This window comes from Thermobia domestica, chromosome 11, assembly GCF_964235325.1.
Source record: "Thermobia domestica chromosome 11, izTheDome1.hap1.1, whole genome shotgun sequence".
NCBI classification, from domain to species: domain Eukaryota; kingdom Metazoa; phylum Arthropoda; class Insecta; order Zygentoma; family Lepismatidae; genus Thermobia; species Thermobia domestica.
The window spans coordinates 76,771,288-76,843,376 of NC_137464.1; the positions used below are offsets into that span (position 1 = coordinate 76,771,288).

Here is a 72,089-nt window from a genome sequence, read left to right on the forward strand (position 1 = left end):
ATGTGACACTTAATGCACTGAACCTAGAGTTCCCCGTGTGTATCCGCTGAAAAGTTGCCGCGACAGAAAATGCAGGGCACATCTTCATCTGTAGGTTTCTGCACGCCAACAAGCAGATCTAACTCCACGTCACTGTCACTGTCGTCAAACAAAGTTGCTACAGACTTTGTGGATGATTCCCCATAGTCCAGTCTTCTAGCAGAGGTTGATTGCTTCGTTGCAGAGCCTGTCATTTCTATTTTCTTGCCTTTTTTGCGTGTTTTGCAGTTGATATCGTCAATTCATACAGGGACTGCCTACAGGGGGATCCAGTTATGAACGATTCAGCGCTACTCTTGCGACCTCTTTGGCTTGTCTTCTTCTTGATGGTGGGAGGAGGTGCATTTGAAATTGATGGACCAGCTGTGATGGACCTGCATGAGACTGTAAATCTGAAGTACTGCTTGGTGACGAGGACTGATTTTCTGTTGATGGCACGCTGCTTGTTGTCCCTGCATCAGTCTCCACAACAACAAAATCTTCGTCAGTGAAGATGCTCCTGTCAAATGGCATTATTCCTGTAACACGAAAACCATTTACTACTACGTCTGCTCTCTGCACTTTCAAAAAAGCTCTTCCGAAAGTCCCCATGATGTCATAAGGACTAAGAGGACCATTGGAATGAAGAAGGGCAGATCTGATCTCATTGCTGTAATGATGCTTGAGAGGATCCATAAAAGTTTGTCCAACGGTTGTAACTTTTGCGTACAATGGTGCGGCAATGATTTAAAAATAAATCTGTCCATGCTCTACCGGCTTCTTCTGATGTGAAAGGATGAGGCAAACCATTCACTACTGCTAATTGATACGCAAAACGTCTCAAATCTGTCACCGTGAAACCAAAGAAATGTGACTCCATAAACAGTAAATATTCCACCAACATCTTCTCAAGCTGCGCCCCTAAGACAGTCCGTCTTCCGAGTAGTTTCGACGCTGCTACTTCAGGAGAGAGAGATGTGTCCTTGCTAAGAGATTGTAATGTTGTGCGAGGTTAGTTAAACACTTGTGCAGTTTTTAGTGTCCACATTTTCTTTTCTCTGACAGCAGCAATTGCTTTCGCCATGTCTTCTTTATTCCATTGTTTCTGTTTATTCTGTGGCATATATCTCTGCTTGCTCCTTGGCATGCTATAAAATAAATCGTAAAGACTAATTAGAGTCTTGGCTCAACATGGTGCAAATATGGGCTGGTAGCCAATATTTGCACCAGGCAAGGTAGTCCATATTTACACCACCACACCACATCTCAATTTTATATTCCATATACCATTGTTGGTGTTATCTGCACCTAACTTACACAGTACCAACAATTCTAATATTTGAACTCAACAGACACACTCAGAAAAGGACGCCCCATACACTCATTTCCAAGTAAAAATATGAAACAAATATACCTGCGAAAGTTTTTGTTCCCTCAAGAAACAACAAAAATGCACTATCCACTCTGTACGAGGCTGTTTCACTCACAACTGCATCCTCTACCTGAGTAACCTCGTACCAGTAACTTGTCGCATTCTCACAAGAGTGCGTCACTTAACACGTCTTTAATTTGGATTGACAGTATTTACACCATAGCCGATATTTGCACCTCCTCCTCTATCATATTTCAGGAAGTAATGCTCCGATTTCAATAAAATTTGGGTCAAACTATAGGTTTTCAAGGTTGAAAAGAACATATTTTGTCATAAGAACTATGTATAACCATATCTAGTCTCCGTTTGACAACCGCACATAATGTTGAATATTTTTCTAACAGTTTTCTGTACAATCTCTGTACAGTTTGATTAACAGGTGGGGTGACGCGTTTGAAAATAGCACAATCTTGACAACGCTTGAGTTTGTGAAATAACCAAGATTTTAATTGAGGGATGTAGTAATTGGATACGAGCAACAAATAGATTTTAGAAATGCAGGATGTGTCAGTGAATGTTTATGGAATTCGTCAAATATCGCATCGCGAAGACTTTTAGGAGTACGCAACCAATGTTCGTCTTCGGAAATGGATTTCATGCGTTTATATAAAAATCCTTGTTTGTGAACAAACTCATTCTTGTAACGTTTATATTGGGGGTAGTTTGTGTCATTGGTGTGCACAATTTTCATTATTTTTCCGAAAAATCTTCACGTTGCAACGCTGCAATATCAACCGATTTATCGAGAGCAAATAGTTGAAGCATATGGGACGTTTCATTGGCCTCGTGGGTTGTCTCTGCCGTTAGCGGTAAGGGGTTTCTACTCATTTGGTCCGGGATTGAGTTCCGGACGTCCGAAATGTGTTGAATGTCAAAGTCGAAAGACATAATGAAAGAACGCCATCTTTGTAGTTTGGGTGTTAAATAAGTGGAAGATTTCATTGCTTGTACTGTACAGCAGTACTATCCGTAAAGATAGTGAAATGTTTCCCAATGAGATATTTGTAAAATTTCTTCAGCCGCATAAAATTCCATCTCATAGAATGGGGGTGTCGTTTTTCTTGGGGGGGGGGGGAAGCGAGAACTTCCATACATAATGGGTTCGTAGTCCTTTTCACCTACCTTACGTTGTAATAACACGCGACCACAGTCTATCAATGAACTGTCAACCACGACTGCGTGTTCGGTGTTGTTAGTTGAATAAATTTGGAAGAGAGGGGGTGAAGTCAACACTTGCTTCTTGCACTGGAGAGCTTTTTCTCTTTCATCCAAGCTTTTTCCAAATAGCTTTTGGATTTATTTTTAAGTGCTTCATACAACGGCGCAAGTTCAGTTGAAAAAAATTTTGAAAAAGGAGCGGAAGAAATTGACACTACTTAACTAGGAACGCAATTGTTTGGTAGTGGAAGGCCTAGGAATTTCTAAAATCGCCTTTAGTTTGTCCTTATCTGGTGAAATTGTGCCATCTTTAATATGAAAGCTTAAACACTTATTTTCAGTATCACCAAAAGTAGATTTGTCAAAATTAAAAAGTACAGAATATTTCTGTGCTGCTTGAAGGATTTTTTCGAAAACACTAAGCAATTTTGGGAAAGTTTTGCAGCCAACATAGACACCATCAACATATAGAGCATGCGAGTCTGAAGGCACTTCTTCAAAAAATTATCGTAAAACATTTGAAGAGGCATATTACGCGAAGTATACCGAAGTTTCGTACCGAAATCCTTAAGGGCAAGAATATTTGTTGTATAATTAATTTGACCACAATGATCTCGTAAGAAATCATTTCCAAGAAGAATGGGAAAATTTTGAAGTGGTATCAACCGAAATAAAATTGAATAAGATTTGTCGTTAAGATGGACATTTATGACAGCAGCGGAATCAAGCTGAATGGATTCCTTTGATACACCTTGTAAAAGAGTGGAAAGAGGAAATACTTTACAGTTTTTGGGTAATTTATTTACGGGATATCGACAGGTCTCAGCACCTGAATCGAATAGCAAAGAGACACACTTATTGTTTATGGAACCGTAGACTTAAGCTAATTTTCCAGTAAATTTCAAAGGTAACGCAATATTAATTACAGCATGATCGGTTGGATCTTCTCCATGCTCATTATGTGGCGGCAATGACTGTGAAGAGGTTGATGACAAAGTTATAGTCGTGTGGAATGCCGGAGGCGACTTAGTAGCGTGAGGAACGATCTGGCACACTACATGATCAGTTTGTGTACCAGTTGTGGAGGTCAGAGTATTAGGCGAAGAATCCGAAGTGAAAGGAGAAGGAAGACTCTTCTCAACACATTCTAGTTTTTTGGACGGTCATGTGCTAGATGAAGTGGGCAGAGGTGTGTCATAAAAGTTAGTTTAATAGAGTTTAATTAAATAATATACATTCTGTCTGACCTATAAAGAAAATCATTATATCAGCAAGGTGATTTGAAATAATACGCCAGGCATAAGATAAGCCTTGGGCTATATCACTTAGAACTGCCTTAAGAGTGAATCTATCATTTATCCATTGAATTCCATTACTGGCTACTTACATGTTTCGGCCTCGTCTTGGAAGTCAGCTTCTGGTCTTATGTTCATACCACACGATAATCACGCACTAATTATGGGCACTATGGATCACTAGATGCATCACTTCTTCCTCTTCCAAGCGTAGAGCAGCGATCAGATTGCAAGCACACAACAAACCTCTTTGTGTGGCTACGGAGTCGGGATCGAACTTTGAACCTCCAAGGATAGCATCAGTAGCCCACAGCAAACCTATTTGTGTGGCTTATAGAGCTGGATAGAATTGGCTTGAACTCAGGACCTCTCTCTTTCGAAATCGAGGCAGCCTGTTAATCAAGAATTCGTCGGTGAACGTGCAGTACCTTTGCCTACCATTCGAGAACGACCCCTGTGACCTGAAAACCCGAAGTTTACATACTGCTTACTGTTCTTGGTTTTCAGGTCATGAGCTATTTTCTGTAACGAAATTTTACTTAGGAAGTTAATTTTTAGCTTGTGTTCCGTGTCTTAATGTGGCCACGGAAACTTTTCCAACGGTTTCTTGTTGACTTGTGGGAAAACACAGGTTTATTTTGTTTAATATTAGAAGTAAAGTTTTTATAATTTTTTTCATTCTTCCAGTGCATATTGTCCTGATCCTAGGTGATCATTGCACAGGGGACTTTTGAGATACCCTGTATATTAGAAGTATGTCCAACACCTCATTTGAAAGGACACACAATGGTGAACAACTTTCATCAGGGATGTTGAGCCTCTAATTTTGTTACAAAGTCACATGATTACTCCGTTTGTTATTATGTCTGCCGTAGATGACCACCAACGGCGGCCATATTGGATTTAACGACTTTCTAGACTGAATATTCTTGAGGACTTTTTCAGGTTTGCTTAGAATGTGCTCGGCATCATTTTGGCACATGTTTCATTACTATTGCAATTTGTTCAAGGTAAAGTGTCTTTTTTACGTACGTTAACTGGACTAGCGTGTCCCTTGTTTAATTTTGATACTAGATTTTTCTTCTACTGAACTTTTGGAGAACTGCATAATTCTTAAAAAGATTTACTTTTTGTTTATCGTTCTGAATTTCCCGTAAATGTATTTTTTCTTGCTAAATTTGTATTTCTTGTAGGATAGTGCTTGTGATTCAGGTGGCGACGTAACAAAGGAAAAAATATGAAATCATAAATGGGAGAGGGTATCGTAATTCGATGAACAAATTAGAGTTTGGAATAAGGGACGTCAGGCAGATCTTCTTATGTCACCTTTTCACATTCTTTATACATCCTTTATGGGGCTTCATTTGTGTTAAGTGTGTGTAGAATGAACTGGAAAACTGTGATTAGTAACCTGGGAAAGACAGAAAATTAATTGATTCTGAAAAAATAAGTAGCAGTCCTGACCCTATATATAACCTGAGATTAGTGTCCCGATTTCTCGTTTACTGAATCTGGCAACCTTATCTCAAGAACCTCTGAATCATGATATGTAATCTAGATCTTGACTTCCTTCTACTTATTTGGTTAAGGCTAGCGAATATTCCTAACGATTTACGAGAAATGAAATGGATCTACAAGTTTCAGGTTGCGAGATAGCAATTTAATCTAACTCTTGACTTATTCATTTAGTGGAGGTTGAGGACTTTTCCTAACAATTTCTATGGCATAGTGTGAATTTACTGCTTCCGGGGACGAGACATCAATTTTACTAGACATTGTGAAAAATCATTTATAAAAGTGATTACGTAAGGGTTTTACGAAACTCCAGTGAAATCAAGTTTTAGCAATGAGTACCCTGAAATTAGAACTTTGCATATCTTCAAATAATTTCCATAAATCTTCTGTCTTACCTTGCCAAGAATGAGTATTCCTGCTAGTTTTTTTTTTTTTTTTTTTTTTTTTTTTAACGAAAATAACCATTTGTGTTCGCATATCCTCTATTTTTAAGTCAATTATTTTAATCTAATAAAGTTGGTACGTTATTTCTTTATTAAAATACTCTTTTATTTAGAATAACAATTTTTTATTGGTCTTCAAAGAAACGTAACTATTACCGGTATGACTAATTTTAATTATTTTATACTTTTCCTCAAATTTGATTACAATTTCAATTTTTAACTAGGCCTCTCATATTTTGATAAGATGTAATGATAATAAAAATAATGTAAAATTCTTTACAGACTTGAATTTTGGTTGAAAAGAGCCAATTGCCATGAGTGAAATACCTACCATTACTTTGCATACGGGTCACAAAATGCCAGCACTAGGACTTGGAACTTTTCTTGTAAGTTGACAATATATTAAGTAAGGCACTGTTGAGGTAAATTTTATAAAGCACTTAACTTTCTATGTACGCTCACGCCCAGAAGTTAAGGGATTTGCTTGATTTTCGAAACCCCGAGACCCATGTCATTTTGTGAATGCCAAAAGTACAATGTTATACCTGACAAAAATACGGTAAATTATAACCACGCCCTCAGGTGCCCTCTAGGAGTGTGATTGATACGACGAGTGGTACTCCCATGCGCAAAAAAAATTGCGCGTATACTGTAACTCAAGATTTTTCGCATTTATTCCATTTTCCTTACGTTTATGGGTAAAATTCAGTTATTAGTATGTGGAGATAATAGAAAGCAATCCATCTAAGGAGATATTTCCAAAAAATATAATAAAATAATAAAAATATAAGCAAAAAACAAAATTATGCTCGGTTTTGTGTATACTGGCAACGATGATTTCTAGGGATTTTTTCAGTAGCAGATCACAATTGCGGAGGGAATTCAGTAGGGGAATCGAGGAGTTGGATCAAGGAACTCGATAGCGGACTATAATGTTGCATTTATTGGTTAAAACCTAGTGTGTAGATTGCCTGCCAAATATAAATTAGCTTCTGTAACTAAGATGTCGTACGAAAATATAGAATTAAACAGAAAAACTCTTATCTTAAGGTTCGAAGCGATACGCACCATGGTTATGAAGATTATTTCTTTAAAAAAAGAGCCAACACAACGTAGCCTCCGTGGTGAGGTGGGTAGTGTGGCGGAATCGTAGTTATTTTATTATTTTGACACCACATCGAATCCCATCCCATCCCATCCCATTTCTTTTTCTTTCTTTCTTTCTTTTTTTTTTTTGACAAAACATTATAATTTTCATGTTAATAAGAACCGAAGCAATATAATAAGGACAACTTACTGATATTTTGCTGTAATGACGTATTTATCCAGGATTAGAAAACTATTGTTAATAGCTATTGTTTTCTGTTCATGCTGTTGTATAGTTTCTCTCATCCTGTTTTCTTGGGGGAAAAAACAATTTTGTCTCCAACGAAGTGTGAAGATATATACGGACAGAAAAAGACATCTTAGTACCAAACGTGATTTATAGTGATGAAGTGGACTAGTTTGCCATTATTAAAAAAAAAAAAAAAAAAAAAAAATGGAGTTGGCTTTTCTTTAGGTTTTAGCTAAAAAAAAAAATATTTTTTTCTTCATAAGACTATACTTTATGAGGCAAGGTGTGTGATCATACCCACAAATTTAGCTAGGGAGTGATAGATAATTGTTTATACAAACATTTTACAGGTTTAGTTGCGTGAAACACCAATACACCATGGTCTCGCTTATCCGACTATCCTTTGTTCCACATACCATATGATCCGATATATCATTGCAAATAGCACCAATCGGCAAGAAGATCTCCAAGTTGTGGTCTTAATCTATTTTTCATGCTGTGGAGTCTATCGCCTAGCGCGCCCGTCTACACCTTGACTCATACGTCTATCATTCAGTGCAGACACGTATCCAGGTTTTCTATTCGGAGGGGGCCCAACACGAATCCTCATAAGCACGTAATTCTAATGTTTTTAAATATCAATAATAATTAATAATAATAATAATAGTAATAATAATAATAATAATAATAATAATAATAATAATAATAATAATAATAATAATAATAATAATAATAATAATAATAATAATGCAACAGTTCTGTACCTCTCTTAAACTTTTTCGTACTTTTCATTTATAAACCGGTTTATTTTGGAAACTGCATTATAGCACAAACAAAATGAAACATATTTTCGAGAGAAATGTAACTAAAGAAAACTGTCTGCTACGTATATCACATAACAAAAATAGCAAGAAGACATGGAGTGTATCGTTCTAATATATTATAGTTAAAAAAAGAACGGAAACGAAATGTTAATTCTATTTAAGACTGTTCTTTAATTCCACCTGGTCAGTGGCGTATTTACGATTTTGTTTCGGGAGGTGCTTTGCTAACTTTCGGGGGGGGGGGGGCTTTGCCTGGAAATGTGAAAATTCTGCAAGATATTTCATTTACTTTACTATACTAAGTAAGATTTCGTGGGGGGCTTAAGCCCGAAAGCCACCCCCTAAATACGCCACTGCACCTGGCATAATGACATTATGGTATGTTCTTAGAATTATAACAAGACAACAGCACATTGCCCAAAATTTGGACACTGACTACTAGGAAACTGATATAAAAGAACCTCAAAAGGGTAAAGGCAAGTTTATTAAAAAGTGCTTGAGTTTCGGAGAGAGACATCTCTCAGGCCCTCACGCTGGATACGTCCCTGATTCAGTGCAGTGCAGTTATTTGTTATAAAACATTATTATTAGATGCGTAATATGTAAAATTATATCATAAGTTTTACTTTTAATAGGTCTTTTCTTAACACATTCATATTATCCAGCGTTCTGCCAGCCTGTTTATGTCGGATAAGCGAAACTCTACTGTATTTCCAAAGCTAGCATATACATGAACTAGAATTGTATCGTCCTAGAACAGACAATAGTCTGAAATGCTTATATTAAAAGGCTGGAATAAAAAAAAAACATAAGTACTGTTTTGGAAGCGTGAGAACAAATTAAAAACAATTCAATATATTTCCTAGGTATCAGATTATCATCTTATTATGTCTATGTGTATTCTTTTTTAAACATATTTTTAAAAGTTATACCATTCGCAATATTCCTAAGGAAATCTAAAGAAAAACTTCTTGTGCCTCTTATGGCAAAGCGGCTTAAGTGCATGGTCCGAAACCGATTCCCACGTTAAGGTATAGATAAAGTTCCCGTACTTCAAAAATGTAAATCCGGGACGCTACTAAATTACGAGAATCTTTGAAATGCTTAAAACTGAAAGAAGTGTTGAATACTAATTTACTTTCCTCCATTAGATAGAGTTGTTCAAGTATTACGTTATCACATTTTTATTCATTTCACTAGATCTTCCAAGGACGCCAATTTCTCTGTAAATTGAGGGGGGGGGGATTCAAATGCAGAAGAGATATATATATGAAGATTTTAAGACAAATTACACTCAAATAATGCCAAATATTGTATATTCATAAATACAAAGGAGGCCTACATGAGCTTTGAGCGGGCCCGGCCCCCCAGGATCGGCGCCCTTGCCTTCTTCCTAGTTAAGCAAACGTAAGCAGATGATTTACTCCCTCCCCCTGGTAAGCAAAAAAAAAAAAAATTTCCCTCAAGATCTGTTGTGTTTCGTGAAATAACAGCAGGAATTTCCTGATTACTTAACCATCTAAATGAATGTTTTCACTTAGAGCCATACAATCGATTCGCGTTGCCTAGGACTAAAATAAATTAAGGGTCAATAATGAAGATGAGACTTCCATATCAAACATGAAGAGACATGTGGATCGGAGATCTTTCTTTGTTCCAACTTTGATTTTTTCAAATCCATGATGGGAAATTATATTATGAGTACAATTTTAGAAATTAATAGTATACAATCGTAAAAATATCTTACAAAACGATGGTTTATTGCAAAATACTTTGACTCAAAGAATAAATTACAAGTAATAAACTTGTTACTTTTCCTGAAGAGTCTAAGTCGTGAATGAGACGGAAGCTGTCGAGCGTAGTGCTTGGAACGATTGCCTCACTTGTTCTACCTTCCCGTGGCGCAGCCTTGATTCGACTTGATCCTAAACGGATTATTCAGAAGTCGAAGTCGGAAGATGTTTCCCATTTTTCCAAAACACTCTTGGTCGATAACAATCTGCCTCACTCGTGAGGGGACAATCCCATGCCGTAAGCGTCGGTGGACCATCGATAGGCAACTAGTGACATGTCCCCCAAAATTGGCGGTCCCGCAACCAAAAATTGGTCCCACTTCCGTTTTGAAAATTATACCACCACCGGCAGAGAAGCGACGGAACGCCAACGAACCACAAAATTATTCCCCTAAAATACGTTAAATCGCCTATATGCGTAATTTCTTTGCATCAAGATGAGTCTAAAAACATTTTTAAAAAAATAAAACGAAAGTACCCTGAGCTGGGCGTGAACCATCAACCTTAGGGTTACTAATTGCGTGTTCTCCCGAATTCGTCACGGAGGCGATTATGAAGACACAGCTTGTAGAGTGATAAATCGTTGAAGTCTTTTTAATATTTCTAATCAGAGTGCTTCTTTAACCGTGTATATTTGAAGACAACTGTTCGGAATCAAATCAAATGCACTCGTCATGTAATTTTATAACAAAATGGCAAGCGTCTATTTACTTTTTTCATAGTTCTTTCATATTCACTTGCTAGTGATCGGCGACAGTTGCCAACTAAATTCATACAATTATACGCACCCACCTCAAGATTTTTCACTTCATGATGTAAAGGCAGGAGTTACTCTTGACCCCCGGAGCTCAAATATTGTCCTTATAATAACAATTCGTCAGGGAAAAATAATATATAATAATAACCGCATGCACATGACTGGCGATAGTTCATGTTGGTCCCTTTACGATTCTCCGTGACAAATCAAACGAGCGCGGACCAAAATGAAGTCCTCGTTCTTACGTTGTGTTAACTTCAATACCCCCGATTCTAGATATCTGCTTCGACTCGACGAATCCCTGCCACTAGTGGCACGCTAGCGGCAATCCTTCGACGCGTCGCTATATCGACGATCGCCATTTACCGGCAAGTGAGCCACTAGGAGTTGGCGACGTTTACGGCATGGGGAAGCTAATAAACAAAAAAAAAAAAAAAAAAAAAAAAAAATCTAAAGCCTTATAAAAAAGTTTTCTGAAAAGTTATATCTAGCAAAATCATTTGTTGGTATTCCAGAACTGTGAATTCACCTTTATTCAAAATTTACTTCTATCGTAGTTTTGATATGAGAATGATATGTCTGAAACTAACACAGGTCATTAATACTTTTTTTTTTTTTTGCTTTACTCAGATTTAGCAGTTTTACTTAACAGTCAGTCAATTTGGATCTGTGATATCAGAGTTTTAGAGATTTCCTTATTTTTTTTCATTTCTAAAAAAGTTTGCAAATAACACCATTAACGTATCTCTTTCGATATTTCCATATGTAATAGCTTGGTCACTCCCAGTATATTTCAAACAATAAAATATTTACGGTGTCTTACTCCATTAATCCGAACTACATTTTATATCCAACAACTCTGTGCATTTTCCCTTAAATCTGCAAACTTTCTACTAGGTTAAAACTCAGTATTTCCTATTTTCTTCCTTTCTTGCTAAAACGAAAGTGTTCTTTAGACAACCTGGAATGATGACTCTATACTACATTATGTTGCATAGAGCATTTTATGTAGCATATCATTTGACAGTTGGACACTTTCTTTTTATATTGAAAGCAACAGGGATTAAGTCCTTCTACAATTATATGATAAGTAAACACATTCTTTTTAATTCGTGGAATTGTGCCAATGCACTAGGTTCAGAGAGTTTTTAATTTAAGATAATATTAATAATAATAATAATAATAATAATAATAATAATAATAATAATAATAATAATAATAATAATTATTATTATTATTATTATTATTATTATTATTATTATTATTATTATTATTTTATTATTGACTTAGGTTTTCCTGAATATTAAGCAATATTTCACAAAAAGCTGGTATTTTTAAACAAATGTGTTCGATATCAAGTTTTCATAAAAGTAGTCACTCTCTCCTATTAATAATTTCAGAGGGGCCGCGGTGGTTCAGTGATAAAGCGTTCACCTTTGGTGCATGGGATCCTTGGTTCGACCCCAGCTCGCACCAAGTGAATTTTGTGGTGGAGAAACACCATGTGCATGGGTTTTCTCGGGGTTCTCCCGTTTTCTCCCACTTTTTCATTCCACCATTGCATTCATTTCTCATCATCACCGTGTCCTTTAGCCTAGCCGGTATAACAGTGGGTCGTAAAACGTAAAGATTTGATTTCAAATAATTCCAACCCAAACAGTTGCAGGAAGTATGTCATTTCGAATAAAACAAACTACTCTATAAAATTCTGAGTATTATTATTTTTTATATATACAATTCTAGCGGACCTTATTTCTAAATCGAAGGGTAAGAAGACTAAATTCAGTCTCTTATTCTTATAAATTCATTTCAATTGAAGCTGTTAAAATAGTTGGGAAAAATTAGAAAGCCATACCCTATATTCCAGTGTGCCACAACCGGATAACGTAGCACACTGGCGTGCCCAGCAAAATGAACAGTGTGACGCAAACTTTTACCTATTATTTATAAGAATATTTGTCGAGTTTATTTTATTTATTATTATGAACGATTCTTCCACGGATCAGCTCTCTGTATACAATTAAACAAACAAGTATCACATTGAGGGAATGAGTGTAATTATTTACTTTAATAGTAATAGAAATGTATATATATATATATATATATATATATATATATATATATATATATATTTGTATTTTCTACCGGGAATAACTGCATCCGGTCTAGAAAGCTGGGACTAACAACAAAGGAACCCGATGTGCTAAACACACACCACCTACGCACTTCAATACACCAACGAAGGTGCAGACTATTCATGAATTAGTCTCTCACCCAATGTATTCTCCTAACATGTCTCCCAGCGATTACAACATTTTTTGGTATCTCAATCACTTCCTAGTAGGATAGCTTTACCTAGAGACCACTGATTAACCTGGTATTGGATGTTTCACTTTCTTACCTTTGGAGTTGACAGTCATCGGTTGGACAATCTCACACGCAAATATCTAATATCAACAACGTTTCTTCTATAATTTCGTAATATTGTATTGTTTCTTTGTATTATTTATTAGGTTGGTTAGGCTTGTTTCAACACTTTTCTCTTTGTACCTACTTATTACCTATACCTTAACGTTGGATAAAAATACACTAGCTCTCACCGGGAATCAAATCCAGAACCAATGGACTTGAACCATTTGGCAACAACAAGGCACATTTAAATAGAAGTTTCGATTTTGTTAGGAAAATTGTGATTAGGTGTAACATTTAAAAATATATTTAAGAATGGGTACGGATGAAACGCACTGAATTTTCTCGCTCGAATTTCTTAAACTGACTCGTGTTAGGCTGCAGCTATTACTGAAACATTTATTTGGGAAATGCGAATAAAATAATGTGTTTTTGGAAAACTTTGTTCGAAGCAACTTATGTCCAAAAGGAAAGTACCCATTGGTCATATTTCTGTTAGAAATAACTTATGCCATATATTAGAATTATTAAAGAAATAATTGTATGTGAACTATGAGCAAAAGCGTCTGAGTACTTTCTGAGAAATCGTTAAAAAAGCCATCCCCAAGAATAAAATATCCCTTGTGTATCTTTTCAGGACAAACGAGTTAGGCTATTTATGAAATACGAAAAAAATTGCCAGAGTCATTCTCGACAAAATCGTAGAGTAAAAATTGCCCCGAAAAGTAATATACCATTTCTAGCTTTTTAGGATAATGGAATTATACCATATCGTTAGGTTATTTATGTGACATTCATTTATAAAATATGAACAAAATTGCGTCAGGCGTTAATGGGAAAATCGTTGGAGAAGAGTAAACTATCTCTTCTGAATGTTTACAGGACGAACGAGTTGTGTCATATTGTTAGGTTATTAATGATACAATTATTTATGAAATGTGATTGAGAAAATTGCTCGAAAAAACGCATCCCATACAGTAAATTACACCTTATGTATTTTTTTCAGAGCAATGATTCAAACTATATTTGTAAAAAAAATAAGCAAAATCTTTACAGCTATTTTTGAAACAATTTAATTATTTTAAATTTTCATCCTTCAGTAAACTACCCTTATTTTTAGGTGTCGGAGAATATAGAATTCGAAACGATAAAGTGTTATAAAAACTTCATGTCTAGACTTACAGTATGAACAGTATGGCCTCTATTTGAATGCATGTAAAAGCGTGACGAACCAACAAACGAACAGATGGACAGACATCAAAATCACTTTTTCGATATGTGGGGGCGTGAAACTTGAATTCATTGAAATCTCGAATTCGATTTTTATCACTATTACTACAATTTCTTCTTTGGTCGCTTGAACGTGAAAAAGAATAGGAATACAACGACACGTAAGGTGATAATTTGTAATTCCCAAAATTTAATGAGTTACGTTTAATGTGTTGCCATGCTAGAAAAAAAGCTTATGCCTATTTGTTATATAATTTTAATATCAGTTTTTCACGCTACTATATAATGTAGAAATATGGTATGATTATCGTTCATATTCATTCTATATTTGGAAATATTCGTGTTCCGTATACATAGATCTGTATAATTTAGTTACGTTCAACGAAAGCATTCTTGCACTTGTGGATATGAAAAAAAAGAGAGAAAGTCAATACTCTAAAAAGGAAAAAACAAGCACACACACACACACACACACATAAACGATCATTTAACATCAGGTCGATGTAACAAGGGGTAAGACTGCACAGATTTTCAAGGTCGCGTATGTTCTTCCTGACACACAAACCCGAAGTGAGTTGTCTGCTGTTCAAGAACGGGAAGTAACATACAAGACTATAAACTGAAAACAATAACTGCTTCCAATAGTACACGTATTCTAATACTGAATAAATACGTCGATTAAAGGATACTACCAATAAATTATTTCCTTATTATATTGTTTCGGTTCTTATTAACATCAAAATTATACACTTCCTATAATGTTTTGTAAAAAAAAAAAAAAAAAAAAAAAGGATGGGATGGGATTCGATGTGGTGTCAAAATAATAAAATAACTACGACTCCGCCACTCTATCCACCTAACCACGGAGGTTACGTTGTGTTGGCTCTTTTTCTAAAAGAAATAATCTTCATAACCATGGTGCGTATCGCTTCGAACCTTAAGATAAGAGTTTTTCTGTTTAATTCTATATTTTCGTACGACATCTTAGTTACAGAAGCTAATTTATATTTGGCAGGCAATCTACACACTAGGTTTTAACCAATAAATGCAACATTATAGTCCGCTATCGAGTTCCTTGATCCAACTCCTCGATTCCCCTACTGAATTCCCTCCGCAATTGTGATCTGCTACTGAAAAAATCCCTAGAAATCATCGTTGCCAGTATACACAAAACCGAGCATAATTTTGTTTTTTGCTTATATTTTTATTATTTTATTATATTTTTTGGAAATATCTCCTTAGATGGATTGCTTTCTATTATCTCCACATACTAATAACTGAATTTTACCCATAAACGTAAGGAAAATGGAATAAATGCGAAAAATCTTGAGTTACAGTATACGCGCAATTTTTTTTGCGCATGGGAGTACATGCAAGGCCAGCTGGTGTTACAACTGGCATGTTTCTAGCAAGGAATGGTCACGCAGTGGCTCCGCTAAGATCCGAATGAGACAATTATGTTTGCATTTGATATATTATAACTAGATGAATCCCAAAGTTATACGTGCCACCGGGCAGAATATCATGAGTTACAACATATTTTGTAATGTAAGAACTACAAAAAATTATCTGGCTGAATAGTTTGAACAGAGTCATTTGTTCGGAAACGGTTGGGCAAATGGGAAACTCGGCCAGCACGTATCCCATCATTTTTAACGACAAACTTTTCGGGGTAAAAATCTTTGTTCCAGGGTCCCCAGCAGGGTCCCAGACGGGGTCCAACTCAAAATTTTCAAATAGCAATGGGGGTTAAGTGGCACATCATTTGAAAGCTGTTGTAAAATGAAATAAAATGCAGCAAGTCTCGACTCTCTACGACAACCTTGTGCAAAATGGCGACGGGTCAAAGTGTTAAAAAAAACTTAATGGTCGCCCCTATAAATCGGAAAAGGTAAGACAAATGTGAAAATAAGAAAGGAAGTGTGACATTATTTTCAAAATACAACGATTTAAGTTAAAACGTCTTGTCCCAGGGTCCCCACATGGTCCCAGGTGGGGTCCAACTAAAAAGTTTCAAATGGCAAGAGAAAGCTCTTGTTAAGTGAAAGAAGATGGAGCACGTCTCGACTTTCTACAATAACCCTGTCCAAACTTGCTGCTGGTCAAAATGTAAACAAAAGGTTAATTGAAAATTTGTGGCCACCTTGAATCTAAGATGATCGCTTAAAATCTATATCGAAAGGATAAGCATACCAAACTGCTAAAGCCAGGAAAACCAAATTTGGCATGAATGTTAGTAGGTGACGAAAATATACGAAATGTTCAAAAACGCGACATCTTGAGTTCAAAATGCCGGACTATGTATCGAACGCATGTCCAGCTCACACTACTGGTGTTGGAGAAGCAAAATATGGTATTTACGTTTATGGTTAATAATAAAATATCAAAGAGTATAATCTGTAATCCAATATGGCTGCCAGTGTGAAAAATGAGTTTGATATAAATATGTTATTTCTTGGAATACTGTGACCAAACCAACAGTTTGACGCAGTTCGATGTACTGAAATGACTTACACATGGTTTGGTACTACTCGCCAATCTTGCAAATCTTTTTTTTTTTTTTTTTTTTTTTTTTGTATATTTGATATTGCTTGAAGTATTGCGATCAAACCAACGAATGACATACAAATGTAACTATCACGAATACGTTACAATAGAGACCCCAACCTACTGGTGCAGAAAGTCTTTTAAGCATGAACTACTTATGACAAAATTAGAAAAAATATTCGAAGGTATTCAACTTTTGTTTAGCAGTATGAGTAGGAAGTCAGAGTTGTTTGTTCATCGCATATTCGTTATATTCAAGTAAATGATGTCGAGAGAACCGTGAGGAACGTGCATTAAGAACAAAACATATGTGTGTTGTCACCGAATGAAATAATAGTTGAAGTGAATCGAAATTCAATTGTTCTTTAGTCTTCCTATTGTTTTTAAATACATAATAGAGAAAAATAGAGATTTAGATTTGTTCTGTTATGAATGACATACGCTTTAAGCGGCCATCTTGGATTCAAGGTGGCCATAGTTTTTCAATTAAGCTTTTGTTTACATTTTGTCCCGCCGCAATTTTGGACAGGGTTGTCGTAGAAAGTCGAGACTTGCTCCATCTACTTTCATTTAACAAGATCTTGCAAACGATGAGCTACTTAACCCCTCTTGCCATTTGAATTTTTTTACTTGGACCCCACCTGGGACTCTGGGACAATACGTTTTAACTTAAATTGTTATACTTTTAAAATAATGCCAAAGACCCTTTCCTATTTTCGGATTTATAGAGGTGACCATGGACTTTAAGTTTGTGTTTATATTTTGACCCTCCGCCATTTTGCACAGGGTTGTCGTAGAGAGTTGATACTTGCTGCATTTTCTTTCATTTTACAACAGATTTCAAACGATGTGGTACTTAACCCCCTTGCCATTTGAAAATTTTGAGTTGGACCCCGTCTGGGGCCCTGCGAGGACCTTGGGGTACTCTTTTTTTATCAGAAAAAATGTGTCCTTGAAAATGACGGGATACGTATTGTCCGAGTTTTCCATTTACCCAACCGTTTCCGAACAAATGACTCGGTTCAAACTATTCTTCCACTTTTGTAGCTTTTATATTACAAAATATGTTGTAACTCACAACATTAGGCCCGGTGGCACGTATAACTTTGGGATTAGTCTAGTTATAATGCAAACACAATTGTCTCGTTCGCATCTAAGCGGAGCCACTGCGTGACTCTTCCTTGTAAGTAGTTACACATCAAAGGAATAGAGAGCAAAGCGGATGGCACGAAGAAAGTATCTGGATGGCATAACGTGTAGCCGTAACATAGAAAGACTAGAAATGTAACTGTCAACGTGTTGTGGATACGAAGTTGAATGGCTCGTAGGGTAATTTCGTCATTGTGGACAAGATTCCAGGGGGACGAAAACATTCGAAAATAATATGGGACAGGTCACCTGCATGCCTCAATCCAACGCATAGATTAAATACGTGGCACTAAATACGTGATATGTCTCCCGCCTGACGATATGAAAATGGACCGATATGCAATCGTCAGGATGAATCTACACTAGGTAGGTGCCTTACAGTCGCCTTTTGCTGTGTTTCTATCGTTTGACGTTCTGTGTTGTCCTGCGTATACCCTATCTGTACCATACGTGCAATTTCACAGTTTGGAATTGGTCCTTTGTCTCAATTACCCATAATGCCCCTTAACTTCTGAACACGAGTGTAGTTTTATACATTATTAAGAAATACGTAACATGCATACACACACACAGATAAAACATGAAGATTCAATTTAGGTCAGTATGCAGTCAAATTTCCGATTACATTGTAAAAATTGTCTACATTTCTTTTTCTTAATTACTCAACGTGCTGTGAGAAGTTCGATTAAACATCAAATATATTTGTTAAAATATACATAGAAAGCATAATACAATGTTAAAAATCATTTAAACGTGCAAGAATTCCATAACAAATTGGCAAATAGGTATAAAAATAATGGTCTACCCTTTATGTTGGTTATTTTCGTATGAAATATGTAAAGGTAATATAGTAATAATAATGAAAGCTCTTGGATGCATTTCAATATGTACGTATTTCTAAAAGCAGTTTTCTCAATTTCATAAACCGCACTTTCTCCCTAAAAGATATTATCAAAAATTAAATTTTGCGGCTTAGATACGCGAATCATAAAACATACCCAGCAACACAGCAGCACTTACTTCGTAAGTGAACACTTTAATAAATGTGAGTTAGTAACGTTGTAGACTGCGTTGGCTACTATTCAAGGGACATGTTTCGGTTCGAACGCGAGGATAAACATAAAACTTGGTAGACATATACAGGACTAAGTACTGACCACTGTAGGGGGAATCATTCCCATGTAAAATTCGTTTTCTGCCGACAGCGTCCCCTATCCTTCGAAACACAAGCAGTTAAATTCTGAGTTATATGCGCTGAGTGAAGATCAGTTAGGTGCGTCAATGTGCGGTAGTAAGCTCCAATCAGTATTAGGTGTGGTAGTCAGTGTGGAAAAATGGGGCGGGCTGTTGGCATTAACTCCTTTCCTGTACTTGAAATGTTAAAAAAAGCAAACTAAGGCGCAAAATTATGGATCAAACGTCAGTTGGAGCGGAAGACGGACGAGTCACTTGAGATATTTTGTGCACTTTAAGTATCAGTGAGTACGAAAATGAATTAGAAATGATACACAAATCGACACTCTACAGATATTATGAAGAAAATGGCAAGGCACAGGAAGACATCTATGATAGCAGTTCAGAACGGGAACAAGACAGTATTCCATAGCGGGAACAAGACAGTAGTCAAAGCGAATACGACGTATCTCCAGCACGAAAACTGAAAATATGTTTTTTTGCAGTTTACGGAAGAGAAAATCCGGAGTATCTACAAAGATTATCATGAAGGAGGATACAACTCGTATAGGAAGCTTCTGGAACGACATAAGAAACTTATTTCGTTAAATAACTGCAAAAATATTTGGATTATGGATACGCGCTGTCTACGAACTTTGCTTCATTCAGAGGGAATCGGGAAATGAAACTCCAAACGGTGAAATGTGAAGTCTTCAGAGAGCATGGTGTATCAGTACATTACTGGCATTTACAGTGCAGGGCTTTTCAAGCGGCAAAAGAAGTTGGCTTAGCGGAGTTCAAAATGTCTCCGACTTTCATTGAAAATCTTTAGAAACAAGTAAGAATTATATCACGAACAATTCATAATATTTGTAGAGTGCCGATGTGTGTATCATTTCTAATTAATTTTCGTACTCACTGATAATTACATTGCACAAGAATGTCGCAAATGACTCATCTTTCACTCCAACTGACGTCTGATCCTTAAATTTGCGCCTTAGTTTGCCTTTTAACAGTTCAACTGCATGAGGGCGGTTAATGCCAACAGCTCGCCCCATTTTTCCACACTGACTACCACACCTAACACTAATTGGAGCTTACTACCACGCACTAACGCACATGACTGATCTTCACTCAGCGCCTATAACGCGGAATCTAACTGCTCGTGTTTCGAAGGATAGGTGGCGCTGTCGGCGGAAAACGAATTTTACACTGGAATGACTCTCCCTACAGTGGTCAGTACTTAGTCCTATATATGTCTACCAAGTTTTATATTGATCCTCGCGTTCGAACGCCCCTGTCAGTTAAGCATGAGGACGACGTAATACGTTTTTTTTTATTTTTCTTAATTTTTTAAGGAGATTCTGTTTGTGCTAAAATAAAGTGTTACGTTAATGTAGAAACACTCTTTCCATTTTCAACTGTTTTCACGCAGCTAATATTTAAAAGCACTTTCTTTTTAGGCAGGGGTAAAAGTGGCTCTGAAAAGGTATGGGGACGGATGAAGTCACCCCGTTCCCCGTGCCTTTCTTTGCACATTGTATTTTTTTTAGAAAGTAGGCCTAGCGTGACGCCATATTTTTTGGAAGTGGGGTAACGGCGTCCTCCTGCATTCGCCTTCTTTTTACCCCTGTTTTTAGGGTAATTGCAGCTTGAAGATTCGAATATTTTTTATTTTTAAAATGCAAAAAAAAAAAAGTGTGTCTTTACACGCCTACTAATTATACATGTATGCTACTTATATTTGCGTGCGATGAGGCTTATATGTGTGTAAGGTTTACACTTGTATGTGGCTTATACACGAGAATACTACATTCTCACACAAATCTTAAGCTTTGTTATGACCATAAACATACGATTGGCTGTATGACACTGATGGCGATTGATATTACAATTGATATTTTAAAGAAAAAAAATTACTGTTGTAGGCATCGGACGAGGATACAGAACAAGAAGTGGAGACAGGTCTGGAAGTAGGTTATCGTCATATTGACACGGCTCACTTCTATATGAACGAGGCTGGAGTCGGAAGAGCAATCTCTCGGTGGTTGGATGAAGGGAAAGGAACACGAGAAGAATTGTTCATCACTACAAAGGTAAAATGTGCACTTTATATAAATATCAGTTCTTACTGCTAAGGGGCCCATATACGCAGACACATACATGAAGAAACCTTCCAACATGCATGTAAAATGATAAAACCACAGGCGCGAATGATATAACGACAGTTGATCGTGAATGTGCTCTTACATACAAGTTGATTGTTTTATATTTAAGTACGCCAACCACGACAGCGGAAGAAATCACGTGACTCTTTCCTCCTATTCATTCTTCTAGTAAGTTGGACAGCAAGTTGGTATGAGTGTGGAAAAGAAATTCTTCCAACATGCATGATGAAACAATTCTTTTCTGCATGTTGGTCATGCAAGTGTGTGCGTCTATGGCTCCCATTACACAGTTATTTGTAATTAGATAGTTATTTGTATCCTTTGTTTTTTAAAAGCTCAGTTTCGGATTTTCCTACTTTCCATGAAATAGAAAAGTTTGAATTAAACAATGGACATACAGTGTATGTAACAAATTCTGCCTCACGAGAATAAATTTCATTTAGTCCAGCGGTTCTCAACCATTGTGTCGCGATACAATGGAGTCACGCAATACTCTAGGGTATGTAGGTAAATTTTAGAATTTAAAAATCATGAAGAATTTAATGATAATTAGTTAAAATCAACTTTTAGACAGACTGTATCAGTCAATGCCTCCAGGAGCAGCAATAATGGTCAGTAGAGTATTACATAGAGTCTTACATAGACTATTATAATTTTTAATAGTAATAATAATAATAATAATAATAATAATAATAATAATAATAATAATAATAATAATAATAATAATAATAATATCAAACAAATATGTAGCGATATCATGTACATTTAGTATGTGTCATCAGTAAAAAAAGGTTGAGAACCACTGATCTAGATAGTGATTCCCGATTTATAATGCGCAAAGAGCCCAAATTAAAGGGCCAGCAGTTAAAAGTAAATAGATAAATAAACAATCATTACTGATAATTTAACAACATATGAGTGCTGTTGCTCAAAAATTGAAACAAACATCTTTAATGTACAGTGGAAGAACAAGCATTACATTTAATGGAGGCAATGAGATTTGTCAAAATTTTCAGTTATATAAGTCAAGTTTCAATTTAGGTATGTTATTAGAGGCGCTCTATGTTCTTCTTCTCACGCATGAAATTAACGCAAATCATACATTTTAACAGTATTGCCTACTACGAGACGGAAAGTACATTTTAAATGTGAGCCAAGACGAGAAATTTCATGGGTCTCGTCGGCAATCGTAGTTCAACGAAGTCTTAGATATTAAACAGTTTGATGTTACTTGATTCATTGTATGAATAGCTATATAAATTTAAAAACAACTTATTGAACAAACTAATGAAGATCATTTATCAAAGTTTAAAGATACGCAAGGTATTTCACAATATATTCCGAAAGTAAATATGGTTTAAGGGTGATCGTATCACACACTTCGTGAAACTCTTGGGATGGACAAGGATTCTGATAACCCATATATGAAATTAAGAAAAGAATCAGGGCGTAAATTTCATAACGAGATAAGAAAAACTTCTTCAAGAATCGAGGCAAGACGAGAGGAAAGGAGGAATTTATTTTCCATCTTGTTTCTCTCATGAGCAACACTAAATTCTAATTTTTGTACCGAGGCCGAATGAAGCATACTAATTGCAGTCTCCGGCCATCACTAATTTAAAGTATGTCTCTTTATCTGAAACATTTCAATCTTTGGACATCCATAAGAAGTTCTGGTATGGACGATTTCCATAATGACTGAACTCATTTAGTTAACTTATGCTGAGAGCTTGTAAACACGATTCCTGTTTCTTCCATCTGAATAAAAAGTATACTACGTCACACAGCTGCTTCAGACAAGAAGAGAAGAAGGAGGAAGGCGGGTAGGTTGAATACCGTTAGCACTTAGTCGATCGAGACGTGTGTTTCTGAATGCTTAAGCACACGGCGCAAGAGTTTATTAGTAATTTAGACTTAAAACATTTTTTAACATTTTCTGTTCCGAATACTGTACAACCTTGACTCTACATTGGAAGCATTGGTGGTTCGAGGGGAAAATCAGATGGGTAAAACATACAGTTTTATTGTTATAAGCTAGAAGAAGAAAAGTTACGAATAGCTAATGTACTAATTCTAATATGGAAGTTATACCATGGAAGATACAGACATCGATTTGCAGAGTGTCAAATGAACTGGAATTTTAATGGCTTGATTTTACAGATTTGCTCTTCAAATCTATTTAAATGCTCCTTACTAAATTAATTATATACAATGTAAGTATTTAATAAACAAATTTGATTAAAGTGAAATTAAAATTTATATATAAATTAAAGCAAATTCATTTCAAAGACGCAGGGAACATTTAATAAGACTTTAAAGAGAAATCACTGAAAGTCACGTGATTAAAATATCAGTTCATTTCGAAGAAGACAGAAAAGTAATTTCTCATATAAATCAACGGGCTTTTAAAAAAAAACAAGATGGCGTAGATAGTCAATACGGTTAATTTGTGGTGTAAATATTACCAGATCAAACTGTAATTTTTCTTTCAGGTTTATTTCCTCCTTTTTAAATTCCATTTACATACACTTCATAATGAAAAGGTTAATTAATCTACGTAATTTCTTTCAAATGAGGAGTCCATTACGGGATAATTAAAGAATGTGTCTCAATTATAAGGCAATGATTTATAACTCAGGAATCAAAAAGAGATTGAAAAATGAATTCCTATTAACAAAGACTCCTGTAGCCCATTATTTTAATAACTAAGCTATTCTCTCACTCGCGTAGCTTGTCTGTAATCACTTGATGTATGAGACACTGTAAGAGCTGCAATTTATAATCTGTACCAGCATTTCATTCATATCGATTTACAACATATTACTTAAAGTAAATAATTTCTAGGTAATGTCTTCTCTGCACTTGTAACATCTTGTTATAGAATTTTTATCTTTAGTTTCTAACTCTGCCAGCGACCAAGTCATTTTGGAGTTTTATTTGTGCGGGAGTAGACCATTTATCATGAAACACCTTTGAAAATTTTAAACTAGCAGACAAAAATCACTGAAATTTTGTACGAAGTAAATATTAACAGAGAACATTGTTTGGCAATACTCTGCCATACCAACAGATTAATAATGTTGCCAATCCAACATAAAGTTGTGTTTTATCAAATGGCTTATTCCACATTTTAAATCTACATGTTAAACGAATACCTAAACGTACTACATTTATTATTCAGTATTGCAAACCAAGGACACTCCAGTGTCAGGGAAAATCGCAAAAAATCTAAATTTTGGAGGCCTCTACAATAACAAAAACACACGTGAGATAGACGTGACAATGCACATTAGGACGGATCGAAAAAAAAAATTGAATTTTCTAATATCGAATTTAAGTAGTGTGAAAAAGAATGATTGTCTTATCCCTGAATTTTCAACTTCTAATAGCATGAAATTATTTAATTTTAGTTAATTAATGATGGTAAAAATATCTTTAAAATTACAGCCGTAGAGTCCGCGCATATGGCATAAAGTTAATGAATTTCAGTGAAAATTTATTTTTAAATAGTTTTACAGAAAGACGTAGTTTTCTATTAAAAATATGTACAAGGCAATTTTTTCTAGAGAGTGTGTTATATATATATATATATATATATATATATATATATATATATATATATATATATATATATATATATATATATATATATATATATATATTCAAATTTGAGATGGAAAGATTAGCTTGAAGCTCTTCGCCCATTTCATAAAATTATTCTTGCTAAAATGACCCAGATGTCTCCACGTTGAGGTGACAGTAATTCAAGCTCCATCCAATCTTTCCTCAAGCATTCAACCATTCAGATCATGTTAAATTATGCTGAATAGTTTTAGTTTAGCGTCCCTTTCAATACCGAGGCTATATAAGACGTAGATCGGGACGACATGAGCTGCTACTGGCAATCGAACTTTCTGTCTTTCGTACTAAAGTCATTGTATGCTTACTATAGCTACGCATGAGATTTTAAATGATGTTGTTTACCACTACCAGTCAATGGGGAGATCATGAAATCGTATTTCTGGTTGAATTTGGGCATGAAAGGGTACGATGTTACTTTAATATAGTCATCTATATTATCTTGTTCGCACACTTTTCCGGAGGACTCTGTAACGATATTTTACACATCTGTCCACTGTATGGGTGTGATTAGGAAAAATTTGTAACTTCAAGCTCAGAGTTTTGTTTGCTAAAAATGATAAAATATTTTCTGTTGGTAAACTTTCTATCATTAGAGAGGATAACATCTTACATTTCGTTCAATCATTCAGCTCAGCGTAGTCCTTGGCATCAAAATGTATTTTGGGACGCGTAACAATTCTAAGTTATTTACCCTTTGTCTGTTGATTCTTGGGCTTTTAGTATCCTAGTAAAACCCAACTCTGTTATGTATTGGCTCTCAGCGTACACGTTCTCAGGGTGACCAAAGAACGAGTTTCTCTTAATCCCTGGCTCGATGATTTCTTTAATGTTCTTCGACACATGCCTCGTTGTTTGGAAAACCTTAAAATAGCCATTTCCGCCGTATTTCATTAAATTGTACTCTTTAACTCCTCAAACTTTCATAGACACCCTACTTCCCTATCCTACTGGCAGTAAAACTCCATATTTAGCAGAGCAATGCCGAAAATCTTTAAGCAATTTGCATTTAGCGAGTACGTACTCGGGATCCCACGTATAAGGTAGGCATTTAATGGCAATTGCATTCTCGTGCTCCCGATTTGACCTGTTAATACAGAACCCGAGAGCAGCATACATCTTCAGAATGTAAATGCTTTGTATCTTCAGTTCCTTTGTAGGACTAGTTTGAAAAACAAACATTCCTATCAACCATCGGAAATGATTAATACGTCCGTCCAGTAACAAAAACGTATTTTTCTGACATCCCGAGAACATGTTAGCGATGATAGTGGCTAAGAGGCAACATATGGGAAAGTTAGGTTACAAGAAAACATTTCAAGTTAGGAATCAGCTTGGAAAGGAGAAATCTGTTAGATCCTTTATGCATCTCTTAATACATTTATTGATACTAAGGGCTACATTTAGTTGATTGATTGCACGAAATATAAGCTGCCATCCTCTCCAATGAAGGAAAGGTTGATACAAAAAATAATTGATCATTTCTGCAAAATAAAACTCTGAGTTTGAATTTATAACTCCCCCTGTCACACTCAAACAGTGCAAAGATATGTTGAACTTGTGACAATTCACCGAAAAAATTTGCAGATCAAATAACACAAATGGCTATATTAGAGCAACATTGCAATGTTTGATGGCTAAATTAGATCAGAAATCCGACTTCAAAGTGACATCCTTGACTGATAATGGTGAAACAACATAATTTAGCATGTCCTGAATGGTTGTATGGTTGGGTAGGGGGTGGATGAAACTCGAATGGCAGCCACCTCTAAGTAGTGAGATCTGGGTTATAACAGCCCACTCACTTCGACTATTATGATTTCGCACTCTGAGTATTCAGTCAAGTGTGTCGTCAGTCATAAACGATTGGGAACCACTGCACTAGAAAGCTGGCTTCTATAGTATGGAACAGGGTGCAAAATTTCCGGTCGACAAGTCGTCATTGGCGACTAAAAATTTAGAGCCGGTTCAGTAGGAATTGTTTCTGCATAAACTCACTGGGCTGCACAGTTTCTGTTTCGCACGAAAATATTTGTCACTGAGTGAGATAAAACACGGAATGTGAAGTCTTCACAACGGACATGGAATCTCTTTCTTTGTCAAACGGTCAAACCAAAGGCCGTGGGGGTGGGGGTGGGGGTGGGGAACCTCTCATAATTTGTACGTGAGAGCTACTGGCGACCATCATATTTGGATTGACGAGTGTGTCTGACTTCGAAATTTTGCGCCCTGGTATAGATTGTAAGTTTTGAATCTTCATCATATTTTGTCATCTATAAGGGGTAGAAAGAGACAAAAGCTCTGATTTATCTGCTTTGTGGTGTCCTGTCAGAAGCAGCGACGTAATGCTATTTTTGGTACGTATATGCTCAACCGTTTTTTTTTTAAATATAGTGTCTGCGTATCCACACATGAGCTCGTTATTTTATAAATTAAAGGTGAGTCGCTGCTGGACTACAAAAATGTCGTATTAGACGGGAGTACGCCATACTTCCATGTACTCCCCATTACATCCATAGTCAGCAATAAAAAGATCCATATGATATTATGATACAAGATTTCCCAGTGGTTCATTGTAATTTCTATTGATCTTAAGGCACAGGTTTATTTACGTAATGTTGATATTTTTTCTTATGTTGGCTCATCATCATCATCGTATATACAGTATGCGGCAAAACAAACAGTACTGAAATCACATCGCTGACATGTTTTAAAATTTATTTGTTGTACAACATAATGAAACATAAGAAATGTCAAATGGATGTCAACTAAAAGCTACTCAAAACATATTGTAAATTTAAGAGAAATCGTGCCTGTACACCATGTGAGTTGCATAAATTCTTCATAGCGGACCTGTAGATAGATGAACATGTTAGTGAATACGGGTTGTTGGAAGGACAAAACAAATAACCGAATCTTCTCTCTTATCTCTTGTATAGCGGTAGGGGGTTATCTGTTGAGAAAATGGTTTCCTTCAGCATATCCCATATGTAGGCATCTAGAGCCGTGAGGTCAGGGGAGTGGAAAGGATATGGAAAATCTGTTCCACGGGAAGTCAAGCAATGTTCAAACTCTCATGGGCAGAAGAGCATCCATTTTTGTTGCAACGACAGACTTTTAGTGCTTCAAAAACCGCGCAAATCATGTAAGAATGAGTCGATAATCAACTATTGATTGATGTAGCGATCAAGGTATACACAGTTTTCACCACTGAACCATATGTTGTTGATGAAATCTTGATCTTTGTATGCCATACTTCTAGAGCAATAGAATAGACGCATTAGCTCATCTCCTGGAGTGAGATGCTGCCTCATACCGTATGAGCGGAAATAACACTCGACAATAAACACCTTTTCCTCTGTTGTGAGTAACGGTATCTTCGTACCAACTGCATACTACACTAGTAGTCCACACACGACTAAGTACACATATGGCGCTCACAGCTCATACCACATTGCACCTGTGCGCAATCCGTACGCAAATTTCATCCCATATTCATCTGTTTGTTTTGCTGTATACTGTACTAATTCTTCTGATGTATAATTAACTCATTATTTACACATTTCTTATCAGCTTCCTCCAAAGGCTAACCGACCAGAGAGTGTAGAGAAGTACATTCTTCGTTCGCTAGAAGCTCTCCAACTGGAGTATGTCGACCTGTACTTAATACATCATCCAATCTGCATGATGGACACTGATGAACTGGTAGAATTTGACGAGAATGGTCATGTACGCCTTGATTGTGACACAAACCTTGAAGCAGTCTGGCATGTAAGATATTTGATATTGTAAACTATCGACAACTTATTGGGCAAAATGCTTATGTTTTTCGTTAATTTTAATTTGTCATTATACTTTATACACCAATTCAATGTAACATGTACCGTAATTGGAATAAGAGATCTTGTAATACCGGAAGATCGTGGACACATCGAACATTTCTAGAAGAAAAATCTGGAACATAGGTAAATGTACAAAAAAGACTTATTTCTCTGCGCTATTACTAAATTTCGAACAATTTAGTAGGCAGAAACAATATAAAGTCATGTTTCCTCGAAAGTCGAGGAGACAGACAGTCAGACATTCGGAGTAGTATGAAAGTAAGAGTGGGAATTATAACCGAGAAATTCAAAATTTTGAGAAAGGCGCATAGAGCATTTCGTCGCACCAATGTTTACGAAAGGTTAACATTCATTTCTCCAGTTTTAATCTTCTATATGATATGCCTGTGGATACGTATATAACACTCCTTCGTGTTAGTACGTAGTTTATTCATTCACTACTTTAAGGGGGGATCGCCCCAAAATGGCATACCTGGGTAAAATGGCATAGTGGCTTTTCGAAAAGTGTCTGATTAGAAGCAGGCAGTAAATAGTTTAAATGAGAGTTTGATCTAACAACATTAGTGAGCAAAAATGACGTGTGTGTAGGTAAGATGCAGTAGGTGTTATAAGCGAAAAAGTGATTTTGGTAGGTAAACTTTTATTTTCTTCAATTTTTGATGTTGAATTATTTTACAACACGAGGAAGTACAGACATTTAAACATATCAATTGTAAAGTACATTCATTTAAAGGTTGGTTAAGCGTAGAAACTTTAAGGATAATCTTTCAGATAATGTGCAGCTACCTGTTTTTACTTTCCCTGCGCATCAGCCATCAGGGCAAGATGGCAGGTAAATACTGTACTATGCAATTTTTCCCTGGTTTAATCTCCTGAAGTTCTGAAGTGTTTAAAGCAGCTTCCTTCAAATACATTTGCTACATATTACAACCAAGAGATAGAAAGGTGGTTGAAAATATATCCGGGAAGAACCGTGAGTCTTAGTAAAGTCGCCAAATTGTTTTCGAATGCTTATTTGAAATCTGCAACAACACTCGGTGCCCTTAATGGATTTAAACAACTAGCACATGTCCTTCCAAGCAAGATATTTTTTCAGACCATTTGTATCTGCCAGCTACTACTACAGATTGCCCTGAGCTAGTGAACGAAAGTAAACCAAGTTTGGTTTCGAATGCACAGTGCGAACAGGATTCGAACCAGCAAGACAAAAACACAACTTCCGTTGAACATATTTTCTCTTCAGAACCAGGCCCATCTACACCCGAGCAGGAAAGAGTTTCAGAAGTTTCTATATTAGTTTCCCCTAAAACTTTCATTGAGCACATTTCTCCAGTACCACGAGCTACAAAGAAAACGCGAACATAGAAAACAAAGAGGTCTACGCGCAAAGAAAGTCAACTCCTCCCACGTAGTCCATATCTCATGGAACTGAAGGCAAAGAGCGAATCTAAAATTAGACCTGCAGGTCAAAGATCAAAAAGAACTATGAAACGTAGGATCTTTATTGTTCTTAGTGATGAAGACGATAACGAATCTAGTACCTTAGTCAAGGATTTGGCCACTAAAGCCGATAACGATGGTATGCCCCATGCATCTACTTTAATGAACTTTACAGTATGTCAGAGCCGAAGAAGGTTGGTTGCGTTGTCAGCTTTGTTTCCTCTGGAGTCACGCTGCATGTGCTGGATTATTTCCAAGGGCCAAGATGTTTGTGTGTGGTGTCTTTGAAAGTTGAACTATACTTACGTCAGTGCTTCATTTTCAGTTTCCATCTTGTGTGTTGTCGGCGTAATTCTGAAACATATATTTTTAATTTCTTTAATATTCTTTAATTTTTTAACATATTCGTATTTTTTTACGTTGTTTTGCAAATAAAGTTTAGGACTACATTGATATGTTTAAATGTATTTGTTCGAAAATGTTCCTTCAGCCTTTCTGTATGTTTTTCTAATAATGAGTATTCTATTTCGTATACTTCCGTTTATATGTTTCATAGAAGCAAAGTAGTGTGTCATTTTATCCTGCCTACCCGGGCAAAATGACTTTCCGAACAATTTTTAAAAATCTTGAAATAAGAACTTTAACAATTAACAATCTTACCAATCTCCACGCCAATACTCAAACAACATTCCAAAGAAGCATTCACACACACACACACACACACACACACACACACACACACACACACACACACACACACACACACACACACACACACACACACACACACACACACACACACACACACACACACACACACACACACAAACAAACAAACAAACAAACAAACAAACAAAACGAGAGAGAGAAAGTTTTAAACCTATTCTGAGGAAATATTCAAACGTAAAGTCGATATATGCCATTTTGGGCCGATCTTCCCTACAAAAATTTCATGAAAACTTTTATAAAATATAATGACAAATGAGCAGAAATCTACAACTTAACATACTGAGTTTTAGTTTCCAAAAAATGAATGTGCTTACTTTTGTTAAATGATTCGATCCCGATTGTGAAACTCTGTGTGTTTAGATTGTTTGTTTCGTGGTTCAGTTCACAATATGAACATTAAACCTCTTCGTCGTCCATCTCTCTATCTGAAATTTAATCTTTCGGCTAAAATGTAAGTTCTAAGTTCTTTATATGCCACTTTTATTATATCGCTGAACTTTAATCTTAGTGTTTTAAGGCGTGGTGTGGTGTTCGATAACAGTATGATCTTTTTTTATCTCCTCAATACGAGTGCAGTAATAATACTGTACTGTGTATCTTCTACTGTCAGTTTTTCTCAATTCTTTACTGTTATTAATAATAAACCCTCCCCAGAACAGCGTGTCTTCTATCTATTCCATTAGATTCTTCTTCTGTAGTCACTGCCAACCATCTCTTTACACTTCTTAGATCTTTTCCTTCCCTTTTCTTCTATACCCACCACCGTTACTTTTCTTCTCATATTCGTCTTGCCACTTTCCATAACATGGCCAAACCATCTGTCACTTTTTTTTTTTTTGCTTACCTTCAACTTTCAGGTCTCCTTCTCTTCTTATTATTCTTTATTCATTCATCCTTATTTATCCTCCACACATCCTTCTCATCATTTTTGTTGTCCTCATTCCGTCTAATTTTTATATATCAAAGATCATTGCTGGTTTAACTACAATTTCTTACACTCCTTCCTTTAGCTGAACTGAAATGTTGAAGCAGGGAAAAACAAATTCACAAATAAAAATCTTAGGGGTGAAGAAGTTAATAAGTATTAATTACTCATTATATAGTTGGTGATGTTGATGTCGACCTTTAAAATGTTATTGAAACTACCCGAATCCTTATTTTTCATAGGTCTTAGAAATTTCCAGGCTACAAGCCTGGGAAAAATATTTGTTTTGTTTGACAGTTCAGAGACGCAATAATTGCTTTGTTGTAAACATTCAAGCTTTTAAGTAGAAACATGAATATTAAACATACAAATGTTAATTAGAATATACACCTGAGAATTTATACAACCAGGTATCCATAATTATATTACGGGTTGCATAACTTCTTGGCCACGCGAATAAAATAGAAAACTAACGATCATGCTACTCGTTGCATTGGATTGGTTTCAGTTTAATGCTCCTTTAAGAAGCGAGGGTATATGAGACTTGAACCTACTGCTTAACGTGGGATACAAACTACATGAGCTTCTGCCGGGAATCGAACGCGGGCCTCTTGCGGCAAAGACTCATGCCATTAGCAAAAACTCCCAACGTTTGGTTAAATTTCTACTAGTGAGGTCAGCGTCAATTCTCTTTAATATATTATATATATTACTGTATATTTGTAATTGTTCTGCCCAAAGGTAATTTCTGGCGAACTTACCCTAACATTGCTAGACAAGCCTACTAAACTAGTAGTTCAAGGCTATAACGGTCAGTTTCTTTCCTCTGGTACAAGAAAGGTAATGACAAACTTGAAATGTAGGACCTGAAGTAGACAAATAGGTTGATAATTAGGATAAGGTGCATGACTTCTTCCGTAGGTAGTCATTCATTTGTGCTCGTTAATTAATATTCATTCGATATAAAGCACTGTTAGGAACGAAACAAAATAAATATTCTTAGAAATGAAAAGTACAAATCCTTTACTAATAGTAGTAGTACCCATATTATTTATTAGATCCAATTAGTTTAATATAATAAGAACAATTCCTTAATTGAGCAATTTATTATAAATAGTATCTATGTATATTTTACATTTCAGACTATGGAAGACCAAGTGTATGCAGGAAGAGCATTGCATATTGGTCTTTCAAATTTCAACGCAAGTCAAGTGGAGAGGATCATGAAAGTGGCTCGTATCCGTCCTGCTTGCAACCAAATCGAGGCTCACCTGTATTTCCAGAATAAAGAGCTCATCGCTTTCTGTAGAGGAATGCGCATTCCCGTCGTGGTTTACTCTCCTTTGGGAAGTTCAGGCTTCAACATGTACATGGCACTTATACAAAGAGAATTAAAGTAAGTACAGTACATTTTGTATCGTATAACTACCTGTGAAGCTCCGCTTCGCTGGGAAAAATTAATATTTCGTTAGGTTTTCAGATGGTTTTTCTTCGTCTGGCAAAATTCCTTCAATTCTTCAACGCGAGAAGTATACACGTAAAAGCAAGAATTTATTTTCACCACAACTTTTTCAACATCAATAAAAAGACAAACATGTAGCTCTCCTTTGCATTGGATTATGGACAATATGGGCCACACAGCCAATCCCAAGAAGTTTTTCTCTAATTCAAGATTTCAACTTCCCAAACGCAATGTGTTCTGTTTTTCCTTTAATCACACTGAAGTTGTGTTGGCATTGTCAACACAGAACTCAACACTTAAGAAAAAAAATGTTATTGCATTCCAAGTCATTATTTACGAATTAATAAATGTAATGGTGGTATTTCAGATTATTGCCTGTCAAATAATAGTAGTAATAATAATAATTATTATTATTACTGATCGTGATTCGAAAGCGATTGAATCTGTGCTACAGTGACCAGATAACCAATAAGCACTCAGAGGTCACAGACACCTGAAATACAGTATTTTGCACCGAAATGTTGAACATTTTGAAAAAAACAAAATTCTGTCTCAAATAAAAGCCGTCCCCTTCAAACAGTATTTAGAATGTTTAATTTAGCCTCGTCTTAATTATCCATTTCTTCTGATGAAACCTTTGTCAACAATTCACTCTTATTCACCCCAACACACAGAATGGGAATAAATCTGACCCGTATTATTTAAATCGTATTCATTTGGGTATATTTAGAGGGAAATTAGTTTGTATAAATTTTACTTTTTAGTTCAATGTGTTTGTTTTAACTGCAAATGTACTGAAATTTTAACAATTGCATTGGGTTGGTACAAATGAAATATCTCCTTTGACATTTGGTTAGAAACTCATGTCAGCAACAATACACAGGGAATATATTAAGATCACGTTTCTAACGTCACTAACTCCCTTATACGTCCAGTAAGCAGGGAGGCTTGGCTACACAGAGTCAAGAAGTAGTGCCTTGTTGAACAGGTTCGTATGAAAATGCAGCATGAAGAACACGCTATTGCGAGTGGTTTTTCTTTACGGATAGAAGTGGGATTCTGCACAACAAGCCAAAAAAAAAAAAAAAAAATACAATGCATTTTTGCGAGACACAGGAATGAACGCACCACTGATGGTTTGATTCTAGTGACACAGCATTGCAAAATGAGCCCCGTGGGCACCGACCAACATCATGGTCGGATGAATTCCTCAGGAGATCCCTGGAAGAAGACTCTCATAAAACTGTTTATGTCATTGCAGACGCGTTAGGCATAGGTCATACCACTGTCATTCGGTGGCTCATAGCTATGACATGAGTTGGCAAGGTGAAAAAGTTGGACTCACGGTAATGACATGAGGTGGTAAGGTGAAAAGCTGGTTTCAGGGGTATGACATGAGTTTGGTAAGGTGAAAACGTTGGGTTCATGGAGTATGACATGAGTTGGTAAGATGAAAAGTTGAATTTATGTTTATGGGTATTAAAGAAAAAAGTTGGACTCATGGGGTATGACATGAGTTGGTAAGGTGAAAAAATTGGATTTATGGGTATGACATGAGTTCAATTTGGCCAACGAGAATTGCTGTCTAGTGATGTGTAGTTCTACCTGAAAAAGTTTCCTCCATCAGATTGTGACTTCCAATGGAAATTGGACCTACTAACAAAAGAGTCATCAGGATGCTTTGATAGTTATTAATGTCCAGGACTGTTTTTAAACCACTTCTCCATCCACAGATGGCATTGTTGCTGATATAATAGTTTGTGGTAGGAGTTATTCATCAAGTGTTTTTCAGGGGAAGTGAAATCATCATTGCAAATCATTGCAGTGCTGGACAAATATACCCCAAACTCGTTCGCAAGGATGTAGTAATGATCAACAGACATAGTATCCAAATGTTGGACGACAATGCTCGCCCAGATGTTGCACAAAGGATAGTGTACCCTTTCTGACTCTTCATATCCCTTCGATATCTCTCCCACTGATTACCTACCACCTCTTCCGGATCTCGATCACTTCTTGGGAGCGGAAACCTTGCCTGATGACTTGGCGGTGCACCGTGTAGTTGAGAATATCTTCGAATCTAGGACTCCAGACTATCTCCAATCATTGGTTGAGCGCTGGCAAAAGTGTGTTGTTGCAGACGGCAACTATTTTGATTAACCAGGTATTGTTTTGCTTTTTTCCCCGTTGGAAATTATGCATCTGGGATGGACAGTTCATTCGCACCAACCTAAACGTCCTGAACATAAATATAGTTTTACGTACTATAATTAAACTTATTGCTTGTTTAATATTAAATTAAGTGGACATTTAAACAAACTCTTCATAATTGATAGTCAGGAGGAACTGCTTATTTCGGATAACTGGTATTCAACTATTTATACGTGCTGAGAATATTGTATTTTATGTGTATTGTTTCCCCAATCCTTCAGCTTACTGTACACTACAGGTAAAAAATAGCCTTAATTAAAAACTCTAATTGTTAACATGTAAGAAATTTATTATTATTATTATTATTATTATTATTATTATTATTATTATTATTATTATTATTATTATTATTACAGTTTGTACAGCAACTAGTCTAAGCTCTACATCCACTTTACGTAACTATTCAAGGACTTTGTTATACAGGAAAGTGATAGCGGAGATAGCGACATCTATTAGCGTGTGCTTATTATTAGGATTGGCGAGTCGCACAAGCCGAGATATTTGCCGTTTATTATTACCATGTCACATTTCACTATATTCAACTGCCAAATTTATTGAGTAGAATAAATTTGATGCATATTTGGTATTGAAATGAAATGAAATCTTTCAGAACTTTCCATGATTGTGCCCTATAGTATAAGGGAGATGGATGATTAAGTCTCTTCATCCCTGCGAAATTAAAATACCGCTAATTTTACAGTAATTATGTGATATCTTCAAATAGATAAAAGATAATTGAAATATGGAACAAGAGCGCCCTAGACAATATTGTTTTGCGTGAGGTAAGTAGTTGTGGGAAAACTAGTCCTCAATCATGAATATTCATGAGTGAGGACTTTTTTGACATTTTAGCAGTTCCTAATGCACGTTTAAAAAAATGGATACACCCTTTTACGCATACTAATGACACATAATGTATGCAGGTGCAGCCGGAGGTTGTATAAAGAACATGACATATAATAAATTGGTTTCCGGTGAAAAGAAATGTTAATTGGACAAGCAGAATACAGAAAAAACCTTTCGGAAAAAAAATATGCAGATCACACACGTAGAACAAGGTAATAGATTGTTGGATTCATTAATATGCAGCACATGTAACGCGGCAGCTGCTTGAGAACATTCTAGAAATTGTGATTGTCGGAATGAGTGAAAGAAAGTACTAGAAACCTCCAGATCTTTTTCTAAGCTTATTATTGTTGGAATAGGGGAAGAACACACTCGAAACTTCTGGAAAGATTGAAGGGTATAAAAAATACTGATGCATTTGCATGATGTGTACATTTAGAAAGAAGAGGGCACCAAGAACAAGTGTTAACTTTGCGAAGAAGATATTTTACTACTAGAAGAGACTGGAAGATTGGTAAGTACTAACGTTGTAGTTTTCTTGTATTATACTTGTTCATTTTTATATGGGAAAGGGACATATTGTAATTGTTGGAAGTATAAGGGGGACGGAAGTGTTTGGTTTTATCGGGAATTGATTGCGGATTTTCCGGCATTGAAAATGATATGACTCGGTGTACTTTTATGGAATTATAACTTGACTAAGATATAGTATAATGTAATATGTAGGGTAGAGGGAATCATAATTAATGATTGCACCGGGACTCGAATGAGTATTCTCCCACGTGGAGAACCGTACGCTAAATATTTTGCTTGCAGTGCGAACTTGTTACTTATACATAGCTATGAATTGTGTAAGACATAACAGGTATATATAAATTATATTGTACAGGAAGTTAGCAGAATGCGCCCCCGGGAATCGAACCAGGGCTATCCCACGTGGAGAACCGTACGCTAATTTTTATGCTTGCAGTGTGAACTTGTTACTTATATATAGCTATGAATTGTGCAAGATATAACAGGTATATATAAATTATATTGTACAGAAAGTTAACAGAATGCGCCCCCGGGAATCGAACCAGAGCTTTTCCACGTGAAAAGCCGTACGACAAACATTTTGCTTAGCAGATGTTGTTACTTATATGTAGCTATGAATTGTGTGAGATAAATAGGTATATATTAATTATATTGTACAGAAAGTTAGCAGAATGCGCCCCCGGGAATCGAACCAGGGCTATTCCACGTGGAGAACCGCACGCTTGCTTGCGCTGTAGACTTTTTTCAGTTATAAATGGTATATTTTACAAACTTATATTGGATAGATAGTTAACAGAATCTGCACCGCGAATCGAACCATGGCTCTCTTACATGCAAAGCCAATATGGTTGAGAAGGTTAATGCTACGTTGAATATCATATTTTTGTAATTTGAAAAGTCGTAATAGGGTAACTAAGTACACTTTTTTTCTTTTCTGTTTTAGGTGCTGAAGCAAATAAGTGATAGGAGCGAGAAAAGCAGAGAGCACGAAAGGCGTGGATTTGAATTGGATTATCACTTAAACAGAGATAAATTAATATTCGGTAAGTATTATTATTATTATTATTATTATTATTATTATTATTATTATTATTATTGTAAACTGTTGTGTTTTGTTTCATAAACGCTAGTGTAACAATGAGGATATATGGCGACAGAACGTTTAACGTTATCGCAGATTGAACTTAAGGTTTTTTCATGTTGAAAGCTAATGCAATAAAAGGAGACCCGAGATTGTTTGAACATATTACCCAGGATGAAATGTAGTAGTGAAGTTGAAAGGGAAACTTTATACGTATATTTTGTAATTGGAAGTCGTAATACATCAAATAACTAATTCTTAATTTCTTTTATTGTTTTAGGTGGTGAAGGAAATAAAAAATCTTAATAGAAACACTGGAGAACAAACCTTATTTTCCTGAATTGTTCGCTGTTGAAATATAGCGGTGTTTTAGTGAAAAGGAGTTATAGATTGGTTTTAAAACATGGATTCAATGAAACCGTTGGATCTTAGTACAAGAGGTGAAAGTGATCTCGCAAAATCATCATCTTTGCAGGGGACAGAGGTTTTATCCCAACCGGTGGTGATTTCGCACTTTCCACCACTGGAAACAGAAGTTATTCCGGCCAACTTGGATGTATTACCGGGAACAGAATTTTCATCCCAACCGGTGGTGAGCCCGCAATCTCCGCCACTGGAAACAGAAGTTACCCCGGCCAACTTGGATGTATTACCGGGAACAGATTTTTTATCCCAACCGGTGGTGAGCCCACAATCTCCGCCACTGGAAACAGAAGTTTTCCCCTTACTTGATGTTGAAAACGAAATAGAAGAATATCCCCCTACACCTTCACCAACAGTGAGTAATTTCCCGGTGGAGAATTGGGAGTTGGAAGAATTTTTGAAGTTACCATGTGACTGTACTGTGGAACATACATCATTGGATTGTATAAAAGAGTGTATAATATATTGGAAACCAGACGATATTTGTATTTGTATTGCATGCGGTTTTTTGGAAGGTGGACAATTAAAGCATGATTGTTTGTTGTTGGATACGGAATGTCTTGAACGGAAAGCTATAGAAACCATAACAAAAGTTGAAGTTCGTAAAGAATTATTATCAATTTACAGAAAAAAGCATGGACATTTGTTTTTGATTACATGGAACTTTATTGAACGTTTCCGAGATCTTGTGTGTGACTTTGAATACAGGCCCACTCTATTAAAGATTTTACTAGAAAAAGATTTTGGGAAATATACTGATATGGTGTAAAAAAATGTACAAGAAGAATGTACGAAAGTACGTTAAAAGTAACCTTAGTGTGAGTAAAAGATTTTTATATTGAATTAGAGTGTAGAATATATTACCAATAACAATAAGACAAATATATATTTTGCATTTATGTATTTTATTATAATAGAACATACATCGTGATGTTATATTAACGAATTGTTTCTTGGAAAAGATTTATTTTGTATTGCCCTGAAACATATTATTAAACAGACAATTCGAATAAAATATTATTGATTGTAATATAAGACGGAGAATGCATAGAACACTTTATTAAATGTAAGGAAAAAAATGTGTTTTACACATGCGCAGAAGCTTTTATTGTAGGTATATAAATAGATGTATCACACTTGAAAAATTATTGTATTTGATTTGTTTTGCTGAAGAGCAGAAAAATGACTACCATGGAGACTGTTTATGTTTCACCTAGAGAAAAAGAAATTCAGCGTGAAAACGAAAAACCTATACTGTTAATTCACCCGTCTGACCCCGATTTGCCAGATGAATTACGTGATAAAGTGAGAATCATATATCCATCACAAGAAATAGAAGAAGTGTATTATTTTAGACGCTATAATAGATATAATGATGAAATACTCCCGGAAAGTGATGATGACAATGTTTCATATATTAACTGTTTTGAAGTGGAAGCTAACGAGTGCGAGTGTACTAGTGAAACTATTAGTGATACATGTGTTATACAATTATTTAATGAGTACACACCAAATTCAGCACTATTATGTGAAGCATGTTTTGAACACAATGAAAATGAAAAAGATCACAACTGTTTGCTGCAGTATGATTACGAATTATTACAAAAGGTGTGGACGATCTTAATTAAACGTGAAATGAGAGAGAAAATCTATAAACTTTATTTAAAGAAGCATTTTAAAGGTTGTAACATTAAGAACACTTATACTTTGGAGAAAAAATTTAATTTGGTATATGAATACATTACAGAGTGTGATTGTTATATCAAAGAAATAGTAGAAATGTTTTTAGAGAAAGATAAACAATTATTTAATTTTGTAAATGAACACTGAGACACTGTAGCATATGCATTTGATTGTCTATGAATAGAAGAACATATTTATCCTCATATATATATTAGGGCTAAATACTTTGATGTAAGTTGAGAAATTACAAAGGGTTGCAGAGAATTGAACTGTTAACTATATTATTTTATAAATGGATAAATTTGTAGTATTGTAATATTAAGAATTTAATAGATTACAAACATTGGACTGACACATGTAAATAATAGTTAGAGCTAAAATACTGAATTACTGGCAACTGAATTGTCAGTGAGAGTAATGTATTGTTTTCTTTAAAAGAAATAAATAAACTGATACTAGAAAAAATAATCTTAGTTGTTTTGTATACAATATGAAGAAACTAGTGTTTAAGAAGCAGTGCATTAGAAGAAAAAATAATGGTTTTCGAAGAATATGGTAGGAAACTGAAAGTATTTAATACTTTATTTTAGATTTTTTACAGACATTACCAACGTAAGTGAATGATGACCTGTTGTCCATTGAACAGGAGGCACTGACTTTGATACCTTGTGTTTATGAAGACTTCAAAACCTTTCTTTAAGCATTTACTTTAAATGAAAACAACATATAATTTTGTATACAAAACGGATTGAATTAAGGGTGTACCCACGCGAGGGATTTTTTGGACGCGGACCACATTTTAAAACGCTATATAACCCAACAAACATTTTAATACTTTTTAAGAGAAATATGACTGCAGTAGGAGAGAAATGCGTGATATACTGTAGAAAAGTCGATGTTATAGTACCCATGTACTCTTTATGTCTTATAAAAAAAGAAGTTAGCGTACTCTTGCTGAGAATATAGATGACAATATTGTAAAATTACGTGTCGTTTTATTGCAACTAGAATAATGTTACTTCAATAATGCTTAAACGCAGTGACTATTAGTGCAGAATCCACCCTCCAACAAAATTTAGGATGTGCAGACCCTTACTTGGTATATGATTTTAAAAAGAATAAACATTGTACGGTAACCTCTTGAAACTTGTAGACCCACAGTGAAGTATAGTCGGATATGGGGGGAGGGCACGGTGACTCAGTGGTAGAAGAGATTTTGATGTTTGTGATTTAAAACCGACCAAATGAACTTTGTGGCGGACAACATCTTTTTTTTTCTGATACTTCCATTTCCTATATTTATTTATTGGCTTAATTAGCTTATTCGATCTTTCTCTCTTGCAATAGAATCATTACAAGGCTATGATCATACCTTATAATTATTATTAAATAATCCTTATTGAAGGTTTAATTTACTTCACGATTTCTTTGGAAACAATAAAAAAAATACTTGAGATGGATTGTTTCTCAGGGAGGAAATGTCAGAATCATGAGAAAACTTGCTTACATGCTGTGTGCCAAACATAATAAACCTTTGGCGGGCTAAGATCGAGCCATGGACCCATCACGCGCCAGAGGTGAACGATTTGAAGGCGATGAAGAATATTTTATAATACCACAGTAGTATCAATAATTGTTTGAGATTCTTACTATACTGTGTGATACAGGTTACACGAATTTTATTTTGTTCTTTTGAACTAATGTTTAAGAGGACCAGAAGGATAGATTTCAAGAACTACCTATGGTTCACGGATTATAGTTTTAATTTTACAGCTTTATACACATGCATTCAAAAATTTAGTGCCATTAGATGGTTGTATAAGACTCTTCTTGGAATAAGGGGGCGCGGTGACTCAGTGGTAGAGCGTTTACCTCTGATGCTTGGGAGTTCCGGGTTCGATCCCAGCTTCCGCCAAGTGAACTTTGTTGGGGACAAACACCGTGCTCGTGGGTTTTTCGGGGTTCTCCCCTTTCCTCATACTTTCTTCATTCCACCATTTCACTAATCTCTCATTATCACCGTCTCCTTTACCCTAACCGGCATAACCGTGGGACGTAAAACTTAAAGTTTTCATTTCATTTCATTTTCTTCTTGGAATAAATGTTTTCGCTGGAACCTTTTTAAAATTTAATGTGAAACTATAAACATAATGAAGAAAATAAGAACATGCTAAGGTGAAATAAACTTGAAAACTCCCACCGTGCAAAAGAATTAAGGAAAACAGCTTCTGTTTTCAAGCTGAAACTATCCGTGGTTGAGATTAACCACCAAATATATCGATTATTTTTCTCAGATGATGAGTTTGTATGCTTATGCCAGTAGCTAAAACTGGAAAAGTGAACCAGGTAGTGTTTGTAAAATGGTATTGCATGGTTCAATCTCAGAACATGTGCAATTGTGATGGACAAAAATTCCATGGGTAGTGGTGCTGGTGGACAACAACAACTTCACGAAACATCTGTTGGTATTAAAATTAACGATACATGAACTTTCAAAAGACGAAATGTTTCTTTATCTGGACTCTTAATACGTATTTGAAATTTCATCAGAACATGCATTCAACTTAAACTATAATAAACGAACGAACTATCTAGTTTCATTATAGGAGGACGATACAGGTGTGGATGAAAATTTTATGTATTGATTTTTGAACACGACTTGTGTGCGAGTAATTCAATTTTATTTAACTTTTAATATTAGAGATTATTTTATACGACCATTTAATATTTTATTATTTCTTATACATATTCGCTTTCATCATTTGTCCATTGTAATGTTAGTAGAAAAAATGTTTTATTTAACAACATACGCACGAAAACCTACAAGAAAAATATTAGACAACATTCATAATTATCACTGTACGGAATACTTCTTTGAACGGAAACAGTTTTTTTTGTCCATTAGTAGAGTGTATCCATTTGGCACGAGGATCCATTAGTTCAATCCGAGACCATGACAATTTGTGTAGCTACTCGCCAAATTTCACAAGTTTCGTGGATACGAGTTTCTTCTTTTCTGGCTTGAGAGCAAGGAGAAAACACTTATTCTGGCATGAGTCTTATATACTCATCTACTTGAGACATTTTACAAGTAGGCAACGTTGAATGGCTAATGATTGTAAAAATGTTGGATATGAAGAAAGTGTTAGGAAAGAGAGAACTCCAAGAAAATCCACAGGGTGTTGTCCATCACAAATTGTCATGGTCTGGGATTGAACTAATGGATCCTCGTGCCAAATGGATACACTCTACTAATGGACAAAAAAAACTGTTTCCGTTCAAAGAAGTATTCCGTACAGTGATAATTATGAATGTTGTCTAATATTTTTCTTGTAGGTTTTCGTGCGTATGTTGTTAAATAAAACATTTTTTCTACTAACATTACAATGGACAAATGATGAAAGCGAATATGTATAAGAAATAATAAAATATTAAATGGTCGTATAAAATAATCTCTAATATTAAAAGTTAAATAAAATTGAATTACTCGCACACAAGTCGTGTTCAAAAATCAATACATAAAATTTTCATCCACACCTGTATCGTCCTCCTATAATGAAACTAGATAGTTCGTTCGTTTATTATAGTTTAAGTTGAATGCATGTTCTGATGAAATTTCAAATACGTATTAAGAGTCCAGATAAAGAAACATTTCGTCTTTTGAAAGTTCATGTATCGTTAATTTTAATACCAACAGATGTTTCGTGAAGTTGTTGTTGTCCACCAGCACCACTACCCATGGAATTTTTGTCCATCACAATTGCACATGTTCTGAGATTGAACCATGCAATACCATTTTACAAACACTACCTGGTTCACTTTTCCAGTTTTAGCTACTGGCATAAGCATACAAACTCATCATCTGAGAAAAATAATCGATATATTTGGTGGTTAATCTCAACCACGGATAGTTTCAGCTTGAAAACAGAAGCTGTTTTCCTTAATTCTTTTGCACGGTGGGAGTTTTCAAGTTTATTTCACCTTAGCATGTTCTTATTTTCTTCATTATGTTTATAGTTTCACATTAAATTTTAAAAAGGTTCCAGCGAAAACATTTATTCCAAGAAGAAAATGAAATGAAATGAAAACTTTAAGTTTTACGTCCCACGGTTATGCCGGTTAGGGTAAAGGAGACGGTGATAATGAGAGATTAGTGAAATGGTGGAATGAAGAAAGTATGAGGAAAGGGGAGAACCCCGAAAAACCCACGAGCACGGTGTTTGTCCCCAACAAAGTTCACTTGGCGGAAGCTGGGATCGAACCCGGAACTCCCAAGCATCAGAGGTAAACGCTCTACCACTGAGTCACCGCGCCCCCTTATTCCAAGAAGAGTCTTATACAACCATCTAATGGCACTAAATTTTTGAATGCATGTGTATAAAGCTGTAAAATTAAAACTATAATCCGTGAACCATAGGTAGTTCTTGAAATCTATCCTTCTGGTCCTCTTAAACATTAGTTCAAAAGAACAAAATAAAATTCGTGTAACCTGTATCACATAGTATAGTAAGAATCTCAAACAATTATTGATACTACTGTGGTATTATAAAATATTCTTCATCGCCTTCAAATCGTTCACCTCTGGCGCGTGATGGGTCCATGGCTCGATCTTAGCCCGCCAAAGGTTTATTATGTTTGGCACACAGCATGTAAGCAAGTTTTCTCATGATTCTGACATTTCCTCCCTGAGAAACAATCCATCTCAAGTAAATTTTTTTTATTGTTTCCAAAGAAATCGTGAAGTAAATTAAACCTTCAATAAGGATTATTTAATAATAATTATAAGGTATGATCATAGCCTTGTAATGATTCTATTGCAAGAGAGAAAGATCGAATAAGCTAATTAAGCCAATAAATAAATATAGGAAATGGAAGTATCAGAAAAAAAAAGATGTTGTCCGCCACAAAGTTCATTTGGTCGGTTTTAAATCACAAACATCAAAATCTCTTCTACCACTGAGTCACCGTGCCCTCCCCCCATATCCGACTATACTTCACTGTGGGTCTACAAGTTTCAAGAGGTTACCGTACAATGTTTATTCTTTTTAAAATCATATACCAAGTAAGGGTCTGCACATCCTAAATTTTGTTGGAGGGTGGATTCTGCACTAATAGTCACTGCGTTTAAGCATTATTGAAGTAACATTATTCTAGTTGCAATAAAACGACACGTAATTTTACAATATTGTCATCTATATTCTCAGCAAAAGAGTACGCTAACTTCTTTTTTTATAAGACATAAAGAGTACATGGGTACTATAACATCGACTTTTCTACAGTATATCACGCATTTCTCTCCTACTGCAGTCATATTTCTCTTAAAAAGTATTAAAATGTTTGTTGGGTTATATAGCGTTTTAAAATGTGGTCCGCGTCCAAAAAATCCCTCGCGTGGGTACACCCTTAATTCAATCCGTTTTGTATACAAAATTATATGTTGTTTTCATTTAAAGTAAATGCTTAAAGAAAGGTTTTGAAGTCTTCATAAACACAAGGTATCAAAGTCAGTGCCTCCTGTTCAATGGACAACAGGTCATCATTCACTTACGTTGGTAATGTCTGTAAAAAATCTAAAATAAAGTATTAAATACTTTCAGTTTCCTACCATATTCTTCGAAAACCATTATTTTTTCTTCTAATGCACTGCTTCTTAAACACTAGTTTCTTCATATTGTATACAAAACAACTAAGATTATTTTTTCTAGTATCAGTTTATTTATTTCTTTTAAAGAAAACAATACATTACTCTCACTGACAATTCAGTTGCCAGTAATTCAGTATTTTAGCTCTAACTATTATTTACATGTGTCAGTCCAATGTTTGTAATCTATTAAATTCTTAATATTACAATACTACAAATTTATCCATTTATAAAATAATATAGTTAACAGTTCAATTCTCTGCAACCCTTTGTAATTTCTCAACTTACATCAAAGTATTTAGCCCTAATATATATATGAGGATAAATATGTTCTTCTATTCATAGACAATCAAATGCATATGCTACAGTGTCTCAGTGTTCATTTACAAAATTAAATAATTGTTTATCTTTCTCTAAAAACATTTCTACTATTTCTTTGATATAACAATCACACTCTGTAATGTATTCATATACCAAATTAAATTTTTTCTCCAAAGTATAAGTGTTCTTAATGTTACAACCTTTAAAATGCTTCTTTAAATAAAGTTTATAGATTTTCTCTCTCATTTCACGTTTAATTAAGATCGTCCACACCTTTTGTAATAATTCGTAATCATACTGCAGCAAACAGTTGTGATCTTTTTCATTTTCATTGTGTTCAAAACATGCTTCACATAATAGTGCTGAATTTGGTGTGTACTCATTAAATAATTGTATAACACATGTATCACTAATAGTTTCACTAGTACACTCGCACTCGTTAGCTTCCACTTCAAAACAGTTAATATATGAAACATTGTCATCATCACTTTCCGGGAGTATTTCATCATTATATCTATTATAGCGTCTAAAATAATACACTTCTTCTATTTCTTGTGATGGATATATGATTCTCACTTTATCACGTAATTCATCTGGCAAATCGGGGTCAGACGGGTGAATTAACAGTATAGGTTTTTCGTTTTCACGCTGAATTTCTTTTTCTCTAGGTGAAACATAAACAGTCTCCATGGTAGTCATTTTTCTGCTCTTCAGCAAAACAAATCAAATACAATAATTTTTCAAGTGTGATACATCTATTTATATACCTACAATAAAAGCTTCTGCGCATGTGTAAAACACATTTTTTTCCTTACATTTAATAAAGTGTTCTATGCATTCTCCGTCTTATATTACAATCAATAATATTTTATTCGAATTGTCTGTTTAATAATATGTTTCAGGGCAATACAAAATAAATCTTTTCCAAGAAACAATTCGTTAATATAACATCACGATGTATGTTCTATTATAATAAAATACATAAATGCAAAATATATATTTGTCTTATTGTTATTGGTAATATATTCTACACTCTAATTCAATATAAAAATCTTTTACTCACACTAAGGTTACTTTTAACGTACTTTCGTACATTCTTCTTGTACATTTTTTTACACCATATCAGTATATTTCCCAAAATCTTTTTCTAGTAAAATCTTTAATAGAGTGGGCCTGTATTCAAAGTCACACACAAGATCTCGGAAACGTTCAATAAAGTTCCATGTAATCAAAAACAAATGTCCATGCTTTTTTCTGTAAATTGATAATAATTCTTTACGAACTTCAACTTTTGTTATGGTTTCTATAGCTTTCCGTTCAAGACATTCCGTATCCAACAACAAACAATCATGCTTTAATTGTCCACCTTCCAAAAAACCGCATGCAATACAAATACAAATATCGTCTGGTTTCCAATATATTATACACTCTTTTATACAATCCAATGATGTATGTTCCACAGTACAGTCACATGGTAACTTCAAAAATTCTTCCAACTCCCAATTCTCCACCGGGAAATTACTCACTGTTGGTGAAGGTGTAGGGGGATATTCTTCTATTTCGTTTTCAACATCAAGTAAGGGGAAAACTTCTGTTTCCAGTGGCGGAGATTGTGGGCTCACCACCGGTTGGGATAAAAAATCTGTTCCCGGTAATACATCCAAGTTGGCCGGGGTAACTTCTGTTTCCAGTGGCGGAGATTGCGGGCTCACCACCGGTTGGGATGAAAATTCTGTTCCCGGTAATACATCCAAGTTGGCCGGAATAACTTCTGTTTCCAGTGGTGGAAAGTGCGAAATCACCACCGGTTGGGATAAAACCTCTGTCCCCTGCAAAGATGATGATTTTGCGAGATCACTTTCACCTCTTGTACTAAGATCCAACGGTTTCATTGAATCCATGTTTTAAAACCAATCTATAACTCCTTTTCACTAAAACACCGCTATATTCCAACAGCGAACAATTCAGGAAAATAAGGTTTGTTCTCCAGTGTTTCTATTAAGATTTTTTATTTCCTTCACCACCTAAAACAATAAAAGAAATTAAGAATTAGTTATTTGATGTATTACGACTTCCAATTACAAAATATACGTATAAAGTTTCCCTTTCAACTTCACTACTACATTTCATCCTGGGTAATATGTTCAAACAATCTCGGGTCTCCTTTTATTGCATTAGCTTTCAACATGAAAAAACCTTAAGTTCAATCTGCGATAACGTTAAACGTTCTGTCGCCATATATCCTCATTGTTACACTAGCGTTTATGAAACAAAACACAACAGTTTACAATAATAATAATAATAATAATAATAATAATAATAATAATAATAATAATAATAATAATAATAATAATACTTACCGAATATTAATTTATCTCTGTTTAAGTGATAATCCAATTCAAATCCACGCCTTTCGTGCTCTCTGCTTTTCTCGCTCCTATCACTTATTTGCTTCAGCACCTAAAACAGAAAAGAAAAAAAGTGTACTTAGTTACCCTATTACGACTTTTCAAATTACAAAAATATGATATTCAACGTAGCATTAACCTTCTCAACCATATTGGCTTTGCATGTAAGAGAGCCATGGTTCGATTCGCGGTGCAGATTCTGTTAACTATCTATCCAATATAAGTTTGTAAAATATACCATTTATAACTGAAAAAAGTCTACAGCGCAAGCAAGCGTGCGGTTCTCCACGTGGAATAGCCCTGGTTCGATTCCCGGGGGGCGCATTCTGCTAACTTTCTGTACAATATAATTAATATATACCTATTTATCTCACACAATTCATAGCTACATATAAGTAACAACATCTGCTAAGCAAAATGTTTGTCGTACGGCTTTTCACGTGGAAAAGCTCTGGTTCGATTCCCGGGGGCGCATTCTGTTAACTTTCTGTACAATATAATTTATATATACCTGTTATATCTTGCACAATTCATAGCTATATATAAGTAACAAGTTCACACTGCAAGCATAAAAATTAGCGTACGGTTCTCCACGTGGGATAGCCCTGGTTCGATTCCCGGGGGCGCATTCTGCTAACTTCCTGTACAATATAATTTATATATACCTGTTATGTCTTACACAATTCATAGCTATGTATAAGTAACAAGTTCGCACTGCAAGCAAAATATTTAGCGTACGGTTCTCCACGTGGGAGAATACTCATTCGAGTCCCGGTGCAATCATTAATTATGATTCCCTCTACCCTACATATTACATTATACTATATCTTAGTCAAGTTATAATTCCATAAAAGTACACCGAGTCATATCATTTTCAATGCCGGAAAATCCGCAATCAATTCCCGATAAAACCAAACACTTCCGTCCCCCTTATACTTCCAACAATTACAATATGTCCCTTTCCCATATAAAAATGAACAAGTATAATACAAGAAAACTACAACGTTAGTACTTACCAATCTTCCAGTCTCTTCTAGTAGTAAAATATCTTCTTCGCAAAGTTAACACTTGTTCTTGGTGCCCTCTTCTTTCTAAATGTACACATCATGCAAATGCATCAGTATTTTTTATACCCTTCAATCTTTCCAGAAGTTTCGAGTGTGTTCTTTCCCCTATTCCAACAATAATAAGCTTAGAAAAAGATCTGGAGGTTTCTAGTACTTTCTTTCACTCATTCCGACAATCACAATTTCTAGAATGTTCTCAAGCAGCTGCCGCGTTACATGTGCTGCATATTAATGAATCCAACAATCTATTACCTTGTTCTACGTGTGTGATCTGCATATTTTTTTTCCGAAAGGTTTTTTCTGTATTCTGCTTGTCCAATTAACATTTCTTTTCACCGGAAACCAATTTATTATATGTCATGTTCTTTATACAACCTCCGGCTGCACCTGCATACATTATGTGTCATTAGTATGCGTAAAAGGGTGTATCCATTTTTTTAAACGTGCATTAGGAACTGCTAAAATGTCAAAAAAGTCCTCACTCATGAATATTCATGATTGAGGACTAGTTTTCCCACAACTACTGAGGTACCTTATCGCAAGTCACCTAGTGGCTTTCCGTTTTCAGCTGTTTAGAAACGCGAAAATAAATGCCGATTTTCAAAATGGCTCGAAATCGAAAGCAAATAAGTGAGTCGTAATAACGGTTTCTCACGTAAAATAATATTGTCTAGGGCGCTCTTGTTCCACATTTTGATTATCTTTTATCTATTTGAAGATATCACATAATTACTGTAAAATTAGCGGTATTTTAATTTCGCCGGGATGAAGATTCTTAAGGTAAGTGAATGATAATGGAAAAATTGGAGAAAACTCATAAATACGATGTTGTCCACAACAAACTTACTTTGCCGAAGATCCAATCAGGGATCCCAAGCACCAGAAGTAAGGGCTCTACCACTTTTTTTTTTTTTTTTTTTTTTTCAAAGATCAACTTATCATTCCTAATTTTCCTGAGCACCCGACTTTCCTCGTACAGTGTATTAACCCTTATCAAAGTAGACAGGAACACGAACACAAACATACCTTGGACAGCTAAAATTCCGACCATGCTCTTCAGAGGGAATCAAACCCCCAGCGGATTACGTCTCATGATCCGAAGCTGAACACTCGAAATGAAATGAAATCTTTGAGTTTTACGTTCCACGGTTATGCCGGTTAGGCTAAAGGAGACGGTGATTATGAGTAATGAATGAAATGGTGGAATGAAGAAAGTAGGAGGAAACGGGAGAACCCCGAGAAAACCAACGCACGCGGTGCTTGTCCACCACAAAGTTCACTTGGCGGGGGCTGGGATCGAACCCGGGACCCCAAGCACCAGAGGTGAACGCTCTACCACTGAGCTGAACACTCGAGACCACTTGACTATTGCTACCGGTATCACTGATCTACCGTGCTTCCCCGTATTGTAATCGAGAATCCAAATGTTGAAAACCTAACTAAATTAGTTTTCAAACTTAGAATGTTGTATTATTATTCTACGAAAACTTATCGTAGTCTCTTTATCAGTCTTCTAATAGATTGAAGTGCAGTGTTCCTTTTCAGCAGCGAGACTATATGAGACGTTGATCTACAGTTTAATATGGAATCCGAACCATCGTAATGCATTACAATTTCAGTGCTTTCCAACTTAGATTCAAGCCCAAGACGGCATGCACGAAAGGCGCACGCACTGCCACTAGACCAGCGTAAGGAGGAGGCTATTATTTTCATAGAAAGACTTCTTCCTTCTTCTTCCTTAATTAGGGTGACCAACCGTCCCGTAAAAACGGGATTGTTCCGTTTTTTCACTACCATTCCCGGTGTCCCGAAAATTTCTCCCGGGACTCCAAAATGTCCCGTATTTACGTACATTGGGTACAAAAAACCTTTTGAATCGCTAAAATTTCCTCATTTATATTATTATTTTCTAAGCTATGTGGTTATATTGAAATATGTCTAATTACTAAGCAACGTCATTACGACGTCTGCAATATTGGATGTGGTGGCTGCACTGTTTTCCCTCCTAGGCCTCCCCACTCCGCAGACGACAGTGCAAAGGGCTGAAAGTCTTATGGAGAACAAATGTAACCTGATTTTACTCTCGGCGGTGGGCGGTGGAAGAGGCGCTGTCATCAGTACAGTACAGTGTTTCCGTGATTTGACTAAGATGTAACATACTTCCATTTACGAAAGGTGACCAGAAGTATAGAACTATAAAGGTGAAAGTAATAAGAAAACTAGTTGTAAATGAAATAATGTTTAAAAGTAAGAAAATGCAAATAAAAGGAGTTGGAATCCGATACTGAGAGTAATTATAAATCCTGTCGGTGATAGATTTGAGCGCTCATATATTTTCAGTAATGTTCTCAAATATTTCATTTTTTGTTAGCTGTTGATATTTACTTATTATCTAATTAATTCCACCTTCTAATTAACCTTTTCAATAGGTTTGAAACGAAAAAGTGAAAATTTGCCCTTTTTGTGAGATACAAAAAGAGAGGGAGAACGGAGAGACTAAAAAATATATTTAGGGGAGCAACCTATCCAGAAATAAAAGGTGTCCCGTTTTTTCTAGTCGACGATTTGGTCACCCTATCCTTAATACACTTTGATAGTCATATTCATATTCATAAACAGTGATGTAGTACTTAAATTTGAATTGTGGAATATTGATGTGGAATACATTATTTACTTATTTATTCTTTAATCCCAAGAGATTTGCCTAAAGTCCTGGAACACCCTGATGTCCTGGAGATTGCTGAGCGTCATGGAAAAACTGCAGCACAAGTTGCAATTCGTTTCCATCTGCAGCGAGGAGTTGCTGTTCTTGTGAAGAGTATTAAGGAGGAAAGACAAAGAGAAAACTTCGAGGTAATTTATTAAAAAAGAGAAAACATTTACATATACAGTAATAGGACATAATAAATTGAATTGTGGAATATGCATATCTTTATAGCTATCTGTTGTGACAATAATTGCGTACGAAGGCAAGACAGATGTTATCTTCTAATAATTAGGGTGTTTTGTAGTAAGTAAGGTAGAAAATTTCGGTACTATCTGCTGGAATTTCTACAGCCACCATATTCCTGTTTCCACTATCGTCCTGCAGGCAGTTTATATAATTATTTCATTCTAGTCTTACATACAGGCGAAACAGGAAGTTCTATTTGATCTATTCTTGTTTCACCTACAGCCCTGCCGGCAAATCATATCATTATCTCTATCTCATCTTAAATATAAGCGAAGGACGAATTCCTACCTGGGCTATCCCCATTTCCTTGCACACAAGTGAGAAAGGCAATCGTTTTGAATATAAAATGTAGTTTTTGCACAACTACAATCCCTAATATATATATAAGCTACATAATTTTCTAGGACAGTAAATTTCACAATTACATACTAAGCCGCTGCAGCTCTGCGAAACTTTTAATTCATAACATTATAATGGATAAACGTCATTAATGTTTCTAATTAATGTTTCTATGAATATCTTTTACTTGGCAAATGAGGAATAATCGCGAAATATTAGGTATCAGTTATGAGTTCCTATTACGTAAAAATAAACTATGAGAAATATTTTTAAAAAATGTCATTGTACGTTAGAATGAAATCAACAAATCACCTAAGCAACTGTGCACATATATAAAATTGGTAAATAACATTTATTTTATAAGGCAAGATTACTAGAATAGTAAATTAAACTACGCAGAACAAAATTAAAATATGAAACTTTGCAATACATTATTCAGTTTCGAATTGAAACGTATTGAATACGAAAACTGACACATTCCATCAACAGTTTGTTCACCATTGGCTGGTAAAAGTCTTTCGAAAACATATATTGCCCTCAAAGACAATTATGGTGACTGCAAGGTGCTCCGCAGCTGCAGTAATTCACTACAGCTTAATCGCGGTCCAAATGCATTCAACAAATTGACAGAATGCATCAAAAACTGCAGTCTACGTTTTTTTTTAAGATACTTGGAAATATGGTACATCTTCAACAACCAAGACAATGCTCCAATGCGTTTGAAGAATTTATCCGCTCTAGAATCGAAGATTTTTTATACTACTGCAATAAATAATACTGCTTTTAGTTGACAGGATTATCTTAATAAGCGTGTTTTTTTTCTTTTCAATTAATTCCGTTTAACTTCACGCAAGTTATGGAAGATTGAACCTGCAGTTGAAAATTCTGCATCACATTCGCAGCTGTACTGTAACTAATTGTTATTATTTTACTACATGTGTTACATATGAACTAGATGAACAGTGAAATTAAATAAAAGATATCTACAAAGGTAATCCTTAGATCAAACTAAAAATGAACTTTAAAATTACAAACATTTGCCTTCCAATCATATCAAATGAATTAATTACTGGTACTTGTCAGCCAGCTTAGAGAACTTTTTGACTTTCAGAGAGTATTGAACGATATATGTTTGGAGATGAAATCAGGAAGATCTGTTTTTAAAGTGGTTAATGAAATAGAGCAATCTTTTTCAATTTTTCTGTAAATGCATGAAATACGTTTCTCCACTTTTATTTAGGAAAAGAAAACAAATCTAATTTGAGTGTATTTTCCTTTTTGACAGGTGTTTGATTTCTCTTTAACACTGGAAGAAATGAGAACACTTAGCAACATAGACAAGGGATCAATTGCAAGAACTTTTGATCATGAAATATTGCCTGGGTGAGTATTGTCATTAGTTTGTAGAAATGATTCAACAGTGGTTTCCTTTCTTCTTTCTTTCTTTCTTTTTTCATTTTTCTTGTCAACATAACTATATAACAGAAGAATATGACCGTAAATATACGTGAGGGACACTTATGCATGTTAAAAATATATCACAAGAAGATGGTTACTTATATCCAGTGTCGGATTTAGGAATCTTGCGGTTTATGGTCGGAGGCCTCTCACCAACCACTACACCTGTGATAAACTATCCACTAACGAAATCGTCTCCCACAGACTGTTTTACAGCACTTTTACCATTTAGTCTAGTAAATTAAGGTATCTGTGGGGTCAGCATATAGTAGATGACGTCCCGTAACGCTTTCTGACCAACATATGAAGTGTGAGCTATGAAGTAGTCTTGACATAAAATTTAGGTTTGGTATTTCAGAGGAGTACTGAAATGTACCAAATCAAACAAAACGTAAAACATTACCGTAATAATTTAGACCAAAAAAGTTCAAAATGTTGATTTTTTCTGTTTTGCGGCTCCTCTGATTTCTGTGACTTTAGTTTGTTTTGTTTGCCTAGTCGGAAATCCGATGTTGCGCGTATCATCAAAGAATGGGAGAATGTACCGTCGAATCTTATGTCAATTAAATCTTAATAGTTACCATCCATAGTATAAGTCCACTGCATTTCATAAATTTTTCACATAGAAATAATAAATCGGGATATTTACAGTTAGAGTAGGGACATGCCGAAGATACCTCGCGATTGAGGTCGAGGTTTAAGTCGCGGTCGCAAACACGATACTGGCACAAACACAGAGACTAAAATATTTTTGCGAAACAAGAGACGAGACTTTGGCATTTCTCATATCTCGTCTCGCTCCCATCCTTATTTATAAACTGTTTGGTCCCCTCAATTTCAAAATGTGATTTCGCAGTGATTTTTATGCACCGACGGAATAATTTCACATGCGTCACAGCAATGTTTCTCCTTAAACTGAGAACTTAACAGCGAGGGTGCGACTGCCTCGCTATGTGCGCCCTTCATCTATCGCAACCTAGACATCGAGGTAGCGACCGCGACTTAAACCTTGACGTCGATCGCGAGGTATCTTTGGCATGTCCCTACTCTAATCTTTTCTTGTTGTTAAACCGTTTATCACAGTGCTCGTTATTTAAGACCTAACGTAAAATATCCTCTTTTCTACCTTCCGAATATTTTTATGTACCTGTAGGTTTGAAAATGAAAACATTTTTATCATGAAAACATTACGAGTGAATTTTGTCTGCAGGAATTAAACAAGTCCTTTTAAAAATCATGAATTTCGTCCTAATCATATTTTCTACTTTATTACATTCACGTACTTTCTAAATAACTGCGTTAAAATATTAGGTTACAATTAAGTATACACTTCTCCTCGCCGTTTATGATTTTTTCTATTTTCTCATAATTTTCCTTTATTTAATCAGTTGTTCCCGGAGTGATCGCTGCGTATGTCTCCATCACTTCTTGACTTCCATTCTCTCTTAAGTGTTAGAAAATACTACCTTCAACAAATTCTATTTTCACCATTTCTCAGAAAAGTTTATCCAGAATTATTTCCACATCATTATCCCCGCCTTTTCATTGACTGAATAAAACAGTCTATATTTTTCCATTTTCAACTTCCTACTAACTTCTAGATTATTACTTCCTACTTCACGGTTTCGTAGCCGTTTAAATCAGTTTAAATTTACCTGAGACTAATGTCAAAGTGGCCGTACCAAACACTATGATATTCGCCAGCTTGACTTCTGGAAAAACGTTGCCTCCTTCCAAGATACTGTTCTTGTCGCTACTCCATTTAGATTAATTTGTCAGGGTGGCCCTTTTGGTAGTGAACTACCACAGACATGGTTCTAAATTTCTCCACCCAGTACAGAAAAGTTTCTTCGTAAAGAAACCGTGACGGAATACGCAACATATAAAAGTTATGTAATAATATATCACCCTCAAAATGCGATATTTATATTATCTTATTGACAGTTTCGCTCCCCCTCCTCCTTCTCCTACTACTATATATAGGGTGGACTATTTATCTTGTTATTTCGAAGCTAATAGATACGAAACTTTGAAATTCCTACCATACAAATATCGCCAAGGAGACATTGTTTTTCATATTCCACAATACAAGCAGGTTAAAAGTGTTGCCAACACGACATAAAGTTATATTCTTCAAATGATATTATGTCAGGTTATTACATATTTCATATTTACAATGTTAAGGAATACTTATAATATCACACTCGTTAATTAGTATTGCAAACAGAAAAAATATAGAAAAACAAGCAAGTAACGCAAATGTGATGGACGGAACGGTACACATCGTATGTACCTTAGTGTCGAATTCTATGATTATCATATGGTGTATTTCGATCAAGCAGAATTGAAGTTACAAGTAATAGAAATTTAACTTATTCAACGGGCTCTATTTCGAGAAAGTATTTTGATAAAAATCACATAAAGTTACGAAGGTAGCTTTCAATAAACACAAAAATTTTAATCCGGGGTAAAAGTGGATCTGAAAAGGGAGGGGGGACGGTAGGTAGCGGTATCATGCCACGCCGCACAGTGGGGCCGAACACCCGTTTTGCGGACAAAATTCTCGATAATAGTGTAATGTTGGTAGAAGAAACAGACGATGGTGTGCTCCCTTGTATGTTGTGGTGGTGTATCAAATGAAACCATTTCCGGAATGTTACGACTGACTGCACTCAAGATGTCGCGAAATATCTTCTCAAACAGAACATTAAATTGAGCTGTGTGAACTTCTGATGCATACAATGGATGATGCTAGTACAATTTGAGGAAGTCATACTCTGCAAAATATTGTAGAATAAGTAAATCATAGAGAAATAACATATACAAAAAAGTGTGCTAAACACAATATTGTGTTATTTTATATCTTAATTATAATACAAAGAAACGGTACGTTTATATGAGTGTTTTCATAAGTCCATGACTTGAAAATTACAAAACTTAGATTGCAGTCTTCAATAACGATTTTTGTATATTTTAAAAGTGAAAACAAAACTTGCTTTATTCATGTCGGGAAAAGGCTGTTCATTCTATTAACAACGGTGTAAAAATATATATATATTCTTCTTATATGTATAACACACTTTAGAAATAATTTACAGGAGGAACTGAAAAGACAAGTGTTTTTCAAAGAAAATCTAAATAAATAATCTTGTAGCTTCAGTACTTAGAGGAAGATGTTTCTTCTTTAGTTCGGGCCTCAGGAAAGTTATGTATGGGTCTGATGACTCGAGGATTTTATGGAACGCATCTTCATTGGTGGCTGTACGGGAACATTTTCTTGTATGGTGAAGCCTGTAATCCTTATAATCTTTATGAAGAGTTTCTTGCGCTTCCTCTGAAAGTAACCCGATAGGCAGAGCTGCAGCTTGTATTATTTCGGCCCCATGTATCAATACTTTGTGCACTGTAGAAGGCATATAGTACCACGGGTATAACTGTATAGCTAATTTAGCCGTTTCTGCTGTGTACAATCTAAATTTATCTGAATCAATTGCAGAGTAGCTGTTAATTACTTCCAGTATTATACCAAGCCGGCGAATCAAGTTTTCGTCTATGTGTGTAATCTCTGCTGTTAGAGAAAAATGTCGGAAGAATATCCTTGAGGTATTTCCGGTATTCGTCGAACCATAACCCTGTTTTACGACATCAACTTTAATCCCGAGCTCATTCATAAATCGTTGTTGGATGCGTTTCTTTGCAGTTTCTTTGATTGGAAGAGTATCTTTCGTAGTCCTCCACGACTTGAATTGTTGATTGTAGCTTAGATGTAATACATATTCCATGAACTTGATTCGAGCATGAAGAGGTGAAATCCCAAGCTTCAGTACTTTTTCATTAGATTGCTTCAGTTCAAGTTTCGATAAGTCGTTCATCTCCGATGGGCGAGCCCCACAAATGAAGCAGTTACTTGCTGCAGATGTCTCACTAATATGTGGAGCAACTTTTCCGTCCAACATTGTCAAATGTAAAACATGTTTTACAGTGATACAGTTGAGCCCTAGGTTCAATCGTGTTTCTTGCAAGTTCTTGATTTCCCTTTCAACCCTCAATTTCTCAGTTTTTATTATTTCAGGTGTCTCTTTTATGAATTGATACCTGAGTGATCGACAGTGTCGCGTCGAGGAAGGTCGAGGATTAACCCAAATTGATTTATCTTCATTCCCAGGTAGGGTTATTTGTAAAGGCACAATAGAAGTCATAAATAAATTAGCATCTGATCTCGCGTCACTTTCACTTGCAAACCGTTGAGAGAACTCGTTCTGGCCAGGCGAGCCATCAAAACCCCATTTTGTATGCATTGTCAGTGCTTGGCAGTTCAACTTTTCTAATTCCTTCTCATTTATTGTTTTTAGGATCCTTTCGGCTGTATGATTAAGTAAACTTTGGAGTGGGACTTCTGCGGAGGTCTCGGTAATTTTGATATCATTAGGGTGACAATCTTTCTTTGAGCGCTGGATTTTTTTTATAGCTGGGGAAAATATTGAACCCTTTTTCTTTTGTGGCAGCTCTGATTACCTCGTATTGATATTTGGAAAGCTTAGCTTGTGTAAAGATTGATAATGCAAAATCAGCACTGAAACTTTCCGATGTGTTTCCTGAATACGACGAAGCAGCAGCATCTATTACGCTTTGGGAATGTGATGCTCTTAGATCGTGAACTTTACGTCTTTTACTTCTCTCACAACAATCTTCAAAACACATTTTAGGCCTTCCAACAGGATTGGAAGACTTCGGCGAATGAGCATCATCACTGGGGAAACTAATCACAAATTCACTATTCATCCACTCGCAATACTTCCTGCAAAAATATGTTTTACTGTGATTAACTATTTTTAGTTTTTGTATATACATAATGCGGCAAAAATCTTTTCTTTATTTCATCACAAATTCGAGAAAGTTTATCTTCATACATGTGCTGATATCTTTCGCGAATAAAACACTCCACTGATCCACCTGTAAGTAGCACTTCACAAAGTTCGGCATATTTTACTGCTTCTTCCATTATACGAAAAGAGCACACACTCTCACTGAAACAACTACTGTAACTACTGAATAGAAACTCCATTATAGCCAATTGACTTTATAGTACTCGCAGCACACGGCCCTATTTATACCTCCTACTATGTTGCTCCACGGGAACTGGGTTTTCTCAAAGCAGTCAGCCAGCTTACAACGGTGCTATGGCTACATTTTGCGGCATATTGTGATGCAATTTACAGAGAAAGTAGTTTACTACAGTAGTTTCATGAAAACGTTTTAATTAGAGTGGAGTTCAACAGAGCTTTTTTCATAAGCCTAGACATGTGTGCAATTCCTTGAAAAATTCACTATTTTGCTCAAATTACCCCTTCTATGTAACTTTTTTTGGCGAACCAATTGTTTGTCGCATGCTTGCCTGCATTAACATCAGTCACGTTAGGGCAGCTATTTTTTTCCCCATAAAGCAAAACTGTATTTTACCTCTCAATAAACCTACGTAAACTCAGCAACTTCAACATTGTTGAGATTTAAATACAATTTACTAATTGCAAAAGAATGCTAATTGCAAAATCATTATCACAATCGGATTCCTCGCTTCATTTACTACAGAAAACGTATAGATTATCGCCCAAATTGTCACTTTCATGACATTCCATTTTGTCCGCCTTGGCCCCACTGTGCGCCGTCCCCCCTGCCTATCTTTGCCAATTGTAATTTTTAGGAACTGGGGACACCGTACATATTTTTTCGAGGTGGGGGGACGGTGTCCCCCACGTTCCCCGTCACTTTTCCCCTCATTTTAATGATGTTTACAGTAATCCGATATCTCAAACTGTTCTGGAGATAAGGAAAAATGGTAAGAATTAGGTCTACTAGTTTATATTTCTTTAAATGGCGAATTTCCAGTCCCAGTTGAGGTCTTCTTTTCCTATGTACGCAAGAAAAACTTTTTATAACAATTATCAATTTACTTTGCTTCTATAGCTACGGTGACCATATTTCTGTTAGTGAAAATCGGGACATTTTTAAAAGTCAGTCCCCTCAGCCACTAGCGTCGTTATCTTTTTAATTCTGCAGGGGGGGTTCAGATAAATCAAACTCAAAATTCTCTTTCCGCCAAAGTGTATATATACATATAAGTATATATATATATATATATATATATATATATATATATATATATATATATATATATATATATATATATATATATATATATATATATATATATATATATATATATATATACATAAGTGCCACATGTTTTAATACATTTGACTAAAATCTGGGGGGACGCGTCCCCCGACCCTCTCCCCCGCTAACGACGCCCGTGCCTCAGTCACCGTTCTTATCGTTTAAACTCTGAACCCTCTTTTGCCATGAAACATTATTATTATTATTAAGCTGAAATCCAAACCTGTTCACATAATAGTAGTAGTTTGTAATTTATTTGCTATGTTTATTTACATTACTCTATTAAACAATGACATTATTCCTAAACCCTGTTCGGCCTAAGCTCTAAACTGCGATAAACAAAGTCACGTGAAACTAAATGTCGCTGATTTCCTGTTGGCCTACCGACGCTTGTATTCCTCCACAAAATAGTTCATATAATTTGATTACAGTTCAACAAATTTTGATCGAAAGTATGTAAATTCTTTGAAATTGCGATTTTTACATTCATTTAAGCATAATATGAAAGAAAATGATAATAGAAGAATTTTCTTAGCTCAGGTTGTGAAAAAAACGCCCTTGTACAACAGTAGCTGTATATATACAAATGTATTAATATTTAAAGAAAACATTTAAGCAAAATCCTTGTAAAAACCTACATTTCACTTTTTTTTATCTATTTCACTGTGATGTGATAAGCTGGGGAGTTAAGAAGTACCCTAACCTATAGCTTTCTATACCCTTGTACTTCCTTTTTCAAAATTGCGCAAATACCAGTTTCACAACGATACAGAAAATAAAGTAACCGTGGTCAAGTTAAACATTAACAATTCCGTAATAAAAATCAGTATTAACATCAAAACATGAAAAATAAGTACAAATACCTTTTTGTGCAAGAACTATACTGCAGTTTCAAGTGATCCCTTGTACAGGATTGTTTATTTTATTTTGAGCGTCTTTGCTTGGCTTGCCTTTTGTAGATTACAACTGGAGCATCCCTTGCAATAGTCCAACAGTAGTCGGCTAATATGTTAGAACTCCACTTTCCCTCATATCTCTTCTCCATGGCTGCAATATCTTGATGGAAACGCTCACCATGTTCGACACTTACTGCTCCACAATCTTCGGGAAAGAAGTCTAGATGTGAATGAAGAAAGTGGAGTTTCAGAGACATATTGCAACCAAGATTTTCGTAGCACAATAACAACTTTGCTACCAGTTGTTTGTAATTTGTTGCTTGGTGTCTTCCTAAGAACTGTAGTAGTAGAAAAATAATCGATCTGGGCCAACCTAGCTCAGAAGAGAACAACTCACAAGCCCCTGGGAAAATGACCATCGTACACCGTGAGTCCACGGTCTTTTACGACCTCCATTTTAGGGGTGAATTTATTCCCTTTTATGAGCACTTTTTAGGGGGTGTATTCGTTCTCTTTTACGAGCACATTTTAAAGGGTGAACTCGTTCCCTTTTATGAGCATATTTTCCAACCCCTACGAACACACAACAGAACAGATAACACATAAGAGTATGTAACATAACAAGGGTGAACTCGTTCCCTTTTATGAGCATATTTTCCAACCCCTATTCTGAACATACCAGATAACACATAGAAGAGCAGATAACTTACGACCTCCATTTTAGGGGTGAATTTATTCCCTTTTATGAGCACTTTTTAGGGGGTGTATTCGTTCTCTTTTACGAGCACATTTTAAGGGGTGAACTCGTTCCCTTTTATGAGCATATTTTCCAACCCCTACGAACACACAACAGAACAGATAACACATAAGAGTACGTAACATAACAAGGGTGAACTCGTTCCCTTTTATGAGCATATTTTCCAACCCCTATTCTGAACATAGCAGATAACATATAAGGTTACGAACACATATAAGAGCAGAAGACTACATAACATAGCAGGCCTCCATTTTAAGGGTGAACTCGTTCTCTTTTATGAGCATATTTTTCAACCCCTATTTTAACATAACAGAAATGACATAAGAATACGTAAAATAGCAGGGTGAACTCGTTCTCTTTTATGAGCACTTTTCCAACCCTTATTTTAACATAGCAGAAATTACACTGAGACTATGAACATACAGCAGACCAGATAATACATAAGAATACGTAACACACAAGGGTATATTCATTCTCTTTTATGTCCACTTTTTAAGGGGTGAACTCGTTCCCTTTTCAACCCTTATTTTAACATGGAGACTATGAACACATAGCAGATATATAAGACTCGTTCCACCCTTCCAACCCATGGTCTTTTACGGGGGTGAACTCGTTCTCATTTTTCAACCTTTATTTGAACATAGCACAGCTAATAAAAGAGCATGGCTTATTTTCCAACCCTTATTTTAACATAGCATAAGACTACGAACACATAGCAATGGTGTATTCGTTTTCAACCCCTATTTTAACATAGCAGAAATTACACCACATAGAAGAGAAGGTAACACATAACACTACGTAACACACAGCAGAACAGATAACACATAAGAGTACCTAACATAACAAGGGTGTATTCATTCCCTTTTATGAGCATATTTTTCAATCCTTATTTTAACATAGCAGAAATTACACTGAGACTATGAACACACAGCAGAACAGATAATACATAGCACAGCTAATAAAAGAACATGGCTTATTTTCCAACCCCTATTTTAACATAGTAGAAATTACACTGAGACTATGAACACATAGCAGAGCAGATAATAAACACAACATCCATCCATTTTAGGGGTGTATTCATTCCCTTTTATGATTACTTTTTCAACCCCTATTTTAAGACAATGAATACCTATGTAACATAGCGATTCGATACGCTCTTTGAACCGATTTGGATGAAACTCGGCATATGGGGGTTTTCGACCATGCTGAGTACGAATATCATACATTTAACAATAGGTCATCAGGTACTACATGTCCCAAAATTAGTGGTCATCGAGGTCAAAGGTCAAAATACTAAAAACCCAATAACTCGAAAACGAAGCAACGTATTGAGGTGGTGTTTCCACATTTAGCAATAGGTCATCAGGTACTACATGTAACAAAATTAGTGGTCATCGAGGTCAAAGGTCAAAATACTTAAAACCCAATAACTCGAAAACGAAGCAACGTATTGAGGTGCTGTTTCCAAATCTAGTAATAGGTCATCAACTAGTGCAAGTTCCAAAATAGTGATCATCGAGATCAAAGGTCAAAATACTTAAAACCTAATAACTCAGAAACGGAGCCACATATCGAAGTGGTGTTTCCACATTTAGTAATTGGTCATCAAATACTACAAGTTCCAAAATAATGACCATCGAGGTCAAAGGTCAAAACTCAAAAACGGAGCCAAATATCGAAGTGGTGTTTCCACATTTAGCAAGAGTTCATCAACTACTACAAGTTCCAAAAATAGTGACCATCGAGGTCAAAGGTCAAAGTACTTAAAACCTAATACCTCGAAAACCGAGCCAAATATCAAAGTGGTGTTTCCACATTTAGCAATAGGTCATCAGGTACTACAAGTTCCAAAATAATGATCATCGAGGTCAAAGGTCAACATACTTAAAACCTAATAGTTTGTAAACGGAGCCACATATTGAGGTGCTGTTTCCAAATCTAGTAATAGGTCATCAAATACTACAAGTTCCAAAATAATGACCATCGAGGTCAAAGGTCAAAATACTTAAAACCTAATAACTCGAAAGTGGATCCACATACTGAGATGGTGTTACCACATTTAGTAATTGGTCATCAAATATTACAAGTTCCAAAATAATGATCATCGAGGTCAAAGGTCAAAGTACTTAAAACCTAATAACTCGAAAATGGATTCACATATTGAGGTGCTGTTTCCAAATCTAGTAATTGGTCATCAGGTGCTACAAGTTCCAAAATAATGACCATCGAGGTTAAAGGTCAAAATACTTAAAACCTAATAACTTAAAAACGGAGCCAAATATTGAGGTGCTGTTTCCAAATCTAGTAATTGGTCATCAACTACTACAAGTTTCAAAAAATATTGGTCATCGAGGTCAAAGGTCAATCTCGTAAATGAAACCACATATTGAGATAACGTTTCCTCATTTAGTAAATTTGTGTGATCTATTCAATTTTGTACAAAGCAGAAAAAAAAGTGAAGAAGGAATAAATTTGAGTGGCTTATTTACTTTTGTATTAATGAGAAAGAAATCAAAGGAGCACAATTTTAACTATCTCCAGAATTTCTGTACCTTTTTGGGCTATTCAAATGGATTAACAAGAAAGAAAGCAAAGATATGCCGCATTAACTAGCTATGTATTATTTAAGCAAAACGAAGGGCTAAATTTGAGAAAGCGAACATGGACCATTTTACTCAAATTTGGATGGAGTATTTATCTTTGTATGAACCAGAAAAAAAATGAGGATCCGTTTTAACTAGTTCAATATTTCTGTATAATTTTGTACTACCCAAATAAACGAAATTTTATTTTTGTACCAATCACAAGAAAATCAAAGAAGGGTCATTTTATACCTTTTTTGTGCTATTCAAATAATAGAGGGAACAAATTTCAGTGGTCTATTTTATTTTTGTACCAATGAGAAGAAAAGCAAAGATATACCATTTTAACTATTTAAACAAACGAAAAGATAAATTTGAATGACCTATTCAATTTTGTACCAACGAGAAATGCCATTTTGTAATACTCAAATAAACAAAAAACCGAAGAAGGTTAATTTTAACTAACTCAGACTTTTATACCATTTTGTACTACTCCAATAAACGAAGGAATACCAACCAGAAAAAAAACGAAGTGAAGATTAGGTGGATTATTTTCTTTTGTACCAACTAGAAAAGAGAAGAAGAGCAACTTTAACTAGTTCATTATGTACTGTTTACACAAACGAAAATTGACCATTATGTAACTTTTGAACTACTGAAATGTTCTATTTTTGTATCAATCAGAAAAACCCGAAGAAGGATCATTTTAAGAAGTTCATAATTTCGATGTTCTACTTTTTATACCAACGAGAAAAAATGAACTAGCTGAATATACGAAAGAATAAATTTAAGTGACCTATTCAATTTTGTACCAATGCTGAAATGTCATTTTTAACTGGTTCAGAATTTTACTACTCAAATAAACAATGAAGTATTTAGTTTTGCACCATTTTGGAGTATTCAAATAAACAAAGGAATAAATTTGAGTGACTTATAATTTGTGTCAACTCTAAAATCAATTAAACGAAGTAATGCATTTGAGTGAGCTATTTAATTTGAAAAACCGAAGTTAAGTATTTTATACCATTTTGTATTATTTCAACAAACAAAGGAATAAGCAAAAAAAGGATCATTTTATATCATTTTAAACTAGTCTAATAAACGAAGGCATAAATATGAGTGAGCTATTTAATTTTGTAGCAACCAAAGGATTTTCACGAAAGAACAAAATTGTACTAATCAGAAAAAGCGAAGAAGACCCATTTTAACTAACTGAGAATTTCTGTACCTTTTTGTACTATTTAAACAAATGATGAGATAAATTTGAGTGACCTGTTTTTTGTACTAACCAGAAAAATCGAATACCTTTTGTACTAGCCCAATGAATGAATGAACAATTTTGGGTGTTCTACTTTTTATACCAAACAAAGAAGAACCATTTTGTACTACTCAAATAAACGAAAGAAAAAACGAAAAAAGACCAATTTAACTAGCTCAGAATTTATATACGTTTTCTTTAGGTGTCCTACTTTTTGTACCAGCGTGAAATGCCATTTTAACCAGCTCAGTAGTATTAAAATAATAAAAAAAAAACGAAGAAGGATCATTTTAACTAGCTCAGAATTTCTGTACTTTTGTGTCATTCAAACGAATGAAAAAACTAAATTTGGATGGAGTATTATTTTTTGTGCCAAGCAGAAAAAGGAAAGAATTTGTACTGACCAGAAAAGGCGAAGAAGGATCATTTTATACCTTTATGTGCTATTTAAATAAACGAAGTGATCTATTCAATTTTATACCAATCAGAAGAAAAGCAAAGAAGGGCCATTTTAACTAGCTGAGTATTTTTGTGCTACACAAATCAACAAATTTGAGTGACCTATTCAATTTGGTATCAACAAGAAATACCATTTTAAATAACTCAGCATCTTATACCTTTTTGTGCTATTTAAATAAACGAAGAAAGCGAAGGAGGTCCAATTTAGCTAACTCAGAATTTTATACCGTTTTGTACTAATCAAATAAACGAAGGAATAAATTTTTGTGACCTATTCAGTTTTGAAAACAAGCAGGAAAAGAAAAGAATTAACATTTTGTACTAATCAAATAACCATATTAACTAACTCAAGGAAACTAAAGAATAAATTTTGAGTGGCTTAAGCAAAGAAGGTCAATTTGTACCTTTTGTGCTATTAAAACTGAGTGACCTATTCAATTTTATACCAAGTAGAAAAAATTTTGTTTGCAATTAAAAAAACGGAGAAGGTCTATTTTATGTACATTTTGTACTACTCAAATTCTACTTTCTGTACCAACCAGAGAAAAACAAAGAAATACCATATTCTGCTACTCAAACAAACGACGGAATAAGCTAAGAATTTCTATAAATTTAAATTTATTCTTTCGTATATTCAGCTAGTTCATTTTTTTCTCGTTGGTATAGAAAGTAGAACATCGAAATTATGAACTTCTTAAAATGATCCTTCTTCGGGTTTTTCTGATTGATACAAAAATAGAACATTTCAGTAGTTCAAAAGTTACATAATGGTCAATTTTCGTTTGTGTAAACAGTACATAATGAACTAGTTAAAGTTGCTCTTCTTCTCTTTTCTAGTTGGTACAAAAGAAAATAATCCACCTAATCTTCACTTCGTTTTTTTTCTGGTTGGTATTCCTTCGTTTATTGGAGTAGTACAAAATGGTATAAAAGTCTGAGTTAGTTAAAATGAACCTTCTTCGGTTTTTTTTCTTTATTTGAGTAGTACAAAATGGCATTTCTCGTTGGTACAAAATTGAATAGGTCATTCAAATTTATCTTTTCGTTTGTTTAAATAGTTAAAATGTAATATCTTTGCTTTTCTTCTCATTGGTACAAAAATAAAATAGACCACTGAAATGTGTTCCCTCTATTATTTGAATAGCACAAAAAAGGTATAAAATGACCCTTCTTTGATTTTCTTGTGATTGGTACAAAAATAAAATTTCGTTTATTTGGGTAGTACAAAATTATACAGAAATATTGAACTAGTTAAAACGGATCCTCATTTTTTTTCTGGTTCATACAAAGATAAATACTCCATCCAAATTTGAGTAAAATGGTCCATGTTCGCTTTCTCAAATTTAGCCCTTCGTTTTGCTTAAATAATACATAGCTAGTTAATACGGCATATCTTTGCTTTCTTTCTTGTTAATCCATTTGAATAGCCCAAAAAGGTACAGAAATTCTGGAGATAGTTAAAATTGTGCTCCTTTGATTTCTTTCTCATTAATACAAAAGTAAATAAGCCACTCAAATTTATTCCTTCTTCACTTTTTTTTCTGCTTTGTACAAAATTGAATAGATCACACAAATTTACTAAATGAGGAAACGTTATCTCAATATGTGGTTTCATTTACGAGATTGACCTTTGACCTCGATGACCAATATTTTTTGAAACTTGTAGTAGTTGATGACCAATTACTAGATTTGGAAACAGCACCTCAATATTTGGCTCCGTTTTTAAGTTATTAGGTTTTAAGTATTTTGACCTTTAACCTCGATGGTCATTATTTTGGAACTTGTAGCACCTGATGACCAATTACTAGATTTGGAAACAGCACCTCAATATGTGAATCCATTTTCGAGTTATTAGGTTTTAAGTACTTTGACCTTTGACCTCGATGATCATTATTTTGGAACTTGTAATATTTGATGACCAATTACTAAATGTGGTAACACCATCTCAGTATGTGGATCCATTTTCGAGTTATTAGGTTTTAAGTATTTTGACCTTTGACCTCGATGGTCATTATTTTGGAACTTGTAGTATTTGATGACCTATTACTAGATTTGGAAACAGCACCTCAATATATGGCTCCGTTTACAAACTATTAGGTTTTAAGTATGTTGACCTTTGACCTCGATGATCATTATTTTGGAACTTGTAGTACCTGATAACCTATTGCTAAATGTGGAAACACCACTTTGATATTTGGCTCGGTTTTCGAGGTATTAGGTTTTAAGTACTTTGACCTTTGACCTCGATGGTCACTATTTTTGGAACTTGTAGTAGTTGATGAACTCTTGCTAAATGTGGAAACACCACTTCGATATTTGGCTCCGTTTTTGAGTTTTGACCTTTGACCTCGATGGTCATTATTTTGGAACTTGTAGTATTTGATGACCAATTACTAAATGTGGAAACACCACTTCGATATGTGGCTCCGTTTCTGAGTTATTAGGTTTTAAGTATTTTGACCTTTGACCTCGATGGTCATTATTTTGGAACTTGCACTAGTTGATGACCTATTACTAGATTTGGAAACAGCACCTCAATACGTTGCTTCGTTTTCGAGTTATTGGGTTTTAAGTATTTTGACCTTTGACCTCGATGACCACTAATTTTGGGACATGTAGTACCTGATGACCTATTGCTAAATGTGGAAACACCACCTCAATACGTTGCTTCGTTTTCGAGTTATTGGGTTTTTAGTATTTTGACCTTTGACCTCGATGACCACTAATTTTGGGACATGTAGTACCTGATGACCTATTGTTAAATGTATGATATTCGTACTCAGCATGGTCGAAAACCCCCATATGCCGAGTTTCATCCAAATCGGTTCAAAGAGCGTATCGAATCGCTATGTTACATAGGTATTCATTGTCTTAAAATAGGGGTTGAAAAAGTAACCATAAAAGGGAATGAATACACCCCTAAAATGGATGGATGTTGTGTTTATTATCTGCTCTGCTATGTGTTCATAGTCTCAGTGTAATTTCTACTATGTTAAAATAGGGGTTGGAAAATAAGCCATGTTCTTTTATTAGCTGTGCTATGTATTATCTGTTCTGCTGTGTGTTCATAGTCTCAGTGTAATTTCTGCTATGTTAAAATAAGGATTGAAAAATATGCTCATAAAAGGGAATGAATACACCCTTTTTATGTTAGGTACTCTTATGTGTTATCTGTTCTGCTGTGTGTTACGTAGTGTTATGTGTTATCTTCTCTTCTATGTGGTGTAATTTCTGCTATGTTAAAATAGGGGTTGAAAACGAATACACCATTGCTATGTGTTCGTAGTCTTATGCTATGTTAAAATAAGGGTTGGAAAATAAGCCATGCTCTTTTATTAGCTGTGCTATGTTCAAATAAGGGTTGAAAAATGAGAACGAGTTCACCCCCGTAAAAGACCATGGGTTGGAAGGGTGGAACGAGTCTTATGTATCTGCTATGTGTTCATAGTCTCCATGTTAAAATAAGGGTTGAAAAGGGAACGAGTTCACCCCTTAAAAAGTGGACATAAAAGAGAATGAATATACCCTTGTGTGTTACGTATTCTTATGTATTATCTGTTCTGCTGTATTCATAGTCTCAGTGTAATTTCTGCTATGTTAAAATAAGGGTTGGAAAAGTGCTCATAAAAGAGAACGAGTTCACCCTGCTATGTTACGTATTCTTATGTCATTTCTGTTATGTTAAAATAGGGGTTGAAAAATATGCTCATAAAAGAGAACGAGTTCACCCTTGTTATGTTACGTACTCTTATGTGTTATCTGTTCTGTTGTGTGTTCGTAGGGGTTGGAAAAGTGCTCATAAAAGAGAACGAGTTCACCCTGCTATGTTACGTATTCTTATGTCATTTCTGTTATGTTAAAATAGGGGTTGAAAAATATGCTCATAAAAGGGAACGAGTTCACCCTTGTTATGTTACGTACTCTTATGTGTTATCTGTTCTGTTGTGTGTTCGTAGGGGTTGGAAAATATGCTCATAAAAGGGAACGAGTTCACCCCTTAAAATGTGCTCGTAAAAGAGAACGAATACACCCCCTAAAAAGTGCTCATAAAAGGGAATAAATTCACCCCTAAAATGGAGGTCGTAAGTTATCTGCTCTTCTATGTGTTATCTGGTATGTTCAGAATAGGGGTTGGAAAATATGCTCATAAAAGGGAACGAGTTCACCCTTGTTATGTTACGTACTCTTATGTGTTATCTGTTCTGTTGTGTGTTCGTAGGGGTTGGAAAATATGCTCATAAAAGGGAACGAGTTCACCCCTTAAAATGTGCTCGTAAAAGAGAACGAATACACCCCCTAAAAGTGCTCATAAAAGGGAATAAATTCACTCCTAAAATGGAGGTCGTAAAAGACCGTGGGCTCACGGTGTACGATGGTCATTTTCCCAGGGGCTTGTGAGTTGTTCTCTTCTGAGCTAGGTTGGCCCAGATCGATCATTTTTCTACTACTAACTGTGAACAAACACTCTTCAAGCTTTCCCACGCAGCTTTCTCCTCACCTTGGAGAATTTCGTCGAACTTGTGATCTTTGAATAGTTGCCTAATCTGTGGCCCTATGAAAACACCCTCTTTAACTTTGGCATCACTTAATCGAGGGAATTGTCCTCTTAGGTACTTATAGGCCTCATCCTCTTGGTTCATGCTCTTAACAAAACTTTTTCATAAGACCTAATTTAATATGTAGAGGGGGAAGCAAAATTCGGTTACGATCTACCAGTGGTTCATGCTGCACATTTTTCACTCCCGGCTGAAGAGTTTCTCTGGTACTCCAACCATTTTTGCGGTAATGAGATCCACGATCTCTACTGTCCCATTCACATATAAAGCAACAATACTTTGTATACCTTAACTGCATACCTAGCAACAGTGCTATTACTTTAAGGTCACCGCAAATGAGCCACTGAAAATTGTAATATTTAATGGCTTGAAGTAAACGCTTCAAGTTTTCATAAGATTCCTTCATATGAACTGCGTAACCTACAGGAATTGAAGGAAGTTCATTTCCAATATGTAAAAGCACTGCCTTTAAACTCACCTTGGACGAATCTATAAAGAGCCTCCACTCCGTAGGTTCGTAATTAATTTTAAGTGCCCTCATGAGACCATTTACATCTGTACATGCCACAAGTGTGTCTTCCATAGTAAAAAATGAAGTGAGCATCTTCTCCCTATTCCGATACACTGAAATATTACTTTTTCCTGCAATAAATTCTATTGCTTTAAGCGTGACGCTAAAATTTCGGCTTTGCTTTTCGAGAGGTCCAAGTCTCTGATTAGATCACTTAGTTCCTCTTGAGTAAGGCTATGTGGTTCACATGGAGGTTTTTCTACAACAAACGTAGAGTCCTTCGAAGTACTTGATTCAGGAGCTTCAACTTCTTGATCGTATTCTTTAGGTGGGTCAGGAACAGGTAGTCCTTCTCCATGTGGAACAGGGCGCATTGCAGAAGGAATGTTAGGATAGATCAAGGCTCGCTTCTTCTTCGTGGAAATTCCCTTCTTGACGGAAGGAACCATACAAAAATAACAGTCTCTGTTGTGGTCGCTTGACTCCCTCCAAATCATGGGCACTGCAAAAGACATTGAGCGCCCCTTCCCATTAATCCAATTTGTTAGATTGCTGGCACAAGTGTTACATACAATGTGGGGTGCCCAAGATTTATCTTGTCTCCAATTTTACAACCAAAGTAATATTGATATGCTTTTCTTATTAGT

The 72,089-nt window shown here is 35.3% G+C and overlaps 1 protein-coding gene across 1 annotated transcript; it reads left to right on the top strand.

Annotated features, from left to right (window-relative positions):
- The first annotated feature begins 6,175 nt into the window (after positions 1-6,175).
- On the top strand, positions 6,176-54,178 carry LOC145665177 (aldo-keto reductase family 1 member C18-like). The gene is made up of 6 exons (XM_081732462.1): positions 6,176-6,247; positions 21,008-21,175; positions 28,460-28,657; positions 32,965-33,218; positions 52,196-52,352; positions 54,077-54,178. The coding sequence occupies exons 1-6, from the start codon at positions 6,176-6,178 to the stop codon at positions 54,176-54,178; spliced, it is 951 nt and encodes a 316-aa protein (XP_081588588.1).
- The last annotated feature ends 17,911 nt before the right edge of the window (positions 54,179-72,089 follow it).

Bases quoted from the DNA above. Each gene is read 5' to 3' on its own strand.
- LOC145665177 (XM_081732462.1), top strand. From the start codon at position 6,176: ATGAGTGAAATACCTACCATTACTTTGCATACGGGTCACAAAATGCCA. The intron at 28,658-32,964 runs GTAAGATATTTG...TTTACATTTCAG, and splicing joins ACCTTGAAGCAGTCTGGCAT to ACTATGGAAGACCAAGTGTA. The intron at 52,353-54,076 runs GTAATTTATTAA...CCTTTTTGACAG, and splicing joins GACAAAGAGAAAACTTCGAG to GTGTTTGATTTCTCTTTAAC.